Below are 72089 nucleotides of genomic sequence, written 5' to 3' on the forward strand. Positions count from 1 at the left end.
CAGCAAAAGCTCTTGAGCTCTTTCTGCAAGATCTTTGTGACCGAACATATGAGATCACCCTCAAGAAAGGAGCAAAAACTATGAATTCATTCCATTTGTAAGTTCAACGAACCATTTTTATACACATCATACCAGTTCTCTGGCTATCATCTAACTCAGTCCCTGTACTTCATAGGAAGCAATGTATCCAGAACTTTAATGTGTTTGATTTCCTCAAGGATGTAGTGAGCCGGGTTCCTGATTTAGGCGGGTCAGATGGTGGTGCCGAATCAGCTACAAAAAGAAGGTAAAAAAATTGTGCTTCCCATTTTCTTGCCCGTGATGGGTTTTACAGGGCGATGAATTTGTATCGTTAACAGCTGACTGTTCGCTGATGCAGGAAAGTTGTTGAAGAAGATGATCATGACATTGATGATGATATCAAAAGGAGTAGTCGCATGGTATGGATATTATTTCTTTTAGATAATGTTGGGTTTAAAATTTGGGTTTTCCATAGTTGATGGTCCATTTGTTAGTTTAGACATCAAGACCACGCTACCAACTTTTGACATACAAAGCTGTATGTGGTCTGATTTCTTCTGTGTAAAACACCAAATCAGCGCCTCCTGTATAATAGTGATTTTTTTTTCATTTTTTAATCACAGCATGAGACTGCACACACCAGCAGTAGTGGGAGGGGACGAGGCAGGGGTAGGGGTAGAGGCCGTGGTAGAGGTGCACGAGCAGTAGAGCGAGGAGACTCCAATGTTCATTGCGATAAACTTGAAGATGCTGCTGATGTTTCAAATCAAAATAATGAGAAGCAAAAGCAAAATGGTGAAAGGATGGACTATGTAGCAGAACCAGCAGATTCAAAGAACATTTCGGCTGGTAAATGCCCAGAAGTTCCTGCTAGAAACTTCGATCTCAATATTGACTTAAATGAGTGTGTGGAATCCACAGCAATACCAGCTGAAGCTCCTTCAACATCAAAAATGGCGCCTCCTGAAATGAAGCATGAGGAAATCCCTGGATGGTCCTTGTCTGAGATGGAAAAGATGGCCATTGATCCGATTCAACTGGCCAACTTAAACAGAGGGTTAGATGAGGAAGAGGAAGATTATGATGAAGAGGGATAGGGATAGTTTTTCTAATGTGTTAGAGCACTTACTAACTCACATACAAGTAGGCTTTGTTCTGGTCTTGTAGGAATTAGTTTAAGTGTAAAAGAAAAAGGGTATAGTTGTCAATGAAGCTCAGATTTCTTGGGTTTCTTTAGTTGACTTAGGCACCTGTATTTATAGTCTTCTGTATTGTTCAGCAACAGCATCTTAGGAGGCATGTATTTTATTTCTTCTAATTCAGAAATATAATCTTGGTTGGAGGGTTGCATTCAGTGTTCTCTATTTTACCTTTTCATTAATTTGCTGAGATGTGTCAGAATCTGCCGATGTGGATAGCATTCTTGACCTTTATTAATTTGAAGGACACTGATATTTTTTCAAGCGTGGTCTTATTCTTTTGTCTCATGTTCCTTTGTCTATTCCAAACACTCTGCTCTGGCCTGAGCACGTGTCTTGCTCTGTGCAGGTGGTGTTTGTAAATTATTACGACATTTTTTTTGCTTTATTTGGACAGACAGTTTTATTACTATCTAGTTGGGTTGGTTCTTACTTCTGGACAGCATCTTCTGTGTTAGTATGTATATTGTAAGAGTTCTGATTACCTCTTATGGGTCAAATGGTTTTGTGGCCCGTTACAAACTTGTTTTTAGTTTTATGACCTCATCTGGAAAATAATTGTGCATGGTTTGATTTAGTTTTGTTTTCCTTTTATGGAAGTTAAGATTTATTGATGTGATGTGGAGAATCTCCATACAAAGTTTATAATATAATAAAGAAGAATTATTTTATATTTTTCCCTTTTTCTTCTGAATTTTCACCCTTGTAGCATTGCATCAGAAATAAGCCATCCTTTTGCTCTTTCCATATCCATCAATCTCTGTTTGCAAAATGGGATTCTTTTGCTCGTACATTAGTCTAATCAATCTATTCGGAGGATATTTCTTTTGCCATCCTGCTAACTTTTTCCGAGTACAATAACAACAACAATATACTCGGTGTATTCCCACAAGTGGAAGCAGGGTCTGAAAAGGATAATGTGTACGCAGATCTTGCCCCTACCTTATGTAGGTAAAATGGTTGTTTCCGATAGACTCTCGGCTCAAGAAATTGATTCCACACGATAATGAGTTGCACCCCAGGTAATTGTTATCTTGTCAACCTTATCCAATAAAATGATCTCACATTAACTTAGGTAATTCTCAACCATGCGACTGCTTAAGAATCATTGTAGTATGCTTTCTATGGAGTTGATTCATCTCAGCATCTCAAAGATAAGTGTATCATCTGCAAATAGTAAATGGGGAAGTTGTAAAATATCTTGCCTTCTTTGTTATCTAGACAGCCTCCTATGCTCTTTCCAACTAATGCAATCTAAACACGCTAGTAAGCGAAATAGGGATGGCAAGGGGCAGGGCAGGGATTAGGGGGGCTTTTGCATATATACCCGGTATTGGGGTCACAATTGAATTTATACCCACTTTGTAAAAAAATTTGCAAGCCTACCCATTTACGATCGACTTCAGACTTATCGGTTTAAAAAAAATTAGTTTGAAGTGAAAAAATTACACTTCAGATGCACTTATGGCCAAATAGGTCTGAAGTGCAACCAATGGATTCATGCACTGAAGGCCAGTAAGTCTGAAGTGAAAAAATTACACTTCAGATGCACTTATGGCCAAATAGGTATGAAGTGCAACCAATGGATTCATGCACTTAAGGCCAGTAAGTCTGAAGTGAAAAAATTGCACTTCAGATGCACTTATGGCCAAATAGGTCTGAAGTGCAACCAATGGATTCATGCACTTAAGGCCAGTAAGTCTGAAGTGAAAAATTGCACTTCAGATGTACTTAAGACCTTTTGGCCTTAAGTGCAATAAATGTTTTCCTTCACTTAAGGCCAATAAGCCTGAAGTGAAAAATTGCATTTTAGATGCACTTAAGGCCAAAAGGTCTAAAGTGCAACCAACGTTTTCAGGGGGAAGTGCACAGTTGGCCACTAAAAACACATGTATTTACTTTTAAGCCACCGTTTAAAATGTCTTTAGTCTTTAGCCACTGCTTTAATAAACTTTAACTGCCCGGACGAAAATACCCTTCTGCTCATGTCCTTAACTTCAGGACTACATGTCCTTAACTTTTGAACTTGGAACTCTAAATTCAGGATTTCAGGACTACATGTCCTTAACTTTTGAACTTGTAACTCTAAGTTCAGGACTTCAGGACTACATGTCCTTAACTTTTGAACTTGGTTCAGAAATTAGCCTATCTTTAACAAAGCCACTTTGGTTCAAGGAGACTAATTTATGCAATAAGGTGTTTACTTTAAGAGAAACAATTTTTGAAATAATCTTATTAGTGAAATTAGATAAACTAATAGGTCTAAAGTCAGCAAAAGTAGAAGGATTGTCAATTTTAGGAATTTAAACTAAACAAATATGAGAGTAGAATTTAGTCAAACCTTTTCTTTTGAAAAACTCTTTCACAAAAGCAATGACTTTCCTTTCAATTATGTCCCAGCAATTCTGAAAGAAGGTGCCATTGAAGCCATCTGGTCCTGCAGTGCTGTAAGGGCTAAGGCTAAAAACTGCATCCTTGATTTCTTTGTCCTCTGGAATTTTGCTCAACATGTTGTTGTCCTCACTTGAGATGCAATGAGGAATACAATCCAGAATAGAATTGTTGATCACAGGAGGAGTAAGGTTGAAGATTGTTTGAAAATGCCTAACTGCTTTCTTGGCTATCTTCTCATCTCCCTTGATTCNAAGAACTGTCTGTCCTTAACTTTTGAACTTGGAACTCGAAGTTCAGGACCAAGTGTCCTTAACTTTTGAACTTGTAACTATAAGTTTAGGATCCATAATGTAGCAGAAAACCAAACTTTATTTGTATCTTTTCACAAAAAAGATAAAAATAATAATAATTGCAATTTACATATAAGATTGATGTCAAATTACACAACAGAAGGCTAATAACAAAAAGAAACAACTAAAAAAATAAAAGACTACAGAACCTAACCAACTAAAATAAAAAGAAAAATAAATAAAACTCAAAAAGTTTGTTTTCTAAAGTTTTCTGTTCTAATTTCCTGATAAAATCCTGAAAAGTCCTTCTTTGTTCCACATAAGGATGTCAAGACTTATTTTGTCAAATAGTTGGCAATACTTGAACGACCTGCTAACTGCCAAAAAATTTGAGGATTAGAAGAAGCATTGAAAAAGAAGAACAAGTGGCGTTGGAAAATATTCTTGGCGGAACAGATCAGCTAGGGTTCGAGAAGAAAAAGAGATAGAAGAAGGGTAACACCGTCTTTTCATATTATTTTTAATAGACTAGTGGCTACTTTTGCTCAACATTAAAATTGCTGAATAAAAAGTAAATAACACTTTAAAAAGTGGCTACCTCACGCAATTTTTACACGTTTTCATGCACTTTAAGGTCAAATAGGCCTAAAGTGCAAATTACCCAGAAACGGAAATTTGTTCTTCGAATTTTAACAATCCAATATACGATTTAACACTTAAATTTATTCCAAATAAGCTCAAATTTGAAAAATAACCTCCAAATATCATCAAGAACAAATCATAATCATCAATTTGTCAAAACAACAATAAATCTAACGAACCTATTTTGCAATTAAGAAAAAGAAAAAGAAGAAACCCTAAGCAATAGTAAAAAATAAAGCGCCACAACAGCTCACCACTATAAAACATCATATACTATCTTAAAATATGGTCACAACCACCATATAAATCATCAGCATTAGAAGAAGAAGAAGAGGAAGAAAGAGGAGAAAAAGATCTGAAGTTGTTTAAACAGCGGGTACAAGTTAAAAAAATAAAAATAAAAAGTGGGTACTGGTTAAATGGAGGCGACCAAATAGGGCGCCCGTGCAATTTTTACGGAATTAGGGGTGTACATGAACCGGGTTGGTTTGGGTTTTATCAAAACCTATATTGGTTTGGATTGGTTGGGTTTTATCGAATTTTTCGGGATTTTTTGGATTTTTTTTGGTCACATGAACATTGTTTCAATTTTACTTTGTTAAAGTTATAGATAAAGTTTTGATAAGTGAATATATGTTTAGTAAAAAGTAAAAAATTGACAAACATATGATTTATTAAAATATACTTATGGGAGAGTTTTTTAGTAACACATGGTAGTTAATTTATTAGTCGTCTAACAATAATTTTTCATTGATGTACGCTTTCAAGGTTAACCGAATTTAATAAATAAACATAAAAATCAATCTGCTACCTAAGTAATGATATGTTCTATGTAGTTTTAAATTATTGAAATACCATTCCAAATTCGAAAAAGATATAAGAAATCTTGACTTATGAATATGGAAGAACAAATAGATGATTGACACATTTCAATAACACTTGATAAGAAAGTGATATAAACTATTATTTAAAGTAAATAAAAATGAATACACTTCATAGTCTATTATATATACGTCCCGTGGAAGGATTGCAAATATTTCTAGATATTTGTTGTGAAGAAAATTCAATATTAAGTCTTAAAAGGTATAAAAAATTATATTTTTATATGCCGGGTTGGTTTGGGTTTTATACTCAATACCAAACCAAGTTAAATTAAACCTAATCGAATTTTTTAATCGGGTTGTACACATAAGAGAAGTAATTTAGGGAAAAGAGTTAAGTTCGACTAAGGCCTCATTTGTTTTTTTTAAGATTATGACATCTGAATCTGAATATACATCTGAATATCAAGATCCGTATTAAGATTAAGGCATCTGAATCTGAATACACAACTGAATATATTAAGATGTGTATTAAGATCTGACTAGAAATTATTAAGACTGTTTGATTTTTAACATCTGAATGTATACAATTTATCTTTATTTGAAAATTAATAAATATAAAATTCAAATAAAACAACTAATCTAATATTCTATCAATAAAATATATAGTTTTTAACATATGATAGTTGTTGGTGGTGGCGGCTAACGGGTGAATGCCGACTAGAGGCGGTGGTTGGTGGTAGTTTTGGTTGATGATGGTGGTTCATGCTAGTAGCTAGTAGTGATTGGTAGTGGTGGCGATTATGATTGAGGATGGTGGTGGCGTGGTCGGTGATAGTTAATAATGGTAGGTGGTGGTAGTAGTTATGAGTGAGGAAGGTGGTGGGTTGGTAGTGGTAGGTTGTAATGATGGGCAGTGTCGGATGTGATTGTTGATGGTGAATGGGCGGTCAGTTGTGGTGGATGAGTGTTGATCGTGGGGAGAATGATGGTGGTCGGAGTGGTGGGGATAGTGGGTGGTGATGGTCGATAATGGTGGCGGCTATGATTGAGGATGATGGTGGCGTGGTGGTGGTAGTTGAGTATGGTGGCGGCGGCGGCATAGTGGTAGTTGACAATGATAGGCGGTGACGGCAGTTAATAATGAATATGTGATAGCATCTTAATGAAACTAAGTCTCTATTATAGATCTTAATCATACAGACCTATTCAGACCCATTAAGTAGTTGTGAAGTAAAAAAAACAAACACACTTAATGATTAAGATCCGAATAATTAAAATTCAGACTTTAAAAGCAAACACACTTAATATCTGAAATCTGAATGATTAAGATTCAGACCTCCATTAAATGCAAACAAATGAGGCCTAAGAATAATTTCGAGAAATCAATGTCATCAATCACCCATTCTAACCTTCAAGTAGCTAGGGAGCCTACTCTTTTTCTTCTTGCAAAACAAAGTTGAGCCACATAACTTCACTTATTTATTCACTAACTTTACTTCATGCATGATCATTGTCATTGCATTTGTCACAAAACTATTCTTTAATCATTAAAGCCACTGAAATTTACTCGTTATATCAATTAAGTCACGATGCTATGTTTATGTTATCTATAAAGTCATAAACTTTACCCATTGAATCAGTAAAGTGACAACTATCTTTTTATATCATTGAAATAACTAAAATATATATTTATTTCTTACAAAAAAAACTTACCGGGAAGTAAAATTTCTGGCACCAAAAATTGAAAAATGACAGACTCATTCCTAGTTTACATCCTAATGGCGTAAAGGTTTCGATTCTTTATTCGGGGCTGTGAATAATTTGGTATTTCAATATTCAACATGTTATTTGATTTAAGTTTTTTAAAAATATGATAATTGGTAGTATTTATCTAAATATCAAATGCATAATATCATATCGAAATACATCCTAACTTACACGAGACACATATATTGGACGACCTTACTTGTGCTTTATTCAAAGAATTAGTCAACCTGTCAAAAGACTGGTTCCTTTTTCTCAAAGGACATTTCCTTGTTCTCTCGGAGTTCTTCCAATTTGTTATTCCTTTTGCTGGAATGGGTTGGTGATTTCACTATTAAATTTCTTTGTCTGGATTTTAAGAGAACTTATATCTTCGTTTTCTTGCTTTTGCTATCTTAGTTTATTACTTTCAAATCTTCTTCATAGTTTGAGATGGCGGGCAAGCAAGCTAATTACTAAACAAATGTTACAATTCTCTTTTCAAGTAGAACAAATTGCACTTTACTGAACCGATTAAACTAAAACCAAATTGCACAAAAATCAAAAATAATGAATTTAATTAGGTATGATAATATTATAGCAATTTAAGAAAGTGAATACCAAAACTACCGAACCAAAGTATTTCAAAGTCGTACCAAACCAACCGATGAACATCTTAGTTCTAAGAGCCCGTTTGACTTAGCTGATTTAGAGTAGCTGATAAGCATTAGGTGTTGAAAAACACTTTTAGGTGCTGAAGCTGATTTAAAAAATAAGCAGTTACGTGTTTGCATAAAAGTGTTGAAATTGATAATAAACAGCTGAAGAACTGGGTATACGAAGAGTTTTGTTTTCAAAAAAAGTATTTTAGGGATTGAATAGTCAATATTTTGGTCAAACCTAAAGTGCTTATAAGCTGAAATTTGATAAGTTGGGGGAGACCAACTTATGGCTTTTGGCTTATTTTTGGCTTATAAGCACTTTTAATTTTACCAAACGCGTAGATAAGCCAAAAATTACTTATAAGCCAGTTTGACCAGCTTATAAGCTTAGCCAAATACCCTCTAACTCTTTTCCCCCCCTCTTATTTTGGACCACAAAAGAAAAATATAGAATTTGAGCAAAAATTAATTCGATTTTATTTACAACATCGATAAAGTTAAAAATTATTGTTATTCCAACCGAAGGAATAACAAACTGGAATTTTAACAGATTGGACTCATTTAATTATATTTACAATAACAATAACATTTCAATTAATTTTTATCCCGTTAAATTATTTGAATTTTTAGTGTTATAGATGATAAATTTTTTTGACTTTTACTATTATGGCGTTTAAAGTTCAATTATACTGTGATAAAAATAATTCTGCAATTTTGTTAGTACTATACTTTTAAATTAATTTAATGATAAAAAGGTGGCTTGTTAGAAGACTTTAATTAACGATACCTACATAATATTCATTCTCATATTCAAATTCATAGTTTCTCCGATCACTTGCGTCGTATCAATTCAAGTTTTTGAATGGATTCTCCGCCGGAGAACGACGCCGCCAAGAGCCTGAAGCCTGTTGCGTCATTCTACTCCGATTACCTCTGGAACCGAATGCGCAGCCTCCTTCCCGCCGCTTTCAGCTCGAATTTCCTCAGCAGAATTTCAAACCTTTACCGCGGCGGCAGCAACACTCGCTCCAGAAAACGACGCCCTAGAAATACTTGCCTCCCCCTTCCTTTGCCTTCTCCCTCTACTTCGCCTGAATCCTCTGTGTAAGTCGTCTATACTGTTTATATATAGCACACTGTATGAGCAATCAGAGGCGGAGCGTGATTTGAAGTTTATGGGTGCTGAATTTGCCACCAAATCCACAGCTTGGTTTAGTTACTGGGTTCTCATTTAAATGTTTATACATATTAATGAGTTCCTAATACAAATATAGAGTCTAAGGAGAAGTTACTAGGTTCGTCCAAACCGGTAACTCATTCTCTAGCTCCGTCCCTGTGAGCAATATTATTTTTTGGGAAATGTTTCTAATGATAGGTCCATACTTGAACAAATATGCAGGGTTGTATCTGAGGCATCTAGAATTTTTGATGTCTTGGAGGACATCATGGAGCATATCTTTCTAAATTTGCACTACATCCAAAAGAACCTAGAATTTTGGCAATCTAAAGCAGAGGTTAGTCATCATAAGAATTTAGCTTATATAGATAATTTTTCATGAGTGACAGACTTGAAGTTTTATTATAACTTTGTTTTCCTTGGAAATTGTTTGCCCTAAATCTTTAGATACGTTTAACATCAGGGATCAAATGCTCAAAAAGCTTACTTCATGGTATGTGAGCGAGGACCATCTGCATTTATTAATGGCATAGTACAACTGATTCATGATTATGTTGGAGATGGTTCGGTGGTGCAGCACTCATATTGTATGGCATCGTCATACATATCTGAAAGGATAAATGTCCTGATTAGCTTAAGATACCATTTAGCTACATTTTTGGCGCAGGTACGTTGATTTTTACTTGGTGTCTAGGTTAACATTAAACATGTAATGGAATTTCACTTTATTTATATGCTCTTTTATGTTTTGATTTGGACTTGCTATCTATTTTCTCCTTTCATGATCATTTTCTTATATGTCAAACATGATTTTGTATGAAAGACAATGGGCTCCGTTAGACATCTTAAAGATTGGCTAGGCTTCTAAGCGGGAGTCAAAAGATTTCAATTTTAGGCGGCAACTGGAATATGTCCCATATGAATCAAGCTTCCAGACTCTGTTTGATTCCCCAATTAATGTACTCGATCTTTGGCATTGTGATTATCTAGTGCACTCGTTATTTCATCCTTCATGAACCACATTGCTTTAGCGTACATCCCAGTTTCTTTGTTATCAGCGGAAATGTTCCACGGGATGACTTTATTCTCATTACCTTTTTCTCCTTTATATTCCTTCATCTATAAACTGATCCTTTAGTGAATGCTTTCAATGTGAAAGAAAAACAGAATCAAATAGAGCTAATATAAAGTTTATTAACATGGTTACGCTTGAAAGTAATTCTTTGTGCACCATCATACTCCCTTTGTTTCACTTTATGTGAAGGCATTTGACTAGACATGGAGTTTAAGAAAGACTTGAAACTTGTGGTTTTGAATATGCTTTAACATTTTTGTGGCTAAAAAAACCGTATCATTAAGGGAGCATACTAAAAAGGAAATAGTATCGAATAAAATAGAACAGAGGGAGTGATTACTCTTCTAGAAGGCTTTTGACTTCTTGACGAGATCAAGCAATTTATGGATTAATGCAATTATATGAAGCCCATACTTATAAAAGGAGAATTTGCTTTGATCAATATTGATATATGGGTTATCCAAACGCACAAATGTTTTGCTTTTGGCTTCAAATGATCCAACTTTTCCCATTGGTGCTCGTTTCTTCTTCTATCATGTTTAGAATTTAAATCTTCATATCTAGTATGAGTGTATATTGAACAAATAATCTCCCAAACGAGTCGGTAACTATCGGTGGAAAATAGGAAAGGGAATGGAAAGAAAAGAATTAATAAGAGGGAAAGTAGAAGTGAATATAAGTACAAAAGCCTTAGGGCTCTGGTGTAGTGGTAAGAGTGCAATGCGTAATGTGCGGGTTAGGCGCATGTCACGGGTTCGAACTTTGCCGTAGACAAAAGCTTGGTCTTTAAGTGTATAAGAGTAGAGGGGCAGACCCATTATGCAACGAGTTACGAATTGTGTACAATTGGCCTTGGGGATTTTTCGTTTATAAAAAGAAAGAGAGAAAATGAGGATAAAAATTGGTGTACCCAAAAATGGAAATTTTTCTCGCTGTTACATACTCTTTAGGAAGTGTGATATAGGTTTATGCACAGACTTCAACTTTATCCTGGTTAAGAATCTCACGACCTAACATAGGCTCTTGGTAATGGACCTAGAGATTAAGAGGAAGAGGAAAAAGAGGGCTATGTATGGTGGACCAAAGATAAAGTAGGGAGCCTTGACTAAGGACAAATCTCAGAGTTAGGAGAGAAGTTGTTGGATATAGGGGCCTGGAGGAGTAGTGGTGAACAAGTATTATATGGACCAGGACAGTGAATTGTATTAGGGAGCAATTAGAGAAGTGTTAGGGACTCGAAGGGTTGCTCTAGTGGACACAAAGAGGACTGGTGGTGGAAATGGAGAGATCCGAGGGAGAGTGAAAGCCAAAAAGGCGGCATATTTGAAGTTAGTGGGGAGCAAAGACGAAGAAGAGAGGAGGACGAATATGGAGTGGTATAAGACGGCTAAGAAGGAGGCAAAGTTAGCGGTTACGGCGTTGAAGAAGACAGCGTTTAAACGCATGCATGAGGAACTTCGGGATAAAGACGGGGACAAGAAGCTGTACAAGCTAGCCAAGGTGAGGGAGAGGAAGCCCCGTCACCCGAACCAAGTGAAGTGCATAAAAAATGAGAAAGACAAAGTATTGGTGGAAGAGGCACATATTAGACGAAGATGACAGACTTACTTCCACAAACTCCTGAATGAAGAAGGAACATGGATATTGTGTTGGGTGATTTGAAACACTCCGAGAGTCGTTGAGATTTTGGGTATTATAGGCGTATAAAAGTTGAAGAGGTAAGGGGGCTATACGTAAGAGGAGTAGGGGAAGAACGACTAGTCCAGACGAGATCCCGGTGAAATTCTAGAAGAGCGTGGGTAGGGCAGGTTTGGAGCGGTTAGCTGGGTTAATTAATGTCATTTTTAGGACGGTAAGTATGCCCGAAGAATGGAGGTGGAGTACAATGATTCCGTTGTACAAGACAAGGGTGATATTCAAAGTTGCAACAACTATAGGGGTATCAAGATGCTAAGCCACATTATAAAAGTTTGGGAAAGGGTGGTGGAGATGAGGGTGAGGAGGAGTGTGTCTATTTCCGAGAATTAGTTCGGATTCATGCCGGGGCAATCTACTATAGGAGTCATTCATTTTGTAAGGAGATTGGTGGAGTAGTATAGGGAGAGGAAGAGGGACTTGCATATGATATTTATTGATCTAGAAAAAGCATACAACAAAGTCCCAAGTGAGGTTCTACGGAGATGTTTGGAGGCTAGAGGTGTACCTGTTGCATACACTACCCAATCGAAGACATATGATGGAGCTAAGACTCGGGTTAAGACAGTTGGAGAAGATTCGCGATATTTCCCAGTTGTGATGGGGTTGCACCAGGGATCAGCCCTTGGCCCATTTTTATTTGCCTTGGTAATGGATGAATTGACGCGACGTATCCAAGGGGAGGTGTCATGGTGTATATTATTTGCAAATGCTATAGTACTGATTGACGAGACTCGACATGGTGTTAACACTGGAGGTTTGCAGACAGATCCTGGAGTCTAAAGGTTTCAGGTTGAGCAGGATTAAAACAGAATATTTGGAGTGCAAGTTCAGTGACGTAACTCATGAGGCTGACGTGGAAATGAGGCTGAATACAGAAATCATTCCTAAGAGAGGAAGTTTCAAGTATCTCAGGTCTGTAATTCAAGGTAATAGGGAGATTGGTAACGATATCACACACCGTATTGGCGCGGGGTGTATGAAATGGAGGCTCACATCCAATATCTTGTGTGATAAGAATGTGCCACAAAGACTTAAAGGTAAGTTATACAGAGTGGTGGTTAGACCGATGATATTGTATTGGGCGGGTGTTGGTCAGAGAACTTTCATGTCCAGAAGATCAGAGCAGTGGAAATGAGGATGTTGAGATAGGAATGAAGATATTCGGGACAACGTGGGAGTAGCTTCTGTGGTGGACAAGATGAGGGAAGCAAAGCTGAGATGGTTCGAACACATGAAGAGGAGATGCACAGATGCCCCAGTGAGGAGGTGTGAGAGGTTGGCATTGGTGGGTCTAAGGAGAGGTAGAGGGAGGCCAAAGAAGTATTGGGAGAGGTGATTAGGCAGGACATGACTCATCTTTAGCTTACCGAGGACATGTTCCTTGATAGGAGGGTGTGGATGCACAGATGCCCCATTGAGGAGGTGTGAGAGGTTGGAATTAGTAGGTCTAAGGAGAGGTAGAGGGAGGCCAAAGAAGTATTGGGGAGAGGTGATTAGGCAGGACATGATTCATCTTCAGCTTACCGAGGACATGATCCTTGATAGAAGGGTGTGGAGGTCGAGAATTAGTGTACAAGGTTAGTAGGTAGTCGAGCGTTTTTCCTTTCCTAACTGTAGTACTAGTATTATTCTCGTATTTCTATATTCTTAGATTTATATTAGTCGTGATATTTTTTCTGCTTCCGTTTTCTTATTATCTTGCTTCTGTTACTGCTTCTTTTTTCATGGCTTCTTCGCTACCGTATTTTTGTACACCTTGAGCCGAGGGTCTATCCGAAACAGCCTTGCCACCTGTACAAAGTAGGGGTAAGGTTGCGTATACTCTCCCTTTCCCAGACCCACTTATGGAACGACTTTGGGTATGTTGTTGTTGGTATTGTTGTTGCTTTCCATTTTTTTTTTGTGTTAGATCAAACAAGAGAAAATATTGTCTTCGCTTCCGCATTTAATGACCAAAGCACAAGTGTCACATGACTTTACCATTGAAGTAACTTTAATTACTGTGTGACATAAGCTAGCTTTCAATTCATATCTTCCACAATTTCTGTTGTAGGTCTACATGGAGGTTGACAAAGCTGGAAATGAATTAGTTAAGGACCCTGAGAAATCATTATCCTCGTTACTGGTTGCTATAAATGAACTATTTCTGAAATTGGAGGCATCAATTGGTCACTTCCATGCAATGCGTCAGGTGAAAAAAAGCTGTGTAATGTTAAATTGTCTACTTAGACGTCTGGAAATGGCATATGCATTGGTTATACTAGTAATTACACTATTTCTTTTTCACATTTTTCTAGCTACTTCTGCAGAAATCTTCTGTTGACGAGAGCTATTCTTTTCCCTTGATCTTGGAGAAACTTCCGGTGGTAAATCAAGAGGGGTCTCGTTGGACTGATTGCGAGATTAAAGATGCTATCAATTTGATTTATCAAAACCTAGATAAGTTAGACTCCTATCTATCTGCAATAGTAAGAGTTCTCTACCAAATTTATTCCCTTTGACTTGCAATCCGATAGTTTTACAATTTTATCTTCACCATCTGGATGTATTCTTATGTTTAAAAACATAGATTTCCTTCTAAAAAAACACAGATTTATTTTCGTCACTATCAATTTATCAATTTTGACTGCTAGTTCTATCAAAAGAACTATACTCTCACATAATTATCAGGCCACGACCATTATGGTGGATGAGTGCCATACCGTGATAGCTGGTGTAATGATTATATTGCGCTTCTGTCACCAAAAATGAAGAAGAAGGAATTGACAAATTAAAGTTACCTAAACTTTTAGCTTTTCTGAAGTAACATCTCTTTTTAATTGCAGACGTTTATCTTAGCTGTGACTCGTTGATTTGTTTTTGGAGTGAATTATCTTAGGTTTGCATCTATTGAAGCTTCTTTTTCACTGAGAATCTAATTGGTTGTATAAGAGATGTGCACATAGTTATCTTAAATACAATATATAAGGAGACAATCTATGCAAGGGGGAAACATGATGACTTTGCTTCTGTTTGTTTTCAACTCCTTGCTGAATTAAATCTGGAATAGTGATTCTTATTATCTTCCAATTCCAAGTGGCTGCCTTGATACAGAGCAGAGGCAGATTCAGGATTTAAGCTTTATGGGTTCAACCTTTAAGTTTTTTAGCATTGAACACATTATATTGTTAAAGTTATGGATTCATATCAACTATTTGTTGTAATTATAGTGAATTTTAACAAATAAATTTATGTTCCGCTTTGAAAACTCTGAGTTCAGATGAACCCGGTACTAAAGAGAGCTGGATATGCCCCTGGTACAGAGAATTTAGAGAAAAAAATGATACTTCGAAGAGATTTTAGGGTTATCTTTTGGCTTTACGGAGGAATATACCAATGGAATAGATCTGAGAGTTGATAAAGATGAGGGCAATGGGTGAACGGAAAAGGTTGAAAGGGAAGGTGATGTAAGAAAACGAGAAAGATTAGGAGGATGTGAATCCAATAACTGAAAAGCTTGATCAGTTATTATAGTTAGCAAATAACACAGCAGTGTTTTTGCAAAAGATTGTGGCCATCTGTTGAATTCGTCACATTTTAAATTGGTGGCTGTTCCTGCAGGCTTTAATCTCCTGATGCCTCTAAATTCTTTTCTTTTCCTCTTATGGGTTGTAGGTTGTGTGCAACTGAACATGTGTAACACACACACACAATGGGGGGTGGGTGGGGGGCTTACTCGCATGCAGCCATCCATCTTGCTTCTTGCCTTATTTGAGACTATAAGGCAGACAGTGGACTCTTACATTAGGTAAGGGAAGAAGGGACTGAAGTAATTTCTTATATCAAGATATGGTTTTCTGGATATAGATCAAAATGGAATCCCCAAAAACCAAAAAGGAAATTTAGTGGGTTGGCTAGATTTCAGCAAGAAATTAAGCCGTGACCGCTGATGGGTAAAAGATTGATAAGTATGCGTGGAGTCTTATTATTTTTTTTTTGGGATTTTATAGCCATTTGATTTCCAGAGAATACAAATATTTGTAAAGGCAATGTGTTCTTTTGTGGTCTTTCTGTTATTTGTCTATTCTTTGAAGGGCTTACATTTTTGTGATTCATCAACTTCTGTAGGTTTTCATTCACAGAAAGCCCAGGAGAGTCGCTCGTTACTGGATGCGCTATACCTTTGGGATTGTTGGCATCTCTGTGTGTTCATTGTGGCTTCTGCGGCACAGCAGTTTTGCAGGTAGCTCTGACATTGACAACTGGATTCATGAGGCAAAGAAGTCAACAGTTAGCTTTTGGAATGACCATGTAGAGCAACCGGTAAGCTGCTTCGATTTACTATTTTTGACTTGGTATCCTTCCTATGATAGTTGAGATCGAAATAGCTTTTTCTGAGTTCCTACTTGGCATTGCTGAACGTGCTTTGTTTCATTAGCTTTCAGAGTCTACTGGGATTTGTTTATATTATCACGCTCCAAGTTTGCAATCCTTTGTTGACATTTCTAAATTGTTTACATCTTATGTTTTTTTTGGTGCAAAATTAATGTTGTAAATTAGCATAGATGTTAGGAGAATTATTAATAACTAGAGAACAGAGAAGATGCTAGGACAACAAGGCAATCTAACGACAGTGCCAATGTGCTTTCTAGATAGCATTAAAAGAACATATGTATTTCATATACTTTTTGGTGTAGGGAGAAAATACCAGTGTGTTTTGTTGACTGGTAATGTCATTTAGTGTGTAAACTTTGACATTGTCTTGGTATGTGTTAGTTTCATTGTATAAATAGTAGTAAATAACCCTAATCCCATATGTATTAGGAGTAGGACATGTATTGTGTATATATAAGGCTCATTGTATCATTGTCATATTAATCAATAATAGATTTTTCTCCCGTGCATTCTCACATGGTATCAGAGCAACCGTGAGAAATTTATCGTTGTGCGTCATTCCAGCTATATCCGGGAAGAAAGAACTCAGTCACCGTGCAATTTTCCGGTGACCTAAGTGACTAATTGCGTCAAAGTCACTAATAATCAGTGTTGTGCAAAATCCAACACCACCACAAGGTTCCCAAGAGAGATCCGACCAAATCCCAGAAAAAATCACCGGAAAATAGCAAGCCACGCGCCGTCACGCGCCTGTCGGAGCTCTGCCGCCGGCGGCGCGTCTGTCCCACGCGCCGGCGCGTGAGACCCCTTCCAGTCAGATTTTGAAAAAGTTTCTTCAGAACAACTTCATCTCCTTGCAATTCCGAGTCCATTGGTACTATTTCCGACAGATTCCGACAACTTTGGAATTTTCCGGCGAGCTACAGTGATTTTTCCGGCGTGAACAGTGATCCCCAGCAATTTCCTGCTTTTTCCGGCACGATATTATAATGGAATTCGTACCTGAAGCCTTTAACTCACAATCCGTTGGATTAAATGCAATAAATCCAATCCAGATGGTTTCTTTACCGGATTATATTGAGTTCCTTCAGTACAAAGCACGTAAACAGACATCTTCAGGATTAACCTCCGTTGTTCCAACAAATAGTAGCATGACTGGTGTCTCCCAATCTTCACCTTCTGAGTCTTGGGTCATTGATTCAGGTGCATCTGATCATATTTCTGGTAACAAATCTCTTTTCACTAGTATCTCATATTCTCAATCTCTTCCAACAGTCACAATGGCCAATGGGTCTCAAGCCATGGCAACTGCAATAGGTCAAGCAAGTCCACTTCCTTCCTTACTTTTAGACTCAGTTCTTTATGTTCCTGGTAGTCCTTTTAATCTCATAGCCGTTAGTCGCTTAGACAAATCACTTAAATCTGCTGTTTTATTTCTTGATGACCTTGTTTTTATACAGGAACGCAGTACAGGGCGGATCATTGGTACCGGTACCTTATCCTTGCAAAATCACATGGACTCACATCTTGTCTTCCTCCAATAACTTCTCCCGTTACTGATTTACCAGATTTATTACATAAACGGTTAGGACGTCCCAGTTTGTCAAAACTTCAGAAAATGGTACCTGGCTTATCTCACTTGTCCACTCTAGAGTGAGTCGTGTCAGCTTGGTAAGCATACCCGCTCTCATTTCCCGCGGTGTCTTGACAATCGAGCAGAGTCACCTTTTACTTTAGTCCATTCAGATGTTTGGGGTCCTAGTCGGGTTAGCTCTACCTTAGGATTCCGCTACTTTGTCAGTTTCATTGATGATTATTCCAGGTGCACTTGGATATTTTTGATGAAAAATCGATCTGAGTTGTTTTCTATTTTTCAGACCTTCCATGCTGAAATTCAAAATCAATTTGGGGTTTCTATCCGCACATTTCGTAGTGATAATGCCCTAGAGTATTTGTCTTCCCCATTTCAGCAATTTATGAACTCCCATGGGATTATTCATCAAACATCTTGTCTGTACACATCCCAACAAAATAGGGTAGCTGAAAGAAAGAATAGACATCTTATTGAAACTGCTCGTACCCTACTCATACAATCTCATGTTCCGCTGCGTTTTTGGGGGGATGCAGTTCTTACATCTTGTTATCTTATTAATCGTATGCCATCTTCAGCTATCCAAAATCAAGTTCCATTCTCTGTCCTGTTTCCCCACTTACCTTTGTTCTCTCTTCCACCCCGTGTCTTTGGGAGTACGTGCTTTGTTCATGACCTTACTCCAGGAAAAGATAAGTTAGCTCCTCGTGCTCTTAAGTGCATATTTCTGGGTTACTCGAGAACGCAAAAGGGATATCGATGTTATTCTCCTGACTTTCAGCGATTTCTTATGTCTGCTGATGTTACCTTCTTTGAAACCCAATCATACTTCACAGGTCCAGTTAATCACTTAGATATTTCTGAGGTGCTACCTGTTCCTTCTTTTGGAGATTCAGTCCCTATCTCCCATTCATCTCCCTCCATAGCTCCACCGCCTACAGTTCCAATTACAGCTCCACCACCTATAGCTCCAGTATCACCACCAAGTCCAGTGCCACCACCTAGTCCAGTTCCACCAACTATAGATCCAGTGCCACCACCTAGTCCAGTTCCACCAACTATAGCTCCAGCGCCACCACCTAGTCGAGTTCAACCTTCTACAGCTCCACCACTCCTGACTTATCATCGTCGTCCGCCCCCAGCATCAGGCCCAGCTGATTCACGTCCTGCACCTGACCCTGCTAATACTGCGGACTTGTCTCCTCTTAATCAACCGATTGCACTACGAAAAGGTATACGGTCCACAGTTAATCCTAATCCTCATTATATCGGTTTAAGTTACCATCGTCTCTCATCATCCCATTGTGCATTTGTGTCATCTTTGTCCTCTGTTTCCATTCCTAAGTCTACAGGTGAAGCACTGTCTCATCACGGATGGCGACAGGCTATGATTGACGAGATGTCTGCTTTACATACGAGTGGTACTTGGGAGCTTGTTCCTCTTCCTTCAGGTAAATCGACTGTTGGTTGTCGTTGGGTGTATGCAGTCAAAGTTGGTCCAGATGGCCAGGTTGATCGACTTAAGGCTCGTCTTGTTGCCAAAGGATATACTCAAATATTTGTACTCGATTACAGTGATACTTTCTCTCTCGTGGCTAAAATTGCATCAGTCCGCCTTTTTCTATCCATGGCTGTTGTTCGCCATTGGCCTCTCTATCAGTTGGATATTAAGAATGCTTTTCTTCACGGTGACCTTGAGGATGAGGTTTGTATGGAGCAACCACCTGGTTTTGTTGCTCAGGGGGAGTCTAGTGGCCTTGTATGTCGGTTGCGTCGGTCCCTCTATGGTCTAAAGCAGTCTCCTCGAGCCTGGTTTGGTAAGTTCAGCACAGTTATTCAAGAGTTTGGCATGACTCGTAGTGAAGTTGATCACTCTGTATTTTATCGACATTCTGCTTCAAATCTCTGTATTTATCTGGTCGTTTATGTTGACGATATTGTTATTACCGGCAATGATTAGGATGGTATTAGTAAGTTGAAACAACATCTCTTTCAGCACTTTCAGACTAAGGATCTGGGCAGATTAAAGTATTTTCTGGGTATTGAGGTCGCTCTGTCAGCTCAGGTATTGTGATCTCACAACGGAAGTATGCCTTAGATATTCTTAAGGAGACAGGAATGACAGGTTGTAAGACCTGTTGACACTCCGATGGATCCGAATTCTGAACTTCTGCCAGGACAGAGGGAGCCTCTTAGCGATCCTGCAAGATATAGGCGGTTGGTTGGTAAATTAAATTACCTCATAGTGACTAGACCTGACATTTCCTTTCCTGTGAGTGTTGTGAGTCAGTTTATGGATTCTCCCTGTGATAGTCATTGGGATGCAGTTGTCCGCATTCTTCGTAATATAATTTCAGCTCCAGGCAAAGGCTTATTGTTTGAGGATTGAGGCCATGAGCAGATCGTTGGATACTCAGATGCTGATTGGGCAGGATCACCTTCTGATAGACGTTCTACATCTGGATATTGTGTCTTAGTAGGAGGAAATTTGGTGTCTTGGAAGAGCAAGAAACAGAATGTGGTTGCTCGGTCTAGTGCAGAAGCAGAATATCGAGCAATGGCTATGGCCACATGTGAGCTAATTTGGATCAAACAGTTGCTCAAGGAGTTGAAATTTAGTGAGATTAGTCAGATGGGACTTGTTTGTGATAATCAAGCTGCTCTTCATATTGCGTCAAATCCAGTGTTCCATGAGAGAACTAAACACATCGAGATTGACTGTCACTTTGTTAGAGAAAAGATACTCTCGGGAGATATTGCTACAAAATTTGTGAAGTCGAATGATCAGCTTGCTGATATTTTCACCAAGTCCCTCACTGGTCCTCGTATTAGTTATATATGTAACAAGCTCGGTACATATGATTTATATGTACCAGCTTGAGGGGGAGTGTTAGTTTCATTGTATAAATAGTAGTAAATAACCCTAATCCCATATGTATTAGGAGTAGGACATGTATTGTATATATATAGGGCTCATTGTATCATTGTCATATTAATCGATAATAGATTTTTCTCCCGTGCATTCTCACCTAAAATATTTTTGATTTTTCAAAAGATAAAACCAGTGTTGTCAAAAGCGAAAAGCGCAAAGGATCGCTAAAGCCCTGTTGGAGCTTAAAGCGCAAAGCACACTTAAAGCGTGGGCTTCACTGAAAAAACCCGCACTATGAAGAATTTTTTAAATATATATGTAATATATTTAGAGAACATAATAGACGCATAAATGATAAATATTTATAGCTTATAATGAAGTAAAACTTCAATCATCAACTTAAATCTTAATACGGAAAGATAAACCCATTCTTGATTCTACTTATAAGCACTAAAATAATATTCCTCCCTATAATCTTCCTCAATAAGGTGATTCTCATTGGTGTCACTAGAACTATAGCCTCCAATATCTTCTTGCCATGACTCATCAGAAACAATCTCATCTTCTATGTCAACAGACTCAACACGTGGAGCTGGGGAGCTTTAGGCATTAGTTGTAATAACTCCTGACTGTCTCGTTTGTTGTCTTGTGTATGTCAACACATCCTCACTACCTGACGCTCTTGCAACATCACCCCAAGTCAAGCTATCATCACCACATACCAGCTCATCTTCTGCTTCCACTTTAAAACCCATCTTCCCAACCAGCCACTCATTATTATGGTAAATGTTGTCCAATGAAATTGGATCAATAACACTCCATAAGTCATAACGGGCTTTTAAAGCACGATTATACTTGACATACACTAGATCATCCAATCTTTGATGCTCCAATCTGTTCCTTTTTGTGGTATGGATCTGTTGCATGGATTATCTTAATGCTAGTAATTTAGTCTAATTGATTAAGTATGCAGAAAATGAATAAATAAGAAGTATATCATTACGAGTACTTACATGCTCAAATACGCTCCAATTATTCTCACACCCAGCAACATTAGCAGTTAAACCCAAAATTCTAATGGCTAATGTTTGGAGATGAGGAGCTGAGTTACTATATAAATTCCACCATTCAACTGTAAAAAGTGTTATGTTGACAATCGTTATTTCTAAGTTAATGTAACTATGTAAGTATTAAGTAAATTTTTTTAAAGGTTAATATTTTCACTTACCAGGAGATCTTGTCGTTCTAGATCTTTTGCAATCGAAAGGCCAAATTGTTGTTCAACTTTAGTGTACAATAGTATCTTAGATATAATCTTGTCTTGTACTTCAGTGCTTGGAACCAATTTTTCAACACAAGCACACAACCCATCTGTTACTTCTCTACAATTTTCAGTAGCTGAATTTTGATAGAAGTACTCTAGATTTAGAAAATGTCCAGCTGCATGTATTGGATGACTCATTGAGATTGCCATCTTTCATCAATAATCTTAAAGAACTCTTTATACTTTGCAATATTCCCTTCAAATGCCTTTGCAATAGTCTCCTTAGCTCTATCGTTGGCTTTATAAATGTACCCCATTGCCGGTTTTTTCTCATTATCAACTAATTGCAACACTTTAACAAGAGGCTCCATTATTTTCAAAATATGCACAACCTGATTCCAGAATGTTGTCATCAAGACGGTATGAGCTACACTTTTTCCCTTTGGTAACTTAGACCATCTACTAATCACCCATTTGTTAGATTTTAACATTACTCGCAAATTAGTTATTTGACAATGCAACTGTTGCAAAGTCAGAAAACTCGTTGTAAATCGAGTAATACCACATTTCACCAAGTCTTTATTTTTAGTGAAATCTCTCATATTTAAGACTCCTGATTCCCCATAAATGAAACCGACAAGGACAATTGCTCTTTGAAGGGTCTTCTTAATGTTTGGAATTTTCCCTATGTCTTCCAACATAAGATCTATACAGTGGGCTACACATGGCGTCCAGTATATGTGTCTTCTTTTTCTCTGCAAGAGTTGGCCTATAGAAAAAAAGTAAATAGATATGTTAAAATTTAGAAATCAGCTATAGAAAAAAAGTAGATAGATATGTTAGAATTTAGAAATCAGAACTTTGAATCGATATTAGAAAGTAAAACAGAAACATTTAAAGTAATAAATTCTTACCGGCCAACACAAAATTGCTACCATTATCACTTATACCTTGAACCACATTATGCTCTCCAACGCGCTCCATGTATCTATCAAGCAATTCACATGGTTTATCTCCGGTCTAAACAAATGAGGAAGCATCTATCGACTCCATAAACACTGTTCCATGCGGATAATTCACCAAAAAGCTTATCAAAGTTTTTTATTTTCTATCTGACCATCCATCCGCCATAATGGAATATCCATACTCCAGTTATTCTTCTTTATGTTTGTTTATAATCTCATTGGTTAATTCACCTCCTTCCTAAGTAACGGAACCTTTAATTCGTGGTATCTTGGAAACTTCAAGTTGAACGATACCTTCCTATAGCCTCAACTGCTTCCTTAAAACTTTTTGAGCGAGCAACATTGAACGGGATCCCATTATCGTAAAAGAAGCGACCAACTTTTTGAATTGTCGTTGCTCTTGCTTCTTTATCACATGAATCTTTGATATTTGTTTGCCTAAGTGTTCCTTGCTTTTGTAGAAACACATCCATTGGTCCATTTCCTTTGGCCAATTTCTTAATAGAGCCATTAAGAAAGCTTCCTCCAACTCTTTTCTTATGAATGATCTAGTGGACTTCATCTTCTCCACCAACATTGTCTTGATAATCAAACTCATCAAGTCCAGAAAATTCGTTAGTATAGACTTCCTTTCTTTTTTTTCCTCCTCATATGATTTTTCAATTCCTTTCTGACCTCCTTTGAGCATATTGCACATTTGCCACATTCCTAAAGTTCCCAATCAAATGTTGTTTTGCCCGATTAATTCCATCTATGGTTGTTTTTTCACAAAAATTGCATGTGACTCTTATAGTGTCATTAGGATTCTTCAAGTTATTATATTTCCATTTGTTCATTTTTTTTTCCAGTGTTAGAATGGATCTTGGCTGGAAATATAATCATTTGAAGGGTCCTAATGACACTGCAAGAGTCACTTGCAATTTTTGTGGTAAAACAACCATAGATGGAATTAATCGGGCAAAACAACATTTGATTCGAAACTTTAGGAATACAACAAAGTGTGCAATATGCTCAAAGGAGGTTAGAAAGGAATTGAAAAATTATACGAGGAGAAAAAATTAAGAAAGGAAGTCTATACTAACGAATTTTCTGGACTTGATGAGTTTGATTATCAAGACGATTTTGGTGGAGAAGATGAAGTCCACGAGATCATTCATAAGAAAAGCTTTCCTAGTGGCTTTAGCAAGAAATTGGCCAAAGGCAAGGGACCCATGGATGTGTTTTTACAAAAGCAAGGAACACTTAGACAAATAAATATCAAAGATTCATGTGATAAAGAAGCAAGAGCAATGACAATTCAAAAAGTTGCTCGTTTCTTTTACGATAATAGGATCTAGTTCAATGTTGCTCGCTCAGAAAGTTTTAAGGAAGTAGTTGAGGCTATAAGGAAGTAGTTGAGGCTAGAGGAAGGTATGGTCCAAACTTGAAGTTTCCAAGCTACCACGAATTAAGAGTTCCGTTACTTAGGAAGGAGGTGAGTTAACTAATGAGATTATAAACAAACATAAAGAAGAATGACTGAAGTATGAAGGTTCCATTATGGCGGATGGATGGTCTGATAGAAAACAAAATTTTTTGATAAGCTTTTAGGTGAATTCTCCACATGGAATAGTATTTACGGAGTCGATAGATGCTTCCTCATTTGTTTAGACCGGAGATAAACTATGTGAATTGCTTGATAGATACGTGGAGCGCGTTGGAGAGCATAATGTGGTTCAAGTTATAAGTGATAATGGTAGCAACTTTGTGTTGGCCGGTAAGAATTTATTGCTTTTAATGTTTATGTTTTACTTTCTAATATCGATTCAAACTTCTGATTTCTAAAATTTAACATATATATCTACTTTTTTTCTATAGCTGATTTCTAAATTTTATCATATCTATTTACTTTTTTTTTTCTATAGGTCAACTCTTACAGAGAAAAAGAAGACACATATACTGGACGCCATGTGCAGCCCACTATATAGATCTTATGTCGGAAGATATAGGGAAAATTTCAAACATTAAGAAGACCCTTCAAAGAGCAATTGCCCTCGTGGGTTTCATTTATGGGGAATCAGGAGTCTTAAATATGATGAGAGATTTCACAAAAAAATAAAGAATTGGTGAAACGTGGGATTACTCGATTTGCAAAGGTTGCATTGTCAAAAAACTAATTTGCGAGCAATGTTAAAATCTGACAAATGGGTGATTAGTAGATGATCTAAGTTACCAAATGGAAAAAGTGTAGCTCATACCGTCTTGATGACAACATTCTGGAACCATGTTGTGTATATTTTGAAAATAATGAGGCCTCTTGTTAAAGTGTTGCGATTAGAGAATAAACCTGCAATGCGGTACATTTATGAAGCCATAGAATAGAGCTAAGGAGACTATTGCAAAGACATTTGAAAGGAATATTACAAAGTATAAATATATCTTTAAGATTATTGATGAAAGATGGCATTGTCAATTGCATCATCCATAACATGCAGCTGGAAATTATCTAAATCCAGAGTACTATCAAAACTTAGCTATTGAAAATTGTAAAGAAGTAACAGATAGTTGTATGCTTGTATTGAAAAATTGGTTCCAAGCACTGAAGTACAAGACACGATTATATCTTAGATACTACTGTACACTAAAGTTGAACAACAAATTGGCCTTCCGATTGCAAAAAGATCTAGATCGACAAGATCTCCTGGTAAGTGAAATATTAACCTTTAAATTTTTAATTATTTTATGTTTAAAATTTTACGTAATACTTATATAGTTACATTAACTTAGAAATAACGATTGTCAACATAACACTTCTTACAGTTGAACGGTTGAATTTATATGGTAATTCAGCTCCTCATCTCCAAAAATTAGCCATTAGAATGTTGGGTTTAACGACTAGTGCTGCTTGGTGTGAGCGTATTTGAGCATGTAAGTACTCGTAATGATATACTTCTTATTTATTCATTTTCTTTGCATAGTTAATCAATTAGACTAAATTACTAATATTAAGATAATCCATGCAACAGATCCATACAAAAATAGGAACAAATTGGGGCATCAAAGATTGAAAGATCTAGTGTATGTCAAGTATAATCGTGCTTGAAAAGCCCGTTATGACTTGCGGAGTGTTATTGATCCAATTTCATTGGATAACATTGATCATAGTAATGAGTGGCTGGTCAGGAAGATGGGTGTTAATGTGGAAGCAGAAGATGAGTTGGTGTTTGATGATGTTGCAAGTGCGTCAGGCAGTGAGGACGTGTTGACATACACAAGGCGACAAAAGAGACAGTCAGAAGTTATTACAACTAATGCCTCAAGTTCCACGTGTTGAGTCTGTTGACATAAAAGATGAGATTGTTTCTGATGAGTCAAGGGAAGAAGAGATTGGAGGCTATAGTTCTAGTGACACCAGTGAGAATCACCCTATTGAGGATTATTATATGGAGGAATATTATTTTAGTTCTTAGAAGTGGAATCAAGAATGGGTTTATCTTTCCATATTAAGACTTAAGTTGATGATTTGATCATTTTAAGCAATATATATTTATCATTTATGTGTCTATTATGTTCTCCAAATATTATATATATATATATATATATATAATGCGCTTTTTTTTTCCCAGTGAAGCCCACGCTTTAAGTGCACTTTGCGCTTTAAGCTCCAACAGGGCTTTTGTGCTTTTCGTTTTTGACAAGACTGGCTGCTGCTTCTCTTTAAATAACTATTCCAATGCATTCTCCACTAGGACTTTATGTTGATGGTTTTTCGTGCTGAACTAACCTAATCTATATGTAATTATTTGATTTTATGTCTTCTCATCAGCTTCTCTCTATCAGAAACGATCTTTTCGATACGTTCAGGAAGAGGCAAAAGGGTGCAATGGAACCTGAAGAGGTGCAGTTAACTGCTGACTCTTTACACAGGTTAGTTTAAGTCATCACAAATCCTATGAGGTGATTGATTAGCGGACCTAGATGCATGCATTTTTAATTACTCTTTTTTTTGTAGATTTGTTTATAGTTAATCCCAGAAAAGTAAATGATAAAGGGCAGATTTTAAAATACACTCATTATATTGATCTCTTGCAATTAATCTGACTTCTAAATCATTTTGCTTCGCCCCACTTTCTAGTAATGACAACATGACACAAAAAGTAGTCTAACAAGGAAAAGGAGGATAGCTTCGATGAATGCTCTGAACTTTGGGCTGTAACGATGATTGCAAAAAAAAAAAAAGAAAAAAGAAAAAAAAAGAAGAGAAGCTCTGAAGTTGGACAGGCCCAAATGTATATTTTATCAGCTAAATAAACAGCCTATTTATTAGTTATCCAAGTGGACATACACAGGCAGTAGAAGTGTTAATTTTTGTAGGCAATGAGGCTATAGAAAGTTGTAATAACGATAAAAGTGAAAAACCAGAAGTATGAGTGCATGTTGAATTCTCATCAGTCACCATTAAAAGTACTTGCATTATGGAGAAAGGGTAGTGGGATGGGGAACAGGAGAAAGGAAATGTATAAAACGCAGAACTTTTGTCATAACTGACTATCTTAGACCTTTGTAATTTCGAAGTCTGTTACACATGAATAAGCTGCGGTCCTGATGTCATGGAGGTGACAAAAAGTGCCGATGTAATTGAGTGCGGACTTTTTAAGAATGCTGGGTAGACATTCCCAGCAAAAGTAATGTATCTGCAAGATTGGTGCTTGAGCTAGGAGGTTAAGCGTATGAAGTGTATACCTTTCATGATAAAGGAATACTGAGAAGCATCTTCATTTTGATCGGGTGAAATCTAGTTCCGAAGATTAATATTGGTTGCACTTCTATTCATAAATTTAGGTGATTAGATCCAGAAAGACATTGTTGGATTATTTAATTAAGCTGATAATTAATTAAATACTCTGTCTTTTGACCAGAATAATGGAATCTGCCAGATACTGTCCTAAATATTCTGCTCATCAAGATTTTTAACCTAATAGTGTTGCAACTCATCTTTACTACACGTTATTGTGACCTAATATAACTGAGCTTCATATTAGCGATTCCTTCTGAAATCTGTTCTGTAGTACTTATCAAAAGGAGACCAGCCTGCTGCATGGTTTTGTGTTATTCTTTAAGATTGCCTCTTGCCTTTACTCTTGCTATCAGGAACATTTTCACTGTCAACTTCTTCTTTGAAGTGCAAATAATGTAATTTCTCCAGTCCATTGATTGTTTTGGCATAAAAAGATTATGATACTGTTGGTTTGCAGAATGTTGCGAGCTTTTACTGAGCAGTCAAAGGGGGAGAAGCCTCTGCAAAATGCAACAGATCAGAAAATGCTTGAAATAGTAATGGCAAGGTGGGACGTCATTCTGGTCTTTGTGGTTGCTTGTTTGATTTGTGAAGATGTTAAATCATACTACACCCCATAGTAGAGAAGGGTTAAATATTTTCCTTTTATGCCATTGTTATTTTCTAACTTCTATGAATATGCCTGTTTATCATCCTTTCTGATGCTAGGAAACATATGCTATTAAAGATTTACTTTTGGTTGCTTGTCATTACATGTTTACCTAATTTCTATTTTTTGGATGAGGAAATAGAATTTAAGTTTCGCGATAGACATGAGCAATTTAAGGGCAAAGTATGTGGACCTGTTGAGCATTTGTTGTATGGCAATTGAGATAGAAGGTCAGAAAGAAGGGCGAGAAGCACAGTAGATAGTTTGGATATGTGTTTGCCCAGGGGGATTAAAATTTTCTCTAGAATGTGGGGTAAAAAAAAGGTACTAAGAGAGTATGATGAAGGCCATGGAAGAAGACCATAGTCAGCAGATATGATGAAGCACATATTAATCAGATTTGTGCTTCTTATCAAATTAAAAATCAGATATTATTTGGGGCAATTTGGTTGCTCATTAGTAACTATAATTTGGTAACCATGCGGATAATAGTATCTGTTGTTCTCTGTTAAAGAATGAATGTAGACATAAAGAATGAATGTAGACAGATTACTTGTACTATACATAGATAGAATAAGTATTGAGATTTGATAGCAGATTTTTAGGATTTTCTTTTACTTCTTTCCATAGTTAGGATCCTATGTACATGTATATATATGTATCACTTCATGGAATAAGACACCAACTTTGATTCTTGCATGTCTTGTTTGTCGCATTCTCTGTTCATCTGATGCATGTCATATCTTTCTGGCTGATAGTATGGATGTTACACTACTCATTAGTCATTAGCCTAACGTTACATCAGAAGTCCTCAATTGCTTGCTTCCTTGCTAATTTTTTAGCACGAGGAGGATTACATCTAGGCGTATCCTCTGTTCGGTTCGTCTCAGATAGTTTTGTTCTGCTACGACATTCAAAGAGTTAATCTGACCGACATATTATACATGTATTTCTTGTTGTTGTTGAACTAGAGTCTAGTAGTCTTCTATTCAAAATTCCATGGTTTTAGTAATAGAAGAGGGGACTAGTATTCTTCTAAGAATCTTGCTACATTTTAAAGTAGGAAAGCTTATCCAATTTCTAAATAGTATTAGGTACTATATTAAATGGTCATTATTGTTCCTGTTTCCTTAAATTGTGGTGCCTCATACATGGAGAATCTGTTCTGTATCTTTGTCATTGTACTTGCTATTTCAGCTAGTCGAATCTATCCAATTGTAGATGGAAGAGGGTTTTTTCCATATTGACAAGTTACAGGATAACAAGAGGAAAAACCTTACACGGGGTTGGTTTGATTCAAGGTTGGGGTATCCGTTAAGAAATAAGTTAAGGTGGGGATATTTATCAACTTTAGTTAAGAAACTGGAAGTGTCTCATATACTGGAAGGACTCTTTCAACTCACAAATGATAATCCTAGCTCCGTCCTTTTCAGTTTCAAGTAGTTTGGTAGTTTTCCATGCTATGCTGAATATTTGTGGATTAGTGCATACTAGATTATATGTGTCACGACCCTAGTTCACCAACCGTGAACATGTCATGACGGCACCTGGTCCCCATGACCAGGTAAGCCTAACATTTGCGGAAATATAATAATTGCGGAAAGTAGAGAAAATCAAATCAAATATCTAAAGGAAACTGTACTGAATGCCGCTTGGCAAGTACAACTCAATATCACAAGTCTAAACAATTCCCAAAACCCGGAAACTCACGGGCAACACAGGCTACAGAAGTGTATAGTAAAGGTTCCAAACTCCAGAATTTCTAACAACCGAAAGAAGGAAAAACTAGGTACTAAAGATAGAATAAGAGGGAGACTCGTCGGTCTGCGGACGCAGCAGATCTACCTCGAAGTCTCCGTAGTCCTCCTGCCTCACTCATAGTGGGCTTGAGTAGAGGTACCTGGATGATCTGCACATGAAAAACATGCACAGGAAGGGCATGAGTATACCATAGCGGTACTCAGTAAGTGCCAAGCCTAACCTCGGTTGGGTAGTGACGAGGAAGGTCAGGTCCATACTGAGACAAAATATAGTAATACAGTAATTAACAGTATGATAATCTGACAGAAATAATAAAGACAACAGTGAAATAAGACAGGTTAACCAAGGCAATAGCAAATACACAAGAACGGAACAACCACATAATAAGTACAGCTCAATACCAATGGTAACAATAAGGATCTCCCAGGATACCGTCTTGTAGTCCTTTTCTCAACTGCCCAGTGGATCTCCCGGGATACCGTCCCGTAGTCCATCATATGTGTATATCCGAAGGATCTCCCGGGATACCGTCCCGTAGTCCAACTATCAATGTGCAGGGGGATCTATCGGGAATCTAACCCGCAGTCCCAAAGTAAAAGTGCAGGGGGATCTACCGGGAATCGAACCCGTAGTCCCAAAGTAAACAAACAAGGGGGGAGCTACCGGGATCCCACATCCGTAGTCCCAATGTAAATGCGCAACCACAACCAGAAGATATTCATAAATGAAGTACAAAAGACAAACATCAGGTAGTACTAGCCTAGCATGCTTCACGTAGTACAGTCAAGGCAACTTAAACAATTAGGCAAGTTAAATCAACTAAACATGCTTTTCTAATCTAACACAGGTTATAACTTGCAAGTAGAATAAAGCAAATATGAAAGGAACTCAATCTCAATATCTTAAGAAAAACCGGATTTCCAACAATTGGCTCAAGTACACGCCCGTCACCTCGCGTACAAGGCACTCAAATCAACAAATAACAAATCCTAAGGGGAAAGGTCCCCCACACAAGGTTAGACAAGCCACTTACCTCGAATCGGCACCAAAATCAACTCGAAATCACACTTTTGCCACGAGTATCCGACTCCAAATGGCCCAAATCTATTCAATTCAATTACATATCGTAAGTAATATTGCAAACAACTGATTCCACTATTAAATTTAAAGCTAGGACGCGAAAATAGGTAACATGACCAAAACGCCCCTCAGACCAACGTCTCGGGATCGAATAATTTTCACATTTTCAGAACCCTCGTACTCTCACGAGTCTAACCATATAAAAATCTCCCAAATCGGAGGTCAATTGCCCACTCAAAACTCAATAATTAGGTCTATGAAGTTTCTTCCAAATTTTCCCCCAAATTTTGACCTTGGATTCGAATTCTAATGGTGGATTTAACTATATAATGATGAAATATAACAAGAAGGGACCAAAGAAACGTTACCCAGTGATCTTCACTTCAGCTCCCACTCAGAATCGCCTTAAACCGAGCTCTCAGTTGATTTTTTGTAACTTATGAACTCAAACCCTCGAAATTTCTATTTCTGCCCAGGGATTTCCGCTTCTGCGGACAAGGAACCGCTTCTGCGGTCCCGCTTATGCTGAAGGTGAGCCGCTTCTGCGACTCTCACTAAACGACCACATCCGCTTCTGCGGTCCAGTCAACCGCTTATGCGGTTCCGCTTATGCGGTTCCGCTTATGCGGATTATCCACCGCTTCTACTGTTCCAGCTAAACGCCAAACGGCCGCATCTGCGGCTATTTTCTCGCAGATGCGAGGCCGCTCCTGCGGAATTTCCTCCGCATCTACGACGCCTGGAAACTCTGCCCCAAACCGCTTCTGCGATGATCCAGCCGCTTATGCGGCTCCGCTTCTGCAGTTCCCAAGCCGCAGAAGCGAAAATACCAGAAGTTGAAAAGAACCAGCTGCTGCAACACTTCAAAAATCTCCCCGTTAACCACCCGAAATCATCCCGAGGCCCCTAGGACCTCAACCAAAAGCAACAATACCACCTAATACCTTATTCAAACTTGTACCAATCCTTAAAACACCTAAAACAACACCGGAAGTCCGATTAAATAAAAGATTCAAGCCTAAGAACTTCAAATTCTAACAAAACACACTTTCGATCAAAAACCAAACCAAACCTCGCCCGAATGACCTGAAATTTTGCACACACATCCCAAATGACATGACGGAGCTACTGCAACTTCCGGAATTCCCATCCGACCCTCGGATCAAAAACTCACTATCGGACCGGAAACTTCAAAAATTCAAACTTCGGCATTTCAAGCCTAAATGAGATACGAGCCTCCAAAATACATTCCGAACATGCTCCCAACCCCGAAATCACCTAACGGAGCTAACGGAACCATCGGATTTCCATTCCGAGGTCGTCTTCACACTGTTCCGATTACGGACCATTTTTCAATTCTTAAGCTCTCATTTAGGGACTAAGTGTCCCAAAACACTCCGAATCCCAACACCGAACGTCCCGGCAAACCAAAATAGCAGAAATGAACTTAGGGGAAGCAGTTAATGGGGGATCGGGGCGTAAATTCCAAAAACGACCGGCCGGGTCGTTACAATATGCTAGCAGATCATGTCTGGAGCGAATTGGTTTATAGCTAATATCATGTAAGCGGGTTTTCTTAAATTTAGGTATGAAAAGGAACTGATGCATCCAATTCAAAATCTCTTCTCAGGGGAGCTTGCTCGTGCTCTTCTTATCCAGGTTATATACTCCACTCTGTTCCGACTAGTACTTTCTAGTATTGGCATGTAACATATGTTTCTGCATTACAGGTCCAGAAGCTGAAGCTTGATATTGAGGAGTGAGTTTGTGCAACTTCCTAAAAATGAAACATCTTGGTGTTCAAGTTCTGGTTTCCTGATCTGGTTTCTGTATGTCTAAAACAGGGCTATGCTGGAGCTAGATCAAATTCTTAGGGCAAATGAAATCAACTTTGCTATTTTAGCTGCTTTGCCTGCTTTCTTCCTCTCCCTTATTGTGATCATGGTGATGCGTGCTTGGATTAAACAGGTAATATGGGTAAACAACAATAAAAGAGTTAAGTTTTAGCTCCCATATCTTACTAAGCTTTACATCAAGCATTAGAGAATCATAAGCTGTAGAGAATCATAACAATTTAATATACTGTGTAGGATAGAGTGGATACTAAGTTCTCTCGTACTAACATATGATTGATTTACTTTGAGAAAACTAGAGCACTTAGCCAACCAGAGATTTTGTAGTTCAACTAAGTAGAAATAGTCCCTGCAATACAAGTATGTCTCAACTCTCAATCCCAAACAAGTTAGGTTGGCTATATGAATCCTCACTGACCATGTCGCTCAACTTAAGCTTATGTCCAGATTTATACAAAATTAAAATAAAAATTCTTTATCAATTTTTTTTTAAATAAAAAAAGTACTAGAATCCTGTATACTTTCTACTGACCAAAAGACACCTAGAAAACGTAGGACCTAAAGTAAACGTATTAACATGACATGACTAAAATTCAATTCCAGCTAATTGGTATCGCATATATAGATCATATTTTCTGTTGTACCCTATTTCACCAGGTCTACACGATTACAAGAGATTGTAAGTCCTTCGAAATAATGCCCCTCGTCCTTTTTAACACCTTCACTCATTATGGTTCCACACTTACGGACCAGTGCATTTAGGACATGACTGAACCATTTCAAGCGGTCTTCTCTTGTTTTATTCTCAATGTGTACTACTTGCTCCTTCTGCTGAATGTTCTTATTTTTAATCTTGTCTAATCTTGTATAACAACACGTCCGTCTTAGCATCCGCATCTCTACAACACTCTTCTTGCAGATATGTAGTCTTTAGCGGCCCACATTCTCTCCAATATAATATTGCTGGTCTTATGAGAGTGAATGTTCGGCCGCCAAAGTCCTCAACATACCGCAGAGATGCAGATGCTACGATGAATATGGGGTCATACAAGATTAGACAAGATTAATAATAACCACATTCAATAGAAGGTACAAGTAGCACACATTGAGGACAAAATGATTGAGGACTGCACGAGCTGAATTATTTGAGAAATAATTCATACAATATTTGAGTTTTAATGAACTTTTTGAATAGAATATAGTTAGCAGTTGTTAGTGACAGCTGAAAAAAGAAAAAACTAAGCAGCGCAACAGCTTCAATGGATTTTGATCGAATTCATCACTGTCTTTTCCCTTTCTACTTCAGTCCTTTTGGACAAGAGGTGATTATCTAATTATTGAAAAGGAAAGATTATCTAATTTTCAAGTAAAAGGTTATCTGTTTAAGTTGTTACACTGATTCAGTCATTTCCATCTTATGGGTCATGAGATGTCATGCAAATCCTATTATGCCGTTGATTTTTGAATGGAACCAGGATACGAGAGCAGAAGGCAGAGGAAGGGTTGCACGAATTCAACGACGACTGTTAATCGTTGAAGTAGAAAGAAAGATTATGCAATTGGAAAGATGCAAATATCAAGGACGAGTGAGGATCTCTGTACTTTTTGACTGTCGTTATATGATTAAACTATTATATTTACAATTTTCAGTATTCTCTGTGCCATCTGTTGTAAACTGTGACCTATCATGATGCACATAAATATATAGCATGTATGCTTTTGACGCTTAGGGTTACAAATTGTATTATAATGCATTTGCTCTTACTGTATGTTCTGAAGTAGCACAAGATTCACATTTGTATCAAGGGTTAATGAAGAAGTAATATATTTATATGGAGGGGAACCTGTTGATGTTACTTCAACATGCTGAACTTGAGTAAAGTTGAGGGGGAAGATGAAAATGTATCAGACACCCTCTTATAGCTAAAGGGTCATGCCCAGTTAGCTCTAGTAAATTAAGGTTTGTCAAAGTCCGTTTCCTGTTGAATCAGAGACAAATCAGCTCTCTTATTCATGTCTTTCTCAGTAGTGATTAAGAACACTAAGCCAATAACATGCCCACTTTCAGGTATTTGAACAAGTCATCCTCTCCTCAGTGCAGAATTCTGAGCCAGCCAACTGCCTCTGAAAGTCTCATATTTCTTCCACTTCCATATCATTTCTAGCATGACATTATCAAATAAGAAGCTATTGCTGTCATTCCGTTTTCTCTAGCAGCTATGTAAAATGCCAAATAGATATCTCTAGGAGGTCGATAAAGATGTTTGCTAGACTGCTTGGCCCAACCCCTCCATGCATTCCCCCACCCAAAAGGAAAAACTAAAGGATAAAAAGAAAACCAAGGGACTTCCTGAGTCTTTGAAGCGTTCTCTGTGATTTCAACCATGATTCTTCAACAAGTTGCTTAACAATTGTTTTCCTTCTCCATTTCTCTTTTCTTCCCTGCACTTTTCAGGAAAAAGATGCACAATGCATGTATGGATTGGCGTTATATAGCCTTGATCGCTTATACTGTGCTGTGGAAGGCCATGCAAGGGAAACCGGTGAATGGATAAGGTTTATTTGTCTTTATCTTAATTTTATTTGCCCATGAGACTTCTTTTCAATCTACTATCAGTCACCTGAAATATTTCTCTATTACATTTCACTTCTTTCCAATCTAATATCAGTCGCCTGAAATATTTCTCTATTACTTTTCCGTCTTAACAGTTTGAGGCAGGATATTATTGACTTGGCAAAGCCAGATACTCAAACTGCACATAAACTCAAGATCACCTCACGCATGGAGCGGGTATATGACTGCTTGCTTCCTCTTCCAAAAAGTCGGTAGTTCAGATAATCTTCAAATTTGCTGTTTACTGGAACATACTTAAGAACAGCTTTTACTTGGTACAAATGTTAACGGGGAACCCCCGCCCCCATTTTTTTTCTTTTCTCTGGGTGATATTTTGTCCAACGCTCGGTGTTTGCTGCTTTAGTTGCAAGGTCCACCAATTTTGAAATTGTACAGCTGAATATAGAAATCCAGCTACCACTCCTTACTGAGGACATTTTTGTTTTTCCTGACTTTTCATTTGATATTACTTGCAAGTGTACAGAATTATTCAGTGGCGGACACTGAAATGGAATTAAAGACCAGTTGCCCAGAAAAAATAATTTCGCATGGTGGCCGACTGTTTTTAATGACGTGCCTGCTTTAATTTTTCCTCTTCAGCTAGTTCATTGGCCTAAAGAGCATTAGCTACTACTACAACTGGGCATGAGATTTTTGCGGCATTAAAGACTTTTCTGCTACTAGATGCTTCTTTTTTAACCAGTTAAACTGCATCTGGTTTTGGTGTGGATTTGATTAATTCGGAAGATCATCATTCGCTTCGGACAAAATTTCGTGCTCCGCTCCAGCCTTTGCATCTTTCTGCTGCTTCAGCTTGGCATTAGTCCTTTGATTTACAGTTTTGTAGTCTTTGAGAACTTTGCTTTTCCTAAGCCGGGGTTCTATAAGAAACAACCTCTCTATCTCCACAAGTTAATGGTTAGGTTTACGTACACATTATCCTCTCCAGACTCCACTAAACTGGTTTTTTTTGGCAGTCTTTGAGAACTTTTTAGTCAACGACTTAGTATGATCTAGTGGATCTGGTTTTATGATCCTGTTAAAATCCAAGTCCAACTTCCTTTTTGGGGGATCAAGAAGAGAATTGAGCTTTCTTTTCACTTCGTGAGAGCGCTTTCCGGTCAGCTCGGAGAATAAACAATAACTAACTCTGGTGGCTCTGCTCGCTATAAGAATCTCACCAAATTCAAAGGTTTTAGCAATTTTCACAATTGGAATAAGGAATACAACATGATGAGGTTACCTAATGGGCAGATTATAATTTAAGGGTCAAATAATGCATTATGATGAGATTAAATAATGGGCAGATTATGATTCAAGGCTCAAATAATGCATAGATTATCTTTCCTTTCTACATTTAATACTATATTCATTTAAATTTCTCAAAAAATTGCATTTTTAATGGGAAAGTTAGAATTTTACTTACTGATCAATACAAAGCAAGTGTTGGAGGAAATTTCAATACAGTGCAAGTTGCCAAATAATGTTTATGCTACTTCCCAAACTATTTCATTTATTTCGATAACTATCAAATAAGAACTCTTCATCAAGATACGGGAAATTTTCACATAAGAACAACTGTGCTCTCTACTTTTCAATCTTATAACCCACGTATCAATTTACAATCAATTAGCCCAAAAATAATAGGCTAAGATTCAACATCCAACTCCAATAGGTTCTCGAAATTACAATTTAATTTTTAAAAAAAGATTGCTCAAGCATTTAAGTTAATTTTTGAATCAGTAACCGTGACTCAAATATTAGTTCAACAAACCAAATCCATTCGGGTAGTGAAAATTAGATTTTTAACAAGCTTAAATATTTGGTTTAAATTTCGAATTTGATTTTGTGAAAAATTTGGAGTGGGTGTTATTTAGACTTGTTAGAAATAGTATAAGGAGGTTGTATATAAAATTTGAAGTCATTTAATGGACATTTGGACCAGTCTTGAACAAGAATTGTAACTGAAAATCGTGGAATAAGTTCGTCTACAGACGCCTGTATAAAGGTGTATAAAAGTGTATAATAATGTATAAGATGTGTTTAACACTCATATACACTATTATGCAAAGATAATTATACAAAAAACTGACTTCGTCTTCTTCCTTGTGTCTTTTCTGAAATTTAACTCAAATTTTGCTCAAATCTACCCCAAATTACTTCAAATTTAAATTTTGAACTTCTTTTGATATTTTCAATCAATTGAAACAACATTCAATCCAAACAACTAACAAACTCAAAAAAATCCTATTTCCGAAAGCAAAGCTTTGAATGTCCTTCGATGGTGGACTTCTACTCTTCAATTTTCTTACATTGCAACCAGGTGACACAGGGGGAGAAGCAGAAAATACACGGCCCCTTGAAGCATATGAAGAAGATGTGAGAAGAAGAGAAAGTGAAAGCAACGGTTGTGAGAATATTGATTTAACTCCATAGCGTTTAGAAGCAGTGGTTCAAAGAACACAGATTTTGAATTTGCTAGTGCTTCCAAAATATGTACAATATGGGATAAGGTCGGGTAAAACTTAAACACATGAGCCATTTTTTGTTATGGTGTGAAGTCACGTGTATTTTGTTGTAATTCCACCTATAAAAAATGTAAAAGAAATTGGAAAGTAAAACGGATAGGACCCTCTCAAACAAGGATCCACTTTCCCAAAATGTGTCTAAAGACCAAAACATTTTTTCCCAACAAATACAATAGCTATGCACGAACATGTCCCCTTTTTTAATTTGATAAAAGGCGCCTGAGGTCGCTGAACATGTCCCATTCGCATTCAATATTCTGTTACATATGTTTATAAAAAAAAAGATACAAAAGAAGCAGTGCAAAACTTGTTCACAGCAGAACTTTTACAAGTTATGACTCTCGGCCTTACATGGTTGTTGCTTCTTTCTTTGCTAATCTTAGTAGATCACTACTCTTACACTCATACTATCTTAGGCCTTTATAATCCACACATCTGCATATGTATTTTGATAATTGCAAAAGACAAGAAAGATCACCTCACCATCTAAATATCCTCAATGAATTAGACCTTAGACAGTATACTTTAACCTCAGCATCACACAAACCATCATAATAATGAATATATAAATAAAAAGCCAACTACCTTATAATCATAACGGAATTCGTTATATCCAAAGCCAAAGTGTAAGAATAGGGAGAAATGCTACTATCATGAGGCTCAATTGAAGATTCTATCTTCCAGCTACATATTAATGCTGATACAAAATCCTTGAATGCAAAATATCATTTCGAAAGGGCAAAATACATAGTTTACCTATCGATCTTGTACCCGAATCTCTCTTACACACCTGTTTATCACGGGGACAATATTACACACTCAATCTTTTAAAAGTGTATCAATATCCCACCACTTTTGACCAGTCCAAGTAATAGTCTATGCTGTGTATAATACACGCGTCTCTAAATTAAAAGAACCCTTTTAATCACCCGACCCTTTTAAAGATCCAACCATCTCAAATAAAAAAATTCAACAATCAGTGCACCACCTTCTCCACCATTGCAATCCCTTTTCTTTGTAAAAAAAATACTCTACCATAGTTACCACAAAATTACTAGTTGTAACACCCAAATAGATACACACAAATAATATATCCAAAAAATCTTCACCGGCCGGAATTTTGCCTAAACTCCATCTCCGACCATCCCTTCTTTCTGGTATTACATATTCTTTTTCACAAAAGTCAATAGTGATGAGCCAGAAGAAAATAATGAAAAGGAAAATTTTTAGATCTTTATTTGGCACAATTGAACGAACCACAAAAACCACTTTGTCAACAAAATTCCAAAACAAAAAATTGAAAACTTACCTTCTTCTGCAATTTTGCCCTTCTCACTGACATAACTACCACCAAGAAATTTTCGGAGAAATTTCGGATCTTGAGCAACCAAAAGAAAATGGAACGGGAAAAGGTTGAATCGGGGAAGAAGACAAAATAGGGGGAGGGGAGACGAAACCTGGGGGGTGGGGAGGGAAGTCGAAGGGGGGAAGGGCATCTAGAGAATATAGTGCAGATGGGGAGGTTTGGAACTAGGAAGAAGACGCGGGGTTGGGGGTTGGGGCGGGGAAGAAGACGAGTGGGAGGGGCTACTTTTTTTTAAAGTGGTGTGTTGACACACTTTTAAGAGGTTTGAGTGTGTAATATTATCCCCGTAGTGAACAAGTGTGTAAGAGGAATTTTGGTACAAGATGGATGGGTAAACTATGTATTTTGCCATGCGAAAGAGGCAAGTTTTGGGTCATAACTAGCTGCTTCAATGCACTAACAAACGACAAGTTCCTAGAATAATTTAGTCCATAAATAGGGAGAAATGCCACAATTATGATGCTCAATTGAAGATTCTATCTTCCAGCTACATATTCATATCATGCAACATGCTGATACGAAATCCTGGAATGGGCTAAAGATCAATGCGAAAGAGGCAAGTTTTGGGTCATAACTAGCTGCTTCAATGCACTATAAACTACAAGTTCCTAGAATAATTTAGTCCATAAGTGTGCTAATATTTTCTGGTATGAGAGGCTGTCGAATAGCTTTAGTAAGAAATAACTAGAGTATATGACAGAGATAGTCAGCTTAGTACAAAATGGAGCTTCTTTGCTCAAGTTGTTTCAGGATTTATTGAAATCCAAGTGCTGCAAGTTGCTTCAGAATAACTTAATAGGCATGTGCTTGCTCTCCAGAAACAGGGGTTATACATCTTTCTGGTGGTCGTTACATGCTCCCTTCAAGGATGATTAGCCTTATAAAATGTAGCTGCAATTTTTAGAAACCATAAAAACATTGGAACCATGAACAATTAAAAGGGTAAAAAGATGCATAAAGGTAATTTGGGAGGGTTGGAGAAGGTCCCTGACTTTTGACTTAAGAGTGTTACAACTTCAATTAATCATGACTAAGATTATCATAAATATAAGTAGCAGATGGAATATAACTTCCAGTTATATAACTTCTATAGACTTTCAAGGGAAGGAGAAGCTTGTTCAACCTTTTGCTACAACGAACCTTGTTTTCAAGGCTTAAGCTACTTGCAAAATAGGATATACAATTAGGGAACATAGGTAAATCATGCTCTATTGACACACTAAACATTGAGAACAGGATAAACAATGCTTCATCATTTTGATCTGCGAAATCAGTAGGGGGTGGATTAGTTGTTCATAACATCAGCTTTGACTTCCTGAAAGTTCATTAGTACATAACAACTAACAAAGCACCTCACTGATATGTCACAAGCCACAACTCAAATGACAAGTGAGAACATGTTTTGTTGGCTGATATATTACTCTCTTCTGCTTATCCGATTTCATCAAATTTTTGAGAATTACCAAAGAGTGAAAGATTCATTTTATTGAAACTTTTTGAACCTAATGGTTGAACACTTCTTCTGATAGGAAAAACTATTTTATCTGGTCTACTTATCAAAAGAAAAAAGAAAAACTACTTTATCTGGTTTAATGGTGTGTTTGTGCCAAGGGGAGATGCAACAGAGAAATGATTTGGGGACACGAGCAACTTATGTTTATTGCGACTATCATTAGAATAGAAATGCCTCTAATGCTTTTCGATCTACTGTAAACATAAATACTGGTGTTTAAATGGAGAACGGTAGAGGGGCGAACCCATTATCCATCGAGTTTCGGATAGTGCGCCAATGGCCCTCAGGGACAGTGCGCCTAAGAAATACACCAGCATGCTTGTGCCACCATGTCTCCCTTTGGCTCGTCCATTGGTTGAGGAAGACATTTATTGAAAAAACAGGAAGAAGATACATGAACCAAAAAAATTGAAGAAGTTGAAGCTATCTGATCAATGATCACGCGATCTAATACAATTGTACCATTTACAAGGTTAGTTTAGTCTTTTTATATACTGTTATTAAACAATGATAAATGAAGCAAGGGTTTTGAATAATATTAGGATATTAAGTGTTTGATTTTGAAATACAAGGGTAATGTCCATTACTGAACAATATTATACGGGTGTGTACTGTGTAGGGTAGTTTACTCTACAAAATAGGATGCAATTAGTGCACATGGGTAAGTCTTTCTCTAGGAACATGGAAATAGCATGAGCACATTCTGAGAACAAGATAAACAATGTTTCATCATTTGATCAGTGAATTAGTTGTCTTTAACATCAGGTTTCACATCTTGAAAGTTCATTAGTAAATAACATAACAAAGTACCTCACAGATATGTTACATGACAAGTAAAAACACTATAGATTTTAAAGCACCACATGCAAGTTTATCCTAGCGCAAAGTTTGCCTCTAACATGTGGCAAACTTTTATTAGAAACGGTTTGCCTTGTTTAAGCAAATAGACGAGCTCCGTATCCGTACCAACTACATCTGAGACATACAGAAAGTGCTTACACTCAACTTAAGCAATGAACAAGAACAAATATACCACATTTAACTCATCTGACGTCTAGACAGCAGGACGAGTGCTACTTCAGGCGACAAATGTTGTCTATTATAAATATCAAAAGAGCTGAAGTTAGTAATAAGTCACAAGCAATACTCATGCCGATCCACGTGATCATTATGCTGCCCAAAACGAGAGCAAGAGCTTTACATAGGAAACATGACCCTCTCTTACTTCAATGCAACTAGCGGAATTTCTGACCGTTGGCTTTTCTCCCTTGATTCCTCAATTGAGAGGCTCACAATAGATGCAAATCAAGAAATAGGACCACAATATAAGTCCATGCAGGTAGGTCAAACTCTTGACATTCCTTTTCTACAAGGATTAGCTACTATCCTTGTTTGTATTACTTGGCTCCAGTGACTTAGGTACATTATGTCAAAATATCACAATAGCATTACAAATAGAGTTACACCTGAAGTGGAGTTGTGCTTCAATGTTTTAGGGTTATATTTATCAATTAATTTTACATTCATACCTTATCATTTCCAGTTGCACTTGAAATGCATTAAACAAAGATTTTCATCTCGCTTGGTGATACACAACCATCGCACCTATATATTTTAACTTTTAATATTTTGAAACCTAGAACAAAATATATGTGAATTCTTAAAAAAAAATTCAAGTTATAGATACAATTCACTGCTCTATCTGTAGGCAAAAATAAGATAATTACTATACTAGGAAGAATTCTTGGTCAGAATAGAATAGATGACAAAAGTTTGCACTTCTATCTACCTTACAACAGAGAGGACCCTCGTAAACGAAGTTCATCCCAAAATCTCTTTATCCTGCATTCCTGTTCTATGGTGCTACCACTCAACCCTCATGATTATAGCAGCTAAATTAGCTTCTTAAAATGCTTTCTCCCAGCAATGGGTCTTGCTTATGCCTTAATGTTAAAGTGAAAGAAGATTCATCCTTTGATTGACTTAAAAAATATAAGAATTTGAATTTATTCCTGAAGAACATATACAGCTAGCGATTAGCAACAAGGAGAAGACCAAAACTGTTCTAGAAGAAAATGAACAGTTAGCTATTAGCAGCAAGGGAAAAAGCCAAAACCAGATACTAGACCAGACCATTATTTCTGCTCCAGAATAACCAAGTTTCCTCGCAAGGAAAAAAGCCAATACCAGATACTAGACCAGACCATAATTATTGTTCCAGAATAACCAAGTTTCCTCTTTTTCCCTATTAAGTTAGAGCCCGTTTGGCTTAACTGATTTAGAGTAGCTGATAAGCATTAGGTGCTGAAAAGCACTTTTAAATGCTGAAGCTAATTTAAAAAATAAGCAATTACGTGTTTGGATAAAAGTGTTGAAATTAATAATAAGCAGCTGAAGAACTGGGTATACGAAGAGTTTTGTTCTAAAAAGAAGTATTTTAGAGATAGAATAGTAAATATTTTGGTCAAAACCTAAAGTGTTTATAAGCTGAAATTTGATAAGTTGGGGGAGACCAACTTATGGCTTTTGGCTTATTTTTGGCTTATAAGCACTTAACTTATAAGCACTTTTAATTTTACCAAACGCGTAAATAAGCCAAAAAGTGCTTATAAGCCAGTTTGACCAGCTTATAAGCTTAGCCAAACACCCTCTTAATAAGTTTTGCTTGAAGAAGATTAATTAAAGAAGCTGCCTAGATCAAACAACAACCCTAGGAAGGACCCTAGCTGCAGAATTCTATGTGTTGCTCTTTAGTTTTACTCTGTCTAGAGGCATAACACTCCCATAAAGCACTGCTTCAAATGAGAAACAATTCCCAGCGCCATTTAGCGTGAAGTTGAAGAGAACACTATTGTTCCTCATGACTAACAAGTTCTCCTAGCAATATGGTTAAAAGATATCCTTTACATATGTGTCTTGTTCTATATTTGAAAAACAAGCAGAATTTAACAACACTTGAGAAGAAAGTACTCTTACAGGTTATTTATTACTCAACTATCTTGATCTGGGCTTTTCTACCTTTATTTTTGTTGCATGCTCAGTACCTTCCGTAGAAAAAGGACAAACCAGACTTTTAACATAGATTTCTGCCTCTTGCCAATAATCAGAATTAATAACGTCCAAAGATTTGAACGATTCATCCTTTGGATTGTATATCATGAAAGTTGATCCAAATACAACCAAAATTTCACCTTCATTTGACATGAAAAAGGGTGGAAAACAGGGATGATCCACTTGATCATCAGGATGCTTGATGACAAACATCTTTGTCCAAGATTTTGTAACCCAATACTCCTTCATAACCCAAACATCTACATGAGTTCCCCTACGATCACAAATTATTGAAAGATCACTTCCCAATAGTCCTAGCCAAAACAAAGCAATTTCATCTCTTCCATAACAGGGCAGCTCCACGTTTTCCCATTTCTCATCCGCCAAATCAAAAGAAATGATGTTCCCGAACATACACCTATTTGGACCAGGAGCCATAGTAGCCCAATGAAGTTTCCCATTCACAAACTTACCCGAAATATTTAATAGCATTCCACTTAGACAATCAATAACACTTGTCCAAGAATCACCTTTAGACTATATATTTTGAACTCAACTTGATCTAAACTGCCACATGTGAAGATACCCACTACCTTATAATCATCATGAAACTCATCATATCCAAAACCATATCTATGAAAATCATACGTCATTCTTTCAAGTCTAGGTCTAGAATCAGGCAATTTTTTGTACTTTCTAATCGATGGGTTCCACACAACCAAGTCATAGTCTTCCATGGCAAGACAAATCAATCCATTAACTGAACCTACGATCCGATCAGAATTAGGAAATCTCTTGTATGATCCATTGGACTTCGTGGGATAATCCAAGTCAAAAGCCTCGATAACAGACTCATTAAATAAAGAGCTAAGAGAACAATCTTTAATATTGTACTTAGATTCAAAATTCATCATAAGCCTATGGTGGGTGTAGTCCTTGTTATTAGCGGATATGTTGAGATGGGCTTTGACAAATTCAGGACTAGATATTAAAGCAAGCCAAGATTTTGAAACACACCTGAATCGCAATAGGGATTCCACGGGAAGCCTTAACAGGATTTCAGTGATGAGTTCTGTTTGAATAGGGATTTTAAAGCTTGAATGTTTTATGGGTTTGCTCTGTTTTGGGTGTTGTTCCATTTGGGTCGCTGAATTTGACGAGGTAGAAGAGGGTTTTGACGAGGTTTTGTGCAGGACAGTGGAGAAGATTTTTATTTCGAATAGTCACGTTTTTGTGTTTTTATAATAACCCGTTTTAGTATTTTCCCTGCTCCATATTAATGGGCGCATAATATTTAAAAACACATAATTATTGTTAAATGAGTTATTTAATTTATCAAATAAAACTTTTTTTAAAAACTATAGTAGTTTCTATATTGGTCAAAATCTGACCGCTGCAGTCGGCATAACCGAGATCCGGTCCAAGCAACGAGATAGTGGAAGACGGCATGGTTTGCACCAAAACCCCGTATTCACAACACCCGCCAAGGCAAGGAACGATACTCAGGGACCGACAAAAGCGGGCGTGGTGCGCAAGTGTATCAACCTATAGTGAGGATTCCATAACTATATATAGGGGAGGAGTCTTTCATGAATGAGGGGGCTTTTTTCTCTCTCTTATCTCTACTCTGTAATTTTCCTAGAAAAAGGAGCCTTCCCATGGAAGACAAAGATCAATGATCTTCATCGATTAATAAATGAGGAAATGAACAATATCAATAAGATTGATCACCCCTATTTCATCTTATGCATCATTTTCTGATTCGCTTATGGGTCTGGAGGTTATTAGGTTTGACTAAGATTTACCCCTTCATTCTCTTTGATTGATTTGTTCAAAAAAGTTCCAATATCTTTTGAGTCAAACAATTTGGCGCCGTCTGTGGGAATTTCTTACTGAAAACCTCCTAGTCTCCTCCAGATCGAAAACCGAAAATACGATCACCCACCGAGAGGAATGGTAAGTGAATCTCACACGCCAGCCTAGATCATGATACTATATGCAAGCAAAAGTTGCAACCAACATCATCCCTCGCATGCCGGGCAGCCCATGAACCAGTCAAAACAAGCCTGGCCCGCAGTGAACCAAGGCACAAAAAGGAAGGGAAGCAGAACCGAATACGGTTACCAAACTCAGAAAATACCATCATCGTCAATCATCGGAACGCCAAACAGAGCAAGTAACGCCACCGATCCACCTTCGTTCACCAACTCATCAGATCGGGATAAGGAGGATATCATCCTAATCCACCTTCTGTTGATTGCCTAAACAAGAACGTAAGCGCAGCACGAGCGAGCAAGCAAGAAAACACCCCAACTGAAGAATAGGAAATTATTACGGAACCACTGAAATATCGTCCACCAGACAAACCCGACGCCTCGGAAGTAATACCCTTCGAACGATACCTCATCTCCCTCATCAAAAAAGTATCCCAAGAAAGCCTCCCTGGGGACTTAAACATCAGGCCGACGAGGAGGAACCCCCGCGAGGTCAAAGCATANCCCGACCCCCCCCCCCCCGAAGTCAAAGCTTAATTCATCGTCCCACCCGCCAATTTGACATCTCAAAATCGGAGAACGAAAAGGTTAGATGGGAAAACTCCAATGTGTATGAAACGAGTGCGAGCTAAGCAGCAGCATTTCCTGTTCTCCGATATCACGCTCCCCGACGCAAGCAAAATTAAACTGACTGGGACTCGTCCTCGAAGTCCCTATGGGCGGAGTGATTCGCCAATCCACACAGTGCCCCGAGATAACTAACGGCGAGGCCAAGTATGAAGCCGTGGTTGTAGAGTTGAAATTGGCCCTTAAACATGGCACTCGACGACTCGTCCTCCATTACGACTTTCAACTCGTGGCGAATCAAGTCACTGGGACTTTCCAAATCAAAGAACAGAGACTACAGAAGTACCAGTTAGAAATTCACAAACCGCTACCAGAATTCGACGAATGCCGCCTCGATCAGATACCCAGGGCGCTGAATATCGAAGCAGACGATCTCGCCAAGCTAGCGGCAGCCACCAGAAATATCAACAAGGAAAACATGGTCACCCTTCTCCGTTTCTCGACGGACCAGGTCGAGGTACATTCTATAAACCCAACTTGGGACTGGCGCAACCGTATCGTAACACATTTTTAGAAGAAGCACACGAGGGGCTCTGCGGCGCCCATACGGGAAACCGTGCTCTCGTCAGATGCCTCATCCGTGAGGGATACTACTGGCCCACCATGAAAAAAGAAGCCGCATACTACATCAGGAAATGTGAACAGTGTCAAAAATACGCCCCTATGATACACCAAGCAGGAGAATTGCTGCACTCCGTCACTTCGCCATGGCCGTTCATAAAGTGGAGGATGGATATTGTCGGACCCCTTCCTGCAGGACGAGGTAAGGTACGCTTCCTTTTGGTTTTAACTAACTATTTTTCTAAATGGGTGGAAGCAGGTGCACACACTCAAATACGCGAGCAAGAAGCTATCGCGTTCATATGGAAAAATATAATATGCCGCTTCGGCATTCCCAAAGAAATTAGCTGCGACAACGGCCCTCAGTTCGTCGGAAAGAAAACAACCGAGTTTTTTGAAAAATGTGCCCATCTCAAATACTTCCACTTCTAAAAGGAGGCCCCTCCTAAGTCGTACTCTTTCTCCCTCACCCGGGTTTTGTCCCAATCGGGTTTTCTCGGTGAGATTTTTGATGAGGCGGCAAGGGAGACATCTCGAAGTCCGAAGTGTTCTTCATCACCCCGCCCATCGACATGATCTCCGGGCCGAGTAATGAAGGGAATGGGTATAGATAGCCAAATCTCCATTGTATATACAAAGTCAGCACATGTTTCCTACAAGAATATAATCAAAATATCCAATGTATGAACGGAACTATCATCCACGATACTCCAACAAATCTCCAATGTATGAACAAAACTAACATCCACGATACTCCAACAAACAGAATAGAGCGCCATACTTACGACGGGATACTGCTTCGACGCCAGCTCGAAAGTAACGTCCCAATGGTTAAGGCCATCGATAAAGATATGAGTTCGACTTCGATCGAACAACGATGGGTTAATATTTCGACGAAAGATCGAAATAACACCCTTAAGGCCAAGGGCCTCTGCCAAAAAAGAAGAGTTCGACCTCGATCGAACAACGACGGGTTAATATTTTGACGAAAGATCGAAATAACACCCTTAATGCCAAGGGACTCCGCCAAAAAGAAGAGTTCGACCTCGATCGAGCAACGATGGGTTAATATTTCGACGAAAGATCGAAATAATACCCTTTAAGGCCAAGGGCCTCCGCCAAAAATACGAATTCGACTTCACTCGAATTACGACGGGATACTGCTTCGACGCCAGCTCGAAAGTAACGTCCCAATGGCTAAGGCCATCGACAAAGATACGAGTTCGACTTCGATCGAACAACGACGGGTTAATACTTCGACAAAAGATCGAAATAACACCCTTAAGGCCAAGGGCCTCCGCCAAAATTACGAGTTCTACTTCACTCGAATTACGACGGGATACTGCTTCAACGCCAGCTCGAAAGTAACGTCCCAATGGCTAAGGCCATCGACAAAGATACGAGTTCGACTTCGATCGAACAACGACGGGTTAATATTTCGACGAAAGGTCGAAATAACACCCTTAAGGCCAAGGGCCTCCACCAAAAAGAAGAGTTCGACCTCGATCGAACAACGATGGGTTAATATTTCGACTTTTTTGATATTTCAGCGAAGGATCGAAATAACACCCTTAAGGCCAAGGGCCACCACCAAAAAGAAGAGTTCGACCTCGATCGAAAAATGACGAATCAACATTTCGACAAGAATTCGAAATAATGCCCCTCAGACCGAAAGCCATCGCCAAAAATAACTGGGACTCGTGACGGGATGATACCTTGATATAAGCTAGAAAGTAAAATCCCTACGGCTAAGGCCGCTATTAGAAAGAGAATCCGATACCATTCGGACGTTGATAGATTAGCACCTCGATACGAGGTGAAAAGCGCCGTCCCGTCAGCTAAAGCCGTCATCAAGGCTCCACTCAAACCGAGCGACCTTGAAGTCCCCTAAGAAGCGGGAGGTCAGCATGCAAAAATCTACTTTGCATCAACATTACGAAGAGCAAAACAGGAAAAGGAGTACAGAAGGTATGTAACAATGCAAAATCCTCTTCATACAAAGCTACTGCGCAAACTACCGCAAACTACCTACAGCTAAAATTAACGGAGTCCAAGAAAAGAACAACAAACAACAATAATAAAAAAAAAGGGAAGAGAAACAAATATTGCAATTCTTTCACTCGACACCATCTCCAGGAGATCCTCCCTCATCACCCACACCCTTATCAGCTTCCGGCGTTGCAGAGTCATATCCACAGTTTACACGAGCCTGTCGTGCCTTCGCCCGTGCTCCTTCATACGCGGCTTCAGTAACTTTGCCCGCCTCCCACAAGCTCTTGTAGATGTCCCGCTGGGCTTCAACACGAACCCAAAGCTCGTGCAAATGACGAGGAGCAGCGGCGGAGGAAGATTTGACTTGAGCCAACAGTTGCTCCTTTTCGGCCTCAAGAGCAGCGATCCGGTCTGCTAGGGTCGATGCCTCTCGGTCGATCTCGCCAATGCGCTCCTCAAGCCTCGCTTCCCTCAATGTGGCCGTCGCCCTCTCCGATTCGTACTCAGATTGGAGGACGCGAATGGTGTTTTCTAAAGCCGCAGCCCTCGCCAAAGCCGATGACCAAGCACTCTCGATATTTTCCAAACAGGCAACTTTTATCTCCAACTCGGTCAACTTTCCCATCCACTCCGCGCTCATCGCCTCGACCCTGATAAGGTTCTGATCCATCTCTGATTGCATAGACCTCAACTTCTCCTGAAGATGTTCACACTCTGCAGCAACCCCTTTACCCAGCTCAAGCTCTTCATCCTTGGCACGAAGTTTCTCCTCGAGTACACTACTCCTGCGGATAGCCTCCATCAGTTGCTGGTCCCTCTTCTCCAACTCCTCGCCGAGGGATCGAGCATCAGGGTTCGCCCTCAGCCGCTCGTGCATCTCGTGGAATTTATCGCGATAGCGCCGATATTTCCCCAGCATCGTCAGGAAAATCTTGGCCCGAGTATCTGCTCTGCGAGCACTCTCAATCTCCGCCATGTACGTCTAGAAAACAAAAAAAAATAGGCTAAGGCCAGGCCGGCAAGAAAATGAAAGGAACATAGAAGGAAAAGGAAACGTACCCTAAAGCCCATAACGGCCACTTCGTGCATCAAATCAATATCGGGAACGTTCCGAAGAGCCTCTCTCTCGGCGGCGGAGCACAAGAGGTCAAACTGCGGACCAGGTCCTCCGTATCTCCCAAAAGATTGATGTCCGACGGAATCTCTAGAATACGGGACGACCCTCCCGTCTGAACCACCGAACGGGTAAGACCCTCTTCAAACATCCTAACATCATCAGGATCAAGATCAGACTCGGATTCGTAGTCGTCGACCACGACACCCTTTCCCCTTCCTACGGCCGAGGAAGAAGCACGACCAGGTACCGAGGGCGAAGGTCCGTCCAAAGTAATAGCAGCAGCCTCAGAAGTCTGACCCCCCGCCACGGACGGTGGTAGATTAATCACAGCGGCAGGAACTTCCGTCGACGGGTCAGACACAGCAGCTGGCACTGCCTCTGTAGGCGGCACGGCATCGACTCCCGCCTCAGATCCCGTCAAGGGAAGGTCTTCCTCTAAATATATCACAGCTGAAGGATCCGTTTCGAACTCCACTCGCCGCCTCTTTGTTGACTCCTCCCTTTCCTCGGCACGGGAAGATTCCCTTACTAGGGAGGTGACAGGGGCTGACCTCTCAGGTCGAGGGGTGACCTCCGCGTGTACGACCGTAGCCGTAGATTCGACTGAAGCGACCCTCGATGAAGGTTGGGCAGTAGATGCCGAAGCAGGACGAATGAACGAGGTAGGTTGACGAAAAGCTAATGGAGGAGCCCTCGCTCTCTGCACTCTTCCTGGCATCGATAAACATCACATAAGAAACCAAGTAAAAAGAGAAGGAGAAAGAATAGCGAACAAAGACAATATTACTCACCAGTAAGGGGCTTGCGTCCATATTTCTCATAGAAAGACGACCATGTACGGACACCCGCCGTATGAGGAAGGATGGCGCTCACCCACTCGCGGATACCATCAACAGGTGCAGGAGGTAGCTTTGCGGCTGTAAAAACACAGTTTAGTATTACCCAAATAAAAAAAAAGAAAAAAGAGCGGTCAAATATTATTCCGACAAAAGGCATAGAAACTTACGGGCGAAGTTCCATTTCTCAGGGAACCCCGTAGGATCTGCCACAAGGTGTTCAGTCCGCACATAAAAGTAATTCTCGTAGAAGCGACGATTAGCTCTATCGTCCATCTTCACCACCATACTCTTAGACCCTTGGTGGCGCATATGAATCATCGTGCCACGAATGAGTTGAGGGGCGAAAATATTGAGCATATGCCCCAAAGTGATCTCACGACCAGCAAGCTCCGCAAATTTAAGCAGCATGAGGAACAATTTATATAGGTACGGCAAAAGCTGCACTGGGCATACCTCGTAAAAGCAGCAGAAATCTACTACCAAGAGAGGGAGAGGAAGCGTGTATCCGACAATAAAAGGGTAGGCATAGAACGCGCAATACCCTGGGCGGTCAAAGTGGACTATGTCATCCCCCACCGCCGGCAGTATTTCAACATGGCGAGGGATCCCCCACTTGGCCTTCAATTCTGCGATTCCCTCCTTAGTTATGACGGACAGAGCAGGTTCCGGCTCCTCCCCGGCGGGGATGTGAAAATCGCTCCACGCTTTTCCAGGGCGAGGAAAGATCTCAGCCACCGATGGGACCTCCTCATCTTCTACCACTTCTGCTCCTCCAGTGGCCAGAACATCATTTTTCGGCGCCGGGGTTGGGGCAGAAAGGTCAGAGCGAGAAGAATCGCTAGCCATTTGAATCAATTTAATAAAGCAAGAGGACAAAGAAAAGGAAAGACGAAAATTCCCGGCCAACTAAAGGAAATCGAGAATCCGAAGTATCGAGAGGAAAGAGGATTCGCAAAATTTTCTTAAGCAAAGGCAAAGAATGTGTCAAATCGAATGGTGCAGTCTTATTTATAAGGGACATAAATTTTCTGAGCACGAAATCCAAGAGTCGCCAATTGAGGTTGATAAGGCATGAAACGGTTCAACCCCCTAGGAACGTGTGTCATAATGGCAGGTAACCATAAACAACACTTCAAGACAAACAATGTTCAGGTTCCGAAACGACCAAATGGTTCGAGGATATCGAAAAGACGCCGTCACATTGCTAGAATCTAAAGACCATACCCAAGGGGTAGGTAGTCAGATTTCTCTTAGATATGTAACAACCATGATCCGCCTACCAGGCTCGACAAGAGACGACCCCGGTAGACGGAGGGACTAACGGTATTGGTCAAAATCTGACCGCTGCATTCGGCCTAACCGAGATCCCGTCCAAGCAACGAGATAGTGGAAGACGGCATGGTTTGCACCAAAAACCCGTATTCACAACACCAGCCATGGCAAGGAACGATACTCAGGGAACGACAAAAGCGGACGTGGTGCACAAGTGTATCAACCTATAGTGAGGATTCCATAACTATATATAGGGGAGGAGTCTTTCATGAATGAGGGGGCTTTTTTCTCTCTTTTATCTCTACTCTGTAATTTTCCTAGAAAAAGGAGCCTTCGCATGGAAGACAAAGATCAATGATCTTCATCGATTAATGAATGAGGAAATGAACAATATCAATAAGATTGATCACCCCTATTTCATCTTATGCATTATTTTCTGATTCACTTATGGATCTGGAGGTTATTAGGTTTGACTAAGATTTACCCCTTCATTCTCTTTGATTGATTTGTTCAAAAATGTTCCAATATCTTTTGAGTCAAACAGTTTCTATGAATGCTTATCTCTTTAGATAACTTAATAAACAAATCCCGCCTCATAGAAGTCTTCAAATGCCTTATTGTAATTTTTTGATAACTTTTCTAGAAATATTTTGTGAAAATAATTATTATTTGCATGACCTAATACGAGATACAAAATACTTTTATCATGATTTTTTAGAGACGGTCAAATAATATAAATCGAGAAAATAAATCTATTGGCAATTTAGATATTTAGAAATAATATTGAATTAATATTTTACAATAAATAACTTTATATACAAAAATGTAAAAACCAATCATCTATTGAAACGAAAACAAAAAGAAAAAAAATGATAATTAATAACAATTTTTTTAAGGTATATAACAAAACACAAGTCATACGAGGGATTGATTATTATTGTGAAACAACTTGTCACAAAATTGCTGCTCATAAATAGCACGTCCTACCTCAATTAGGATAAAGCAAGCATGCTCAATGCCCAAAAGATAAAACAAAAATAATTTCGTCTAAGCTAATCTTTTTTTGTTCCTCATTAAGTTAATATTCTTTCAAATCTTGGCATTTGGACACTTTTTAAGGAAGCGCTGAACCATTCATGGTATACTATTGATAGGCCTTTATCGACGAAATGATCAAAGTCTTAAATCTTAATCAACATTAGATTTTTATTGAGGTCAATTTAGAGGAGTTTGAATATTTCTTGGTAGATTAGGATATTTAACTATGATTGATAGAGACGGAAAAATTGTAAAAGAAAATCATAATCTCCAAAATAACTAGATTATAATCTTATTAGTATGGATCATATATTATGTTGAAAAAATTAGCGATATCTCAAAAAGGCTTTATCTCGTACGTTGTTGACTCAGGTTTTAAAATAATATCAAACTTTAAAAACGGACAAGATTAGAATGCTTGCGATAAATAATTTAGGATGCCGTGTCAACATGCTTTTCTCATTTGTAATTAGCTAATTTTTGCTTTAATTGCTCAGGAAATTAGCTAGTGTCGATATATGAAGATTTGTTCATATGTGATATGACATTTGCATATATAGAAAAAGAGAAAAAACCGATAAATCTTGTCTTATTAATCTTCATTTGATTTATAAATTTAGAAAATCGACTTAGTGGATTTGGTTTTCTTAATACAGATAAATCAACTCAAAGTAAACAATGATCGTCTATAGATACATAAAAAAAAAAGTCATATAATTGGTGTCTAAAACTTCACAGCATCAACAATAATATTGATATTCTAAAAGAGTAAAAGTTTTATACACTAACACTCATAAGATAATTGCATATAAATCTCTATGATAATAATATTGGTAACCTCATAAAAAGGATAACTAACATATTATGACAGGTTAAAGTACACTGATAGCATAAAATAATTTTTACAACGATAGCATATGTAACTTAAATCTATTCTAAAAAGAGTCTATCCATTATATTTTCTTTCGCAATAATTCGTATAGTGTACAAACAGGAAAACAAAGGTAACTAAGGCAGTAGCATGGTTTTCTATATGATATAATTAATTTAAGGGAGTATACCTTTTAAGATTTTCCATCCCCGCGTTGTCATAGCTTTGCAAAATTCAACTGCCTGCTTGCCCTCATGACCTTTACTGAAGAAATAATTGAAATAATTGGAATAAATAACCTGCTTATACAATGGGAGTCCATTACTCAAATGGTCACTCAACTATTAAAAATTATTTTCTAAAGTCACTTTACTTTCGTTTGTAACAACAAAGTCACCGAACTATGCCTATTGCACTCAGAAGGTCACTCAACTAGATTTTCCAAATTTTGGATTGCCAAATACCTATTTTACCCTTTAATACATAAACTATTATCTTCTTTTTATTTTTTTAAAACTTTTTAATATTATAATTTTCTCTTTTTAATTTATATTATGGACTTACCTGTAGAATAAATAAATATTATTTATAAATTAAAAAAATAAAAAGTATTTAAGCATATATAATGGTGGAATAACAAAATAATGAGAATAGTAAAAAAAATTAATTAAAATAATTTGTTAGTAATAATAATTTTAGTATTAATAACAAAATTCAAACATTTATTTACACAATTCAGAATGAAAGAAAATAAAGGTTGTAAAATATATATTCCATGCACGTAATATAAAATATAAGTATTTTAAATAAATATATTTTTATAATATACATTATATATTCTTGAAAATTATGTTCAATTATATTATTATGTTTCTACCAACTTTCTGACGACACAAAGTTATGTCACCAGAAAGCAGGGGGACTATCTGTATAGGGTAAAATATGCTATGTTAAGTCGTGCAAGGAATATATATAATATAATTGAGCATAATTTTCGAGAATATATAACGTATATTATAAGTACTTTTATTTAAATAATTATTTTTATATTACGTGCATGGAATATATATTTTACAACTTTTATTTTCTTTCATTCTGAATTGTGTAAATAAATTTTTGAGTTTTTGTTGTTAATACTAAAATTATTATTACGAACAAATTATTCTAATTAATATTTTTACTATGCTCATTATTTTGTTATTCCAGCATTATAGATGCTTAAATACTTTTTATTTTTTTAATTTATACATAATATTTATTGATTCTATAGGTAAGTCCATAATATAAATTAAAAAGGAAAAATCATAATATTAAAAAGTTTAAGAACAATAAAAGAAGATAAATATTTATAATTTAGAGGGTAAAATAGGTATTTGGCAATCCAAAATTTGGAAATCTAGTTGAATGACCTTCTGAGTGCAATAGGCATAGTTCAGTGACTTTGTTGTTAGAAACGAAAGAAAAGTAACTTTAGGAGATAATTTGAGATAGTTGAGTGACCATATGAGTAATTGACTATATGCAATGGGTTCTCTCCATTTTCTAGCACTTGTGGCAAGGGACCAAAAACTGCATGATTCACAAATATTGACTGAAACTCAGTTTCTATTGGCATTTACAATCACGCGATGCTCAACGCTCTTGTACCTATTGTTGCTCATGATATGAGAACATCCCCTATATTGATTACGAGCGCCCCTTTGACGGGGGCCACATGAATCCAGCCATCACCTTTGGGTTCTCGCACATAAAGGCCACCAACGTCATCTTGTAGGAGCATAGTGATATAAGAGTTGTAAGAGTCGCTAAGAGTTGTAAAAGGCTTGTCTATATTGATTACAATAGAGAAGTTTATATACAACACAAGAGGAGAAGGGAGAGAGCAGATAGAGTTCTCTGTACATAAGACTCTTGTGGAGATGGGAAAGACCTGGATAGGCTTGGAGTGTCTATCCTTATCATGCTCCCTCAATATGGGCTCAATATCCTGGAGACCAATTAATCTTGTTGATAAAGTGTGTGAATAATCGTTTGTGCAAGGTTTTTGTTAAGGCATCAGCAAGTTGATCGCGCCAGTGGATATGTAATTAACAAAGAGTGAACAAAGTGAAAATCGATTGGTACATGTTTCATAGGACTGTGAAAAACTGGGTTGCGACTAAAGTAAGTGATGTTTGGCTATAATTCCATATTTTTAGTGCATTATTTACCTTACATTTTGAGGCTTTAATGCTAAACTATATTATATTTGTGCTTAATTGAGTTTATTTTATGTGTAGGTGCATTGTAGACGAAATTGGGAGCAAAGTAGAGATTTTATGTGTATTTTATACACTACAAGAATGGTTCATGATCATTTATTGATTGGAAATATTATAATAATATAATGAGACAATGATTGAAGACAAATACAAAAGAAGACAAAAAGAAACAATGCAAAGGAATTGAAAAAGAAGAGAAAAGAAATGGCAAAGTTTGGTAGCTAAGACAAGAAGGAACGAATTGAAAAAAGAAGCAGCAGCCGAGGCGAGCTTTTTTGCTCGTGTTTGAGTGCATGGGCTACCGCGAGACCAAGCGCGCGACAGAGCATGCGAGGCACAGGCTGCAGCGAGGTGGAGTGCCTATAGAGCTCGCGGCGCACGGTTTATAGCGAGGGTGTTCCGAATTTTAAAATCCTATTTCGTCTCCTTTTTGGATTTGGACTTGGTTATTTCGTCTAGGTCTTTTCCCTATACATATAAATAGTCATTAAACACCATTTTTAGAGGAGTTTTGTGATCGGAGGCAAGAACATCACGTGGAACAACTTTTGGAGGAGAAAATTATAGAGTTCTTCATTCCTTTATCTTTTCTTTGTAATTTGTTTATGCAAAATACTTGGAAAATTGTTACTACGAACATGAGTCGCTAAGCACTCACATTTCTAGGGTTGTGGTTGACATGATTATTAACGTTTATTAATTACATCTTCGTTAATTCGGATTATCATCTTGTGGTTGTTTCTTTAATTCTAGCTTTAATTTGTGAATTGTTGTAGCTACCAATTCACCCTACTATCTATGCTATGCTTGGGAAAGTCGTGTTTAGATTAGAATAGCATTAGGGAGAGCTTGTTTCTGAACCAAAAGGGAGCTGCTTTGGTGAGGATACGGCAAGGTAGTCAAAAATGACCTTCGGTTGGAAAATATTGTTCTGAGCTCTAGTGACCATGGGATGATTGGAAGATTGCAACCTAGGTTGTGGTTGAGACAACGATGATTGAGAAAAAGAAGACATAACAGTAGATGATTTAGGTGTAGAAGATACTTGTGAAGGAGAAGATGAACTTATGAATATCTCTGGTGGTGTGTCACCTGTAATGTAGGAGTTGAGGTGATCTCTGGAGTGACCTGTACCGCAAGTTGTTCAAGGTATAAAGGTGTAGGGAGTGGGATAGATATATCAATGTCAGCTTGCGAGTTGGAAGGTAAAGAAGGGCTTTCTGAAGGATAGTGCCAAGAGTCCATATTGATAGAACATGCTCGGGCAAGAGCGAAAAGTTTGATTTGAAGGGAAAGACATGTTTAACAAAAGAGACATGCCTGGAAAGATAAACTTTGAAAGAAGAGAGATCAAGGAAAGCATAGTTGTTAGTGATAGTGGAGTATCCCATGAAGGCACAAGGCTTAGATTTTGGATCAAGTTTGGAAGAGGTGTATGGTTTTAACCATGGATAGCAAAGGCACCCAAAGACTTCAAGTTTGTGATGGTGGGTTGAGGAGTTAAAAATATATTGAAATGGTGATTGTAGATTGAGTAGTGGTGAGGGCAGGCGACTGATGAGGTAAACGGCATTTTGGAAGGTAAGGGACCAAAAGTTGAGGGGTACAGATGCATGGTGAAGCAAGGTTAAAACTGTATCGACAACATGCCGATGTTTTGTTTCGGTTGTACCAATAATTTACGGAGTGTAAGGAGGGCTTATTAGGTTTTGAATGCCATGATTCAACAGAAGAGACTTGAGAGCAACAAATTTTGCCTCCTCCATCCGTATAGAGTGTTTTAATTGACATATGAAACTGATTTGTTATTATGCGAGTGAGTTTAGATATATATCCTTAACTTTTGATTTAGATTTCATGGGAAATAACTAAGTGTTTTTGTTAAAATGATGTAACGACCCGATCGGTCGTTTTGAGCTTTGGCAGTTCACTCGCCAGTTCTCGGGCATGACTAGCCCCATGTGATGTATTATGACTTAAGTAAATCGTTGGTTTTGGTTTTCAGGGTAACCGGAATGAATTTTGAGGAAACAGTCTCGGTTTGAAGCTTAAAATTTAAAAGGTTTGACCAAGATTTGACTTGTTAGTATATGATCTCGGATTGGAATTTTTATGAATTGGTTAGCTCCGTTAGGTGAGTTGGGACTTAGGAGCGTGATCGGAATGCATTTTGGAGGTCCGTGGAAGGTTTAGGCTTGAATTGGCGAAATTGAAATTTTGGCGTTCTCCGGTTGATAGGTGAGATTTTGATATAGGGGTCGGAATGGAATTCCGGAAGTTGGAGTAGGTCCGTGGTGTCATTTGTGACGTGTGTGCCAAATTTTAGACCATTCGGACGTGGTTTGATGGACTTTTTGATCAAAAGCGTAATTAGGAAGATTTTGGAATCTTAGGCTTGATTTCGATGTGATTTGGCTGATTCGATGTTGTTTGAGGTGTTTTGAAGATTAGTACAAGTTTGAGTAGTGGTATATGATGCATTAGTGCTTTTGGTTGAGGTCCCGGGGGCCTCGGGGTGATTTCGGATGGTTGTCGGAAAGTTTGGAGTTTGAGTTGTGCTGCAGATTTTGCTGTTCCTGTCATTTCCGCACCTGCAGATTGGGGACCGCAGAAGCGGTTATGTAGCACAGGTGCGCAGAAGTGGTCGCATGTGCGGTTTGGTCCCCGCATCCGCGATGACCGCAGGTGCGGTCAGGCAACCGCAGAAACGGAAATTGCCTATTAATGAAATTCCGCAGAAGCGGAGGATTTTGCGCAGATGCGGCCCCGCAGATGTGATAGTGTGACCGCAGATGCAGTTTTGCTGGGTCAGAACATATAAATTTCACCCTTCGCGATTTTGAGTGGGTTTTCACTAGATTTCATTCGGGAGAAAGCTTTGGAGAGCTAATTGAAGAGGGAATTCAAGAGGATTTCGTGGAGGTAAGATTTTTGGACCCTAAACTTGTTTATATGATGAATTTTAACATTTTAGGCTTGAAATCCATGGAGAATCAGTAGCAAAAGCGGGTAATTAGGGCTTGAGATTAAGAGACCTTTGAGTGGGGATTTGAGGGGCCATTTGAAGTCCGATTTTGATGTTCCTGATATGCATAGACTCGTGGGAGGATGAGGATTCTATTAATATTAATTTTGTCAGATTCCGAGACGTGGGACCGGGGGCCGGGTTTGGCCAATTTCGAGATTTTGGTATAAATGGGATATTTCCGAGTGGGCTTTGTTCCCTTAGCATATTTTGATGATATAAATCTGATTGTGGTTAGATTTGGAGCATCCAGAGGCCGATTCATGAGGCAAGGGCATCGCGGGCTAGAGTTTGGACCGGATCGAGGTGAGTAATGATTGTAGATGAAACCCCGGATTGCACATCGTTGTGCTATATTGAGGTGACGCACACGCTAGATGACGAGCGTGGGATCGTGCTTGTTGGGGATTGTGACTTAGTCCATCCCGAATGATTGTTTTACCCCGTATTTGACTGAAAACTATTTGCTATCATCATGTTTTGGGCTGAATGCCATATAGCCTCGTGCCAACTATTTGAACCCTTAGGGGACTTTTCCTGATATTTCCGCACTGTTTTGACTTTATACTTGAACTCAGTTATGCCAAATTCTACTATTTTCATAACTCAGCCATGTTTACTCTGTTTTAACACATTAAATGATATTAAAAATGATATTTTGGGCTGAGCATCATGTTTTACTGTTGCCCGAGTGACTTATGAGATTCTGACTGAGTAAGGCCGAGGGCCTATGTTGTGAGGAAACACTGATTGTGATTATGAGGCCGAGGGCTTGAGATTTGTACGCCACGAGGTGGTTTGTTGATATGAGGCGGAAAGCCTAGTGATGATGCCACGAGATGACTTGATATTGCGCTTGGGCCGTAAGGGGCCCCATCCAGGAGTCTGCACACCCCCAGTGAGCGCGGGTACCCATTGTGATATGAGATATAGCCCGAGGGGCTGGTGATTGTTCCGTGATATTGCCCGAGGGGCGGATTCTGTTGACATTGTGCCCGAGGGGCGGATTCTTATGTGTTTATCTGTTCTAGCTGCTTTGCATTTAATTGCTTAACTGTTAAAAAGGCATTTCTAAAGAAGCTTAAACTGAACTAAAGTGGCTTTACATATTTCCACTGTTTCATTGTTTTTACTGGCTTTTACTACTTCTTTATAGCCTGTTGACGTGCCTTTACATGATTTCTTATCGCTCAGTCTTTATTTATTATTATTACTCACTGAGTCAGAGTACTCACATTACTCCCTGCACCTTGTGTGCAGATTCAGGTATTTCTGAACCCGGTAGCGGGTATTGGTTGATCAGAGACAGAGTCATCGGAGTTTAGCAAGGTAGCTGCCCGGCGTTCGCAGCACTGCTTTTCTCCCTCTTGATTTCATTAGACTGTATTTAGTACATTTCCAGACTTTCCATTGTATTTAGACCTTAGTAGATGCTCGTGACTTGTGACACCCCGATGTCGGGCTGTATCTATTTCCGCATTTGTTCTATTTCGCTAAATTTTTGGGATTTATTCTTATAGATGACTTAAATTGACTTATATAAATTGTTAAAAATGAATTTGGGAATGGTGTCGGCTGGCCTTGTCTTCACGAGAGGCGCCATCACGACCGGGTCCGATTTGGGGTCGTGACAAATGATCAACAAACACCACATAGAAACAAAAATTATCAAAAGAGGAGATAAGAGAAGGACCCCAAACATCAGAGTAAACAACATCAAATGGTTTTGTACTAGAAATAACGTTTGCACCAAAGGACAGTCGGTGACTTTTCTTACATAAACATGAATTGCAAAAAGTGAAAGACTCATTATTCACTACTGGAAGCTTGAAGGATGAAGCACAAGCTTTAGTGATGCGAGGTTGTGGGTGACCAAGTCGAGCATGCCAAAGATGGAGCGATGGTGATACTTGTGTGGTGAAATGAACTGTTGGGAGACTAAGTGATGAACAACTTGATGTAGATGGTCATTCGTAGAGATCTCCATTACTCTGAACTTGCAGAAGATATGCTCCCGTGTTTGAATCCTTCACAAGAAAAGAATAAGGAAAAAATTCAATAGAGGTTAGATTTTGATAACAAAATTTCGCAACAGAAATTAATCTTTTCTTAGTGTAAGGAGAGCACAAAGTATTACGCAGTTTAAAGGAATTGTGAGGTGAGGAATGAGTAGTGTGGCCTATGTGTGTGATAGGAATAGTTTTACTATCTTCAATAATAATTTCATCTGTGCCTGGAAATTCAGTAGAGGCCTGTAGAGATTGAAAACTGTTGATAATGTGATAAGAAACTCCAGAATCAACTATCCAGTTATTGGAAGGGCTGGAAGCATAAGCCATACGATTGGCAAAGTTGGCTTGAGCTTCAATTGCATTATGAGATATTGAGCGACAGACTTCGGCTATATGACCATATTTATCACACAATTGACATTGGATACGTTGCTGGTTGTTGCAACTGATGTAAGAAGGATTGAAAGAAGTATGATATTGAGAGGTATTGTTACGATAGGGGATGGGATTGGCTTGTGATGTGTCCTGCGATTGAAAGTAGTAGGGTTTTTGTTCTTGGAATTAGAGTTGTGGGATTTTTGGTGAAACTGGGCAGTGATGATCAGTGCGGCACTCTTTGGTTTTGAATGGTTAATGAACATTTCATGTGACAGCAGTTTGTTTTAAAGTTCTTCAAAGGAAATAGGGTTATATTTAGCCTAATAGAAGCAAAGAGTTCCTTGTAGTCAGAACCTAGATGTCACGACCCAAAATCCACTAGTCGTGATAGCACCTAAACTCGACTCGCAAGGTAAGCCAACTAACAGTAAATACAATCCAAATGAGATTTATAGGAAAATAGTGAAGAATTATCTGAACTTTTATATAGTAACTCAAGGGCTGGTAATACAAATCATGAGCTTCTAAGAATTTGAAATTTTCAAAGCTGGTACAATTAAATACATCATCTGTTTGAAAGCTACATAAACAGATTAGCGAAATCTAAAGCTACCAAGGACAAGTGGCAGCTATATCCGGAATGCAGGTACATCTTTAATGCTAGCTCCCTCCATACACAACGACTCCAGCTCCAAAATCTGCACGCAAGGTGCAGAATTGTAGTATGAGTAAAACCGACCCCATGTACTGCATAAGTATATTGTCTAACCTCGTCGAAGTTGTGACGAGGCTTTTTAGTTAAAGGATACTCATTGACATAAGCTGTACAGTAAACTAGAAATACAACAATGCTACTATTGAATAGAAAAAGAGTACGAGGAAACAATTATGCGAAGCAGAAAATGATTTCTTGAAGGACCACAATTAATATCCCTCAACATCAGGACCAATCCCTTCCTTAGAGTGATAACCAACAAATCACAGTAATAATTTCATAGCGTGAGAAAAGTACTCAAGACATCAAAACCATTAACACAGCAACACCCTTCGTGCATTTATCTCATCCTCTCCAAATATACGTATAACAGTACCAACCGGGTGAAAGAAACGCCGACAAAAGAAATGACAATGTAGGAAACATAGAAAAGATGACATCAGTTAGGAAAGAAGAACATAATTTCACCTAACTAGCATGGTAGAAGGCATAGATGTAGATCTAACAAAAAGGAAGGAAAAACATGATCTTATAAGTTGACAAGTGGAGGCGTGGATCACTCACATGGTAGAAGGCTTGTACTAAAGTGCAACAAAATAGATACGACATGGATGTAAATATAAAAGCAGGAAGTAGGCATGATGTTTGCAAGTTAAGCAAGTAGAAGGCATGGGCAACACAACAACAATTGAGATAGAGAACAAAGACAGGACAATAACGACAAGTCACATAAGAACCATAAGTACGAACAGCTCAAGGAAAAGAAATGAACGTATACACAAGGAAAAGATATCACAACATAATGCATGTCCCTCGTCCTCACCTGCACGGAAACACCCTTTGTGCCATAAACTCGTGATAACATAAAATCATGATAATATAAATACAATGGCACGACATCACCCTTCGCGCTTTTACTTTCAAATGAAATGGCACGGAATCATCCTTCGTGCTTTACAGTCACATGACATGGCACAACTTCACCCTTCGTGCTTTACACTCAAATGAAATGGCACGGCATCACCCTTCGTGCTTTACACTTTCCTTCTCAGGATAAAATATGAAATGGCACGGTATCACCCTTCGTGCTTTACACTCTCCCTCACATGATAATACATATACAATGGCAGGACATCACTCTTCGTGGTTTACACTCTTCCTCACCAAACACATGTATATTAATGACAAGCAAGGTAGGAAGCATAAATAACATTAAGGAGAGGGGTTAAACGAATGTTTTAAATGAATCTCAATCACAACCTTCAAGCCGACAATAATTCAATAATCCTCTAGAACCTTATTGTTCAAGTATTTCAAAATTTCTCCAAAATGCTTTACCACTCAAGTATAGAATCTAATATCTCAAGAATGACGGTCGTAGCAATGTATTAGTGATTAAGCATAATGACGACCGGATTAGGCACATCAATGTTTCACAATATTTCGTCAAATTTTTAATCAAGTTATAGTAAACTAAATCTTGGTTTCTAACATTTAATTCCATATTCTTAGTATCTAGGAGTCAAATAAGACATGAAGAAAGAAGGTCAAGTAATTCTACAAGGCACAATTTATGGCATAATCTGCCCTCGAGCATGATTAACCCTGGCACATGCATATATGCTTGTCACCTCATATATGTATCACCCCCGCATGTAGCAATTAATGTCAAATAGTAGGAAAATTCCCTCAACAAAGTTAGGCAAGATACTTACCTCAATTCGGCCAACTAGATACTCAATTTAGCTTCTTCCTTTACAAATTCACCTCCGCCTTGCTCAATCTAGCCAAAGACGACTTAAATACATCACATAATGCAAGAGAAAACAATTTCACTTAATAAAGCTATGACCTTTATACAATTTTCAAAAAGTCAACAAAAGTGAACCCCGGGCCCGCCCGGTCCAAACCCGGGTCCAAGGGTAGGTCTTGACTATCCATAGCCCCACGAGTCCATATACGTATTTTGTTTCCAAATTCGAGTCTTAGTCGACTCTCAAATCCCAAATTTTTATTTTTTAAAACTTCGACAAAATCCCTAAATTTTCCCCTAAATTCTCATGAATTTGAATTTAAATCTTATGTATAATCACGAAATATAATTGAAAGTTGATTAAAATTACTTACCCGATAGTTTAGTGTGAAAATCCTTCTACAAAATCGCCTCCCATCGAGGCTAGGGTTCAAAATATAACAAAATGAAGCTAAGTTTCGGAATTCCCAGCTATATGCAGGCTGTAGATGTTGCATTTGCGACATGGGGTTCACAAATGCGAATACCGCAAAAGAGAAAAACGCATCGCAAAAGCGAACCAGGCGGAGTCCTGCTAAAGTCGCATTTGCGACCAAAATATTGCAAATGCGAAGACAGCTACCATCGCAAAAACGGTAGAAGTCCTCGCAAAAGCGAACAGCCCACACTCGTAAATGCGAGGAATATCTTGCAAATGCGAAGTCTTCCTCAGTAGCCCAGGTTCGCAAATGCGAGGACTACTTCGCAATTACGATAGTCGCATTTGCGACAAAAATATCACAATTGCGATGAAACCAGTACCAACACTCAAAATCATATAAAATCATTCTGAAACTCACCCGAACCACCGAGGCTCCAAACCAAACTCCCACACCAGTCCAAAAACACAACATGAACTCGCTCGCACAATCAAAGCATCAAAATAATCGCTAAAATCATGAATTGACGCCAAAACGCATGAGGATGACAATAAACTTCAGGAACTTCTAGATTCGCAACCGAGCGTCCGATCCATATCAAATCAAATCGGAATGAACTCAAATTTTGCACACAAGTTCTAAATGACATATCGAAGCTATTCCAATTCCCGAAACTACAATCCAAATCCAATATCCTCAAAGTCAACTTCCGGCCAAACTTATGAACTTTACAAATCTTCAAATTTCAAACTTCGCCATTTAGTGCCAAATCCTTCTAGAAATATCCCAATGAAAATCCGGGCATATGCTCGAGTCTAAAATCACCATTTGGATCTAATGGAACCATCAAAATTCCAATCCGAGGTCAAATGCTAAAAAGTCAAACTTGGTCAACTCTTCCAACTTAAAGCTTCAATCTTGAAGTTCATTCTCCCAAATCGATTCCGAATAACTTGAAAACCAAAACTGACGATTCACACAAGTCATAATACATCATGCAGAGATACTCGTGCCCTCAAACTACCGAACGAAGTGCAAATGCTCAAAACGACCAGTCGGGTCATTACATCCTCCCCCACTTAAACATACGTCGTCCTCGAACGTACCAGAAGTCGTTCCAAAGCTATCAAATCATGGTGTAACCTTACCATGTACATACCGGGGGTGATCCCACATCACCCCGCTCTATATAAGCGTGCCAACACAACATAACTAGAGATCCTTACTTCAACCTTGGTCCTTAAATCTTAGAACCCAATCTCCAATATCCAGAATTCATTAAAAGGCCTGAATCTCACATATACACACTGTATAAGTCCGAACAAGTGGTGCCAAGACATCGTAACCCAAGATGTAATCACATAATATACCACATCACTCGGATACTCACAGCAGTAATTGCTGACCACCATGGCTACCCAAAAACAAATTCGGTACTGGTAGTAAACCTCATATTGATTAGAACCTCGTTCAAAACCTTCATTCACTGCAAATAATGAAAGAAGCACGCATAATCTCTTAACCACTCATCTGATCAGCCAAATCCTCAACAGAAATGTAGTACCATCCTTTCAAACATTCCTTATCCCAATATGATAGTGCAATTATCGGGTCTAGAAACCTCATCTCCACTAATAAAAGCAACCCAACCAACAATCTCAACAAAAATTCATATGGAGCCCCACACAACGTGGTTCCGTACACTCAACAAGTAATAATTCAGACATAACAGATAATAGTAAGAAAGTTAAATAAGAAGGCCACTAAGCAAGTTAACCAGGCAGGGTAATTTTAACATTTTCCTATGAACTACTTTCCACAAGGTGGAAGCGAAATACACGAAATAAGCATATAAGGAGTTACATTTTATCACAGTAGCGTTGCGGCGTGCAACCCGATCCCATCATATCGATCCACATAGGGTACCCATCGAGCCATAATACCCAGGCTCACTGATCACATGTGCGTCAACATCAAGTACAATAGAGTGCACAAAATATAACTGTGGTAAAATGATTAGGCATAAACAATACTGAGGAAGACAAGCACAACTATGGTGCATTAAGCAAGTCAACATCACGAAGGCCCATAACGCCATAAGGCCTAAACAGAATTACATTATACGCACGAAGAATCATGTAACCCTTACAACCCATCATAGAGTAAGAGAGAAACACATAACGTAGGCCAAGGCGCGAATAACATCTATTTTTCCAGATGATATACCTGTGGTAACAGCTGCGCAGGAGCAAGCAAATCCGATCCGATACAGAATACACATTCTCATTAGGCTCACAAATAATCCCCAAACCAAATTTTGATCATTCCCGAACAGGTATATACCATCAATCACCCAATCCTCTACATATCTTCACAATTCGCGGTCAATGCATACCCGAATTTCCATATCCGATCCTGACACCACTACTCAAATGGCTGATACGTCATTCACACCCCATCATCTTACAGGAAAAAAAATACCCACAAGTGAAAACACAATGCACCTGCCAACATGCAAACTCTCCTCTGGTGAAAACAAATAGTGCCAGCATAATCCTAAACACCTGAAATCGTCCGTGTCATCAAGAACTCATATCATTCCCTCCAAAATTAAACCGCAACCTTGTACATGCAACTTTTCAACCCCTCACGGCGCATCGCCTCTAACATGCTAACTTGCGACACTACGAAAATTCCATAATCAACTCTGAATCCTAAGCAAATTGAACATCTTATCAACCACGATCCTTGCATTTAACTCAATCTAGGAGAACATCACCACACGTAATATAGCTTCTATACTTGTAGCAAACACCCACTCCGGTTGTGGTCATAACCATGATGAATTCTTAGGAACTCATTAACAGATGATCGAGTCATCAGGACTGATCGCCTCTAACCCAACCGAATCATCTAGACTGCCAACCCAGAAGTAACTCAATCTGATATGATCGCCCTGAAGGAACCTCCTGGAAACCCGAAGCCATTTTTTGCATCTCTCCAACATTTCCATGTAGAATCTTTCTTGACAAAGAAATACCGCAGATCCGATCACCATTCGCTACGGATCTCAGCCTACTTGTAAACAAATTCAGAAGTTCTTAAATGCTACATAAAACCTGGAACTCATCAGAACCTCCTCGATAATCACTCACCTTACTCTGATCTTCAATACACAGCTAATGCGCATCGAGCACCCGCGCTTCACCAGCACATGACTATTCAAAGAAACAACCAAGCAATCACTCGGCTCGGAAACTGATACAACGCATCATCCTACAATCCGATCATCATCAGCAAACTCCCCCACTTAGCCCAAAGCCATAGAACACATCGTTGGTAATCCAAAGTACCACATCTTCATAGCATGCCCCGATCCCGCACGACTATTTGGTTGAATACTTCAAAACTCATGCAATACTTGTCATAGAACACTCCAAAGACTTTGCCAAGCGCTGATCCATCCTTGCAATAGTCAAACAACTTCCCTATATGCTTTGAAATGATAATATCTGCACCCCACCAAATGGAAACCTCATACAAAACACACGATCCTAACTCATCATGCAGGAGGTGGCCTACCGAATATACTCAAATCGACACCTTACCATGAACCCACCTTCATCACAACAGATAGGCCACCAACCACTTTTCCCAAGTCTGTGCGTACCAACCAGATATAATAACCCGCCTCGTACCATAAATGAAATACCGGAAGATTAACACTGCATCTGCTCCTAAGGTTAAATAGCACATCGCGATGATAATCAAGCATCTATAGCCCTCCGTAATCCATCTGCAGCATCACAGATCGTCGGCGCATAACGAATACTGAGTGTACAACATCATATATGAACGATCGGGAAGAATCAAGATCACAGGTTTCAAGCTAAAACAAGGGCGCACGATGAGGAAAGAAGAAAGGAAAATTTTCCTAAATGCCCTATAGCCTCCCGAAGATAGGTATGGACGTCATCATACCGATCCATTAGACTCTACTAGACACTTGCTCATGACTCGTAGAACCTACGAACCTAGTGCATTGATACCAGCTTGTCACGATCCAAAATTCACTAGTCGTGATGGCACCTAACTCGGCCCGCTAGGTAAGCCAACTAACACTCAATATAGTCCAAATAAGATTTATAGAAAAACAATGAAGAATTATCTGAACTTTTATATAGTAACCCGAGGACTGGTAATACAAATCATGAGCTTCTAAGAATTTGAAATTTATAAAGCTGGTACAATTAAATACATCATCTGTTTGAAAGCTACATAAACAGATTAGCGAAATCTAAAGCTACCGAGGATAAGAGGCAGCTATATCTGGAATGCAGGTACATCTTTAATGCTAGCTCCCTCCATATACAACGACTCCAGCTCCAAAATCTGCATGCAAGGTGCAGAAGTGTAGTATGAGTACAACTGATACTATGTACTCCTTAAGTATATTGTCTAACCTCGTTGAAGTAGTGACGTGGCTTTTTAGTTAAAGGATACTCACTGAAACAACTAGTACAGTAAACTAGAAATAGAACAACACTACTATTTAATTGAAAAGAGTATGAGGAAACAATTATGCGAAGCCAAAAATGATTTCTCGAAGGACCACAATTAAAATCCCTCAACATCACGACCAATCCCTTCCTTAGAGTTATAACTAACAAATCACAATAATAATTTCATAACTTTCATAGCGTGAGAAAAGTACTCAAGACATCAAAACCATTGGCACGGCAATACCCTTCATACGTTTATCTCATCCTCACCAAATATATGTATAACAGTACCAACCAGGTGAAAGTAACAAACGCCGACAACAGAAATGACAAGGTAGGAAACATAGAAAAATGACATCAGTTGGGAAAGAAGAACATACTTTTATCTCACTAGCATGGTAGAAGGCATAGATATAAATATAACAAATAGGAAGGAAAAGCATGATCTTTATAAGTTGACAAGTGGAGGCATGAATGACTAACATGGTAGAAAGCTTGTACTAAAGTGCAACAAAATAGATACAACATGGATGTAAATATAACAGCAGAAGTAGGCTTGATGTTTGCAAGTTAAGCAAGTAGAAGGCATGACCCACACAATAACAATTGAGATAGAGAACAAAGACAGGACAATAACGACAAGTCACATAAGAACCATAAGTACGACAATAACAGCTCAAGGTAAGGACATGAACATATACACAAGGAAAATATATCACAACATAATGCATGTCCCTTGTCCTCACCTGCACGGAAACACCCTTCGTGCCATGAACTCGTGATAACATAAAATCATGATAATATAAATGCAAAGGCACGGCATCACCTTCGTGCTTTTTACTCTTCCTCACCAAGCACATGTATATTAATGACAAGCAAGGTAGGAAGCATAAATAAAATTAACGAGAGGGGTTAAACGAATGTCCTAAATGAATCTCAATCACAACCTTCAAGCCGACAATAATCCATTAACCCTCCAGAACCTTATTGTTCAAGTATTTAAAAATTTCTCCAAAAAGCTTAACCACTCAAGTATAGAATCAAATATCTCAAGAATAATGGTCGTAGCAATATATTAGTGATTAAGCATAATTACGAGCGAATTAGGCACATCAATGTTTCACAACATTCCGTCAAATTTTTAATCAAGTTATGGTAAACTAAATCTTGGTTTCTAACATTTAGTTCCATATTCTTAGTATCTAAGACTCAAGTAAGACATGAAGCAAGAAGGTCACGTTATTCTACAAGGCACAATTTATAGCGTAATCTACCCTCGAGCATGATTAACCCTGGCACGTGCATATATGCTCGTCACCTCATATATGTATAACCTCCGCATGTAAAAAATAATGTCAAACAGTAGGAAAAATTCCCTCAACAAAGTTAGGCACGACACTTACCTCAATTTGGCCAACTAAATACTTAATTTAGCTTCTTCCTTTACAAATTCACCTCCGCCTGACTCAATCTAGCCAAAGACGACTTAAATACATCACACAATGCAAAAGAAAACAATTTCTTTTAATAAAGCTATGACCTTTATACAATTTCCAAAAAGTGAACAAAAGTCAACCCCAAGGCCCGCCTCGTCCAAACCCGGGTCCAAGGGTAGGTCTTGACTACCCATAGCCCCACGAGTTCATATACGTGTTTTGTTTCCAAATTTTTATTTTTCAAAACTTTGACAAAATTCCCAAAATTTTCCCTAGATTCTCATGAATTTGATGTTAAATCTTATTTATAATCACGAAATATAATTGAAAGTTGATTAAAATTATTTACCTAATAGTTTGGTGTGAAAATCCTTCAACAAAATTGCCTCCCATCGAGGCTAGGGTTCAAAATATAACAAAATGAAGCTAAGTCTCGGAATTCTTAGCTATATGCAGGCTGTAGATTTGCGACATGGGGTTCGCAAATGCGAACCACGCAAAGCGGACAACTCATCGCAAGGTGAACCAGGCGGAGTCTTACTAAAGTTGCATTTGCGACCAAAATATCGCAAATGCGAAGACAACTACCATTGCAAAAGCGGTAGAAGTCCTCCCAAAGCGAACAACCCACACTCGCAAATGCGAGAAATATCTTTGCAAATGCGAAGTCTTCCTTAGAAGACCAGGTTCGCAAATGCAAGGGCTACTTCGCAATTGCGACAAGAACATCGTAATTGCGGTGAAACCAGTACCAACACTCAAAATCATATAAAATCATTCCGAAACCAATCCGAAATTCACCCAAACCCCTGAGGCTCCAAACCAAACTCCCACACCAGTCCAAAACCACAACACAAACTCGCTTGCACGATCAAGGCATCAAAATAACCTCTAAAATCACGAACTAGACGCCAAAACGCATGAGGATCACAATAAACTTCAAGAACTTCTAGAATTGCAACCGAGCGTCCGATCCATATCAAATAAACTCGGAATGAACTCAAATTTGCACACAAGTCCCAAATGACATATCGAAGCTATTCCAATTCCTGGAACTACAATCCGAATCCAATATCCTCAAAGTCAACTTTCGGTCAAACTTATGAACTTTCTAAACCTTCAAGTTTCCAACTTTCACCATTTAGTGCCGAATCCTTCTAGAAATATCCAAATGCAAATACGGGCATATGCCCGTGTCCAAAATCATCATCCGGACCTAACAAAACTATCAAAACTCCAATCTGAGGTCAAATGCTAAAAAGTCAAACTTGGTCAATTCTTCCAACTTAAATCT

The 72089-nt window shown here is 38.4% G+C and overlaps 3 protein-coding genes across 9 annotated transcripts in view; 2 read left to right on the top strand and 1 right to left on the bottom strand.

The window, feature by feature from the left end:
- LOC109216829 (dr1-associated corepressor-like) overlaps window positions 1–1407 on the top strand; it is a 3797-nt gene extending 2390 nt beyond the window's left edge. For both annotated transcript variants that reach the window (XM_019381028.1, XM_019381029.1), the window contains exons 3-6: window positions 4–97; window positions 176–286; window positions 380–440; window positions 645–1407. In XM_019381028.1, coding sequence (XP_019236573.1) covers window positions 4–97; window positions 176–286; window positions 380–440; window positions 645–1118 — 740 coding nt within the window. In that variant the 3' untranslated portion in view covers window positions 1119–1407. The remainder of the gene's footprint in view (window positions 1–3; window positions 98–175; window positions 287–379; window positions 441–644) is intronic.
- A 7153-nt stretch (window positions 1408–8560) lies between these two features.
- On the top strand, window positions 8561–36714 carry LOC109216828 (protein DGS1, mitochondrial-like). Of its 3 annotated transcripts, none has more exons than XM_019381024.1 (14): window positions 8561–8879; window positions 9175–9289; window positions 9416–9619; window positions 13779–13916; window positions 14023–14193; window positions 15833–16027; window positions 26597–26697; window positions 28026–28115; window positions 32645–32717; window positions 32789–32817; window positions 32903–33026; window positions 34387–34497; window positions 35367–35467; window positions 35621–36714. In XM_019381024.1, the coding sequence occupies exons 1-14, from the start codon at window positions 8638–8640 to the stop codon at window positions 35739–35741; spliced, it is 1815 nt and encodes a 604-aa protein (XP_019236569.1). In that variant the 5' UTR covers window positions 8561–8637; the 3' UTR covers window positions 35742–36714. The 3 variants fall into 3 exon arrangements, with proteins under 3 accessions (XP_019236569.1, XP_019236570.1, XP_019236572.1); XM_019381025.1 differs by having other exon boundaries at window positions 14035–14193; window positions 35621–36713; XM_019381027.1 differs by having other exon boundaries at window positions 8801–9070.
- Window positions 36715–39961: 3247 nt separating this feature from the next.
- Window positions 39962–45089, bottom strand: LOC109216827 (F-box/kelch-repeat protein At3g23880-like). Of its 4 annotated transcripts, none has more exons than XR_002066560.1 (2): window positions 45001–45089; window positions 39962–40310 (listed from the first exon to the last, which is right to left on the bottom strand). XR_002066560.1 is itself a non-coding variant. In XM_019381023.1 (2 exons), exons 1-2 carry the CDS (start codon window positions 44473–44475, stop codon window positions 40269–40271), a joined length of 567 nt encoding a protein of 188 aa, XP_019236568.1. In that variant the 5' UTR covers window positions 44476–44484; the 3' UTR covers window positions 39962–40268. The 4 variants fall into 4 exon arrangements, 1 of the variants encoding a protein (XP_019236568.1); XR_002066558.1 differs by lacking the exon at window positions 45001–45089 and adding an exon at window positions 43909–44484; XR_002066559.1 differs by lacking the exon at window positions 45001–45089 and adding an exon at window positions 41177–43248.
- Window positions 45090–72089: the final 27000 nt, after the last annotated feature.

Source organism: Nicotiana attenuata, unplaced genomic scaffold (assembly GCF_001879085.1).
Source record: "Nicotiana attenuata strain UT unplaced genomic scaffold, NIATTr2, whole genome shotgun sequence".
NCBI classification, from domain to species: Eukaryota; Viridiplantae; Streptophyta; class Magnoliopsida; order Solanales; family Solanaceae; genus Nicotiana; species Nicotiana attenuata.

Excerpts from the sequence above, each read along its gene's own strand:
- LOC109216828 (XM_019381024.1), top strand. The coding sequence starts at position 8,638 with ATGGATTCTCCGCCGGAGAACGACGCCGCCAAGAGCCTGAAGCCTGTT. Across the intron at positions 33,027-34,386 it reads TGCGTGCTTGGATTAAACAG|GATACGAGAGCAGAAGGCAG; the intron begins GTAATATGGGTA and ends GAATGGAACCAG. Across the intron at positions 35,468-35,620 it reads GAAACCGGTGAATGGATAAG|TTTGAGGCAGGATATTATTG; the intron begins GTTTATTTGTCT and ends CCGTCTTAACAG.
- LOC109216827 (XM_019381023.1), bottom strand. The coding sequence starts at position 44,475 with ATGCTATTAAATATTTCGGGTAAGTTTGTGAATGGGAAACTTCATTGG. Across the intron at positions 40,311-43,950 it reads AGCATGCAACAAAAATAAAG|CTACATTTTATAAGGCTAAT; the intron begins GTAGAAAAGCCC and ends TAAAAATTGCAG.